The following is a 70911-nucleotide window of genomic DNA, read 5'->3' as shown; positions in this document are numbered from 1 at the left end:
AGACTGGGAGAACCAAATGTTATCATCAGGTTCATCTTTGATCATCATCAGGTGCAGCAACTCATGGCTTCCCTTTATTCAAGGCACATTCTGTCAGTGCAGCATGCACAGGTTTCTGAGTACACTCTTGGCTATGAAGAACACGTGTACTGTGTGGGAAATATTATTCACAGCATAGGAAAGTGTGCTCAAGGTTAGTAGAGCCTGTTGGTTTACCACAGCTCTTGGCCCCTCCAACAGAGAATGTTGTTTAAGTCTGAGTTCATACACAGCATCAGGCCATCAAGTGCTGGGTTGTTTCTCTGAAACCGAGTCAATGCTATAAATCAAACTGCAGGAGGACCATGATTTAATTCATTAACAGAAGATTAATTACAGCACTATTAAATATTTGATTAAATTAAAACTAAAGTATTTAAACATGGTTTTTCAAATAATGTTTCCTCATTAATTAGAGTGGCTAAGTGATCAAATTAAATAGAAGTGTGGGTTGCTGGTGAGAAATAAACTGACGTGCATTTCCCTTCCTGGGGTGCTCTCAACATTTTCCCACCACACTACCCAGTGGAGGTGAATAATCTTGGCTGGTTCCTTCTGCTGGCAGAGCTGTTGTTTTCCTGGAGCCACGTGCCCAGCCGGACTGAGAAGGTGTCAGCCCAAATATGCTGCAGGTCCATCTGCCCCCCCAGCCCCCACGGCTCCTTCCCGGGTCTGGTTGCTCATTAACCTCCTCCCGGAGCTCCAAGCCTGTGTTTGTCACTTGGGGATCCCAGTAACACACGGATGAGCGGAGCAGCCCGGGCAGTTGGTGCACGTTGCCATACCCAGAGGGTGAGGGAGCCCAGCTCGGGCCACACTCTCCTCTCCAGCAGCCCTGCAGCACCTCTGCTCTCAGGGGCTCTCCCCACACAGCTGTGCTGGGGGATTTCTGAGCCTGAAAAGGTGTGTGAGCAGGACCCACCTGTGACCTGGCCCCAAAGCCTTGCTGTTCCTCCTCTCGTGCACGCAGCTCCTCTGGGAGCCCTCCCCACACTGGACTCTTTGCCAATCCCAAAAGCATCTTGGGTGCTTTGCCTCCTGAAGGTGTTTAAAATCAAGTTCATCACTTTCCAGTTGTCTCCGTCTCACCAGATGGGCAGGTCTGTGTTTTCAGTGATGTAAAGACTTCACAACACTCTAAAGGAGCATAAAAACAGGATTAAATGCCACTTACATCCATTATTACTCACAGGATAAATGAGAGTTCTGTGCATAAGGTCAAGTGCTGGTAAAGTTATGCTAGTAGATGTTTTGCCCCATAATTTTTTTTAGGAAGGGAGATATCCATCTTTCTCCATAGATGTAGAACTTCCAGTCATCTGAAAAGCCCTGTGGCATAGACTGCTGGTAGTGACCATGGCTGGTAAACACTGCATGTGACACAAATAAATGTCAAGTCAAAAGCTTGAATTAAGACAGAAATTCTTCAACATTTTGCATGTATTGTTTTGTGAAACCAGTAGGATTATTTCAGAATGAGCACCAAGCTCTTAAAACATAATTTTCTATGTAAGAAGCTCAGTGTGAAAATCTTGGTGATGGATGCCTTCACAACAATCCAGATGAGCCATTTTGCCCTGCAGAAGCCAAATGCAGCAGGTGGAAAACATTTTTCCACTTTCATTGTGCCATTTATCATTATAAGAACATCCTGCTTCAAGAGTTAATTAAGACTTGTATCTGTGCTGTCTGAGCAGGTGATCAAGAGCCAGATGTGTGCTTGCACATTTTGGGCTGGAGCAGTTTTTGTTGTCTGTGGCACTCACAGGAAGGGTAAATCCTCTGAACAAATTCTGACCTCTTTTCAGTTTGTTGTGTCCTGTTGCCTCCATTTCTCCTGTAGTTTGCTGTCATTGCAGTAGCAGGGTTGCACAGGCACCCCTCTCTTAGGTCCCTGCATAGCCATGGCACGTCTTTCTGTGCCCCATTGTTCCCTCCTTGACAGCACAGAGTGGTAGCAGTGGCTTTATTGTGTGTCAGCAGGCATTTGATGTTAACAGAATGAATTATTACCACATCATTTGGACTTTTCTGCTCTACTAATTTTGCTGCATCTTCTATTTTGGTCATTTGTCCTACATTTTAAAAACCAAATTAGTGTCCCATATTTCATCTCCATTGGGTTGAAAGGGTTTGTGCTGCTGCTCTCTAGTGCTTCACTGCAAGCATTTTACCTTGCTCTGCTCTATTAAGCTGCTGGACTGTGGGTCAGACAATACCTACATGAGGCTGGAATTCAGTTCATGTTCGCTTATGTTTGTTAATTATTATTTACGTCTGGCAAATCTCCTGGTTAGTTCTGCCAGCACCCAAGGTACCTGGGGACTGCTATTGCAGAGGCAATTGTAACACTGGTCTTAACCCCATCAGAACCTGTTCAGTCACTGCTTTTCTTAAACACCCCTGGAAACAGCAGCTGGGGAAGTTTTTCTTGAAGAATGTGCCTGACAGTGACAGTAAAAGGTTTAAATATTTTGAGCTTTGTCTGTACTGGGAATTCCTGCACTGAAATAGTGTAGCAGGAAACTACAACAAGGACAACTGCTTCCACACTGTACATGCTCCCAAATTCAGCAGAAATCAAAAATATGCCAAAGAAATGTAGGCAGTAGAAGTTCATACAAGAAAGTGGTCAAACAGTATGAACTGCAATTCCCTTGACAGATAGTAACCCTGGGAGAAAAAGCCTTTATTTTAATTGTATACCCTAAATCCAGGATGTTTTGTGCACCACATTAACATCCTGAAGCCTAGACTCTCACTCAGTAATTCCTGTGTCTAGTGATAGTCTGTTTAACATGCATCTTTTCAAAAGAAATCTGATCTTTAGAGTCAAATGATGATGAATTCACCACATCCCCTGCTTGTCTCTTGCTATATTTAATTATTTCACTGCTTACAAGTGAGTGTATGTCTATCCTTTTATACATTAATGATGATGTTCTACGTAAATTCTCTGTGAAAAAAACAGGAGTATTACATATCTATTTGTTTCAATGATGCTTAATGAGGATCACATGATTGAGGGGTTATGAGTGTGAAAAGATGAGAGACTGCTGTGAGCAGCTGGATTGTGTCTGAGGAGGTTTTTGTCCATGTTCATCCATAAATGTCTGTCGCTGGCAGCATATTAAAATGGCATCTATTCTTAGCAGGCAAAGAAAGGTTCTGTGTAGCTCCTTCTGGTAACTATTAAAGACACCGAGTGTCGTATTTAATTTTTTATTTTCAGCTAAACAAAAAAGGAAGACTCTCTCTTTCCTGAAAAGGTCAGTTCCTCCTGTGTTGCTGAGCTGTCAGAGGATGTGCAGCATGAGGATGGCAAAGTTTTAGTTACGAGGTGTCTCAGATACTTTTTAGTTTGGCACTCAGTCACTTCATGGTCTAGAATATCCCTTGGGCCTGAGAGATCCCCTCGTGTTCCCTCCCCACTCCTTGTGCACCCCCAGCCTCCTCAGGGTGGGGTGAGGAGCAGAACAGCATCAGCAGTCTCAGCAATAACGAAAACAGCCCTGGGTTAGGAACCCTGTTTTCAGCACAAATCCAAAACAAAGCCCCATACCAGATCCTAGGAAGAAAATTAGCTCCATCCCAGCCCAAACCAGTGTAGTCAGTAAGCCAAAAAATTAATGCTTTGTACAGCTCCACTCTGTGAGAAATTCCAGTCTCACAGAAGTAATGGGATCAGTTAAAAACTCTGACTTTTTGTGGCATGCATCATCATTTTTTGCCGTCTTCACCCACCTGGATTTCTACTGATCCAATTTTGCCACCTCAGCTGAGCCTGAACTGGTGTCCTGGGGTGTGGTTGTGGGTGTCCTGGGGGTGAGTGTCCCAAGGGGTGCAGTACCCAGAACTTGGTGGTTCCCCAGTGTCTCCTGGTGCCTCTGTGGGAGTCCTGCTCCGTCTTAAATCGGGCACTTGCTTGTGTTCAGCAGTTTCCCATGCTCCTTATCTATCAGGGCTTTAAGAAGTGTTACATACTGGTTTAATGATATCTCTCTAAGAAATAATTACTTCACTGTGCCCATAATCCAGTTTGTAGTTGACATGTCACTTCTAATAACCTTCAGATTTTTTCTATTTCGTACAGGAGACCTTATTTGTCACAGTTCTAACAAAGAGCTCATCTCTTTTCATTAAAAACAGGTTTTTCAGCTCAGTAATTTAAAAATAGGAAGTGAGATAAGGAAAAGAACAAATAATCTGTGCTGATGGCTCTGTTCAGTATGGGTGAGTGGAGCACGGAGATGAGCAACAGTAGCACCCAGTTTCTGACAGCGTGCAGAACTTGGGCACAGAGGGCAGAACCTGGCCTTGATTGGTGTAAATGCAACATAATCACATCTAGTTTGACTTGATTCTGCACCCATGGGCACGAACCAGTCTTTGGTCTATGTTACTTCTGTGTTACTGGCTTATGCCAATGGCTTTCTCACAGAGAAGAGAACGTGGTGTAATCACCTCTCGTTGCATATATTCCTAGTGGAGTAGCTAATCCTTTGGTTTTGACATCATAATTAATGAGATAGAAATTATCATGTCCCCAAAGCAAAGGCAGTTTCAGAAGAGAGGAAAAAAAACCTGCACAAAAGCTCAGCTAGAACTGTTAAACTTTGGATGTAGAAATCCAGTTTTTATGCAAATGCCCTAATTAAAGAAAAAGCAACATACAGCATCTGCAGAGCATAAATAATGCCCAAGCAGGATGGTTTCAGATGGATCAGTGTTTTTCTGAGCTCTCCTGGTGGTACCAGCAAGTCTAGGAGCCCCTCAGGGTGCTCAGTGATGTATTTGTGGTGGTAGTGGAACCAGCAGCAGCACCACGGCAAGTTGGAAATGTGTCTGTCAGTGGCAGGGGCTTAAATGGGAATGATGAGAAATCTGTGTGTGGAAACTTGGACCAGCTGCTGCCTGTGTTGGGCCTGTCTCTGGTAAATATGCCACTCCTTAGCTTCCATCAGCATCAGCATGTACAAAGCACAAGTGCATGTACTGTGTCTAATTTCTATCAGTTATCTCGGTGATTTATCGTGCCCTTTCTGGAGCCCTGGTGACACTGATTGCTGTGACTGCTGTGACAGTGCCAGTGGAGTTTGGAGGGGTCAGTTGGGTGTTGGGGCCTCAGCAGACATACAAAAAAGGCAGAGCCTACTCAATAGTTGCAGACCAGACTCCTGCCATGCAGAGCCCCAGAGGCACCAGCTCCAGGCAGCAGGAGCGCCTGCAGCAGCACGGGCTGCACAGAGGGTGACTCGGCTCATTAAACCTCAGGGGTCTGAAGGTGAAGCCATTACTGTAATTGTTGAGGGTTTTCTCCATCATTAATAGGGAGAGATCCCATTTGGAAAGAGATGGATCTGTTTTGGGATGGGGTGAACATGCATTATGTTCGCAGGAGAGGTATCATGGGCTCCAAAATAAGACTGGGCAAGGTGGGTGCAAGACCCCAAAAGCTTTGAAGAATGTCATGCCTAAGATTTATTCTTGCACTTTTAAATCGCTATTCAATGCTCATCCTTTTCCTCTTCCATTTTCAATGATGCTAAAGGTCTGGTTTGAAGTGGAAAAGGAATTGCTTTAAAGCCTGCAATGTTGAAAAAGACCAAGGGTGCTGATACTCAATTTTTGTCATTCTGACACCTCAGCAGGTGTTGCAGTGCAGAGCAGCGAGGACCTGGTACCCTGGGGCTTGCTGGAGGCTGCCAGTGAGCAGTGGCACAGGAGACTGCAGGGGGAAACAGAGCTACAGCAACAAAAAATAAAAGCTCTGAACAGCCCTATTTATGGTCTTTCCCCCCACATTTAGTGAATAATCCCTTACTCTTCTCAGTTGCACATCTCATCTTCACAAACTCCAAGTATACCCAGAGAGGGGAGCTTATTTTGCTCCTCCTGGGGGCTGGCCATGCACCTGCCCTCCTCACCCCCCCCTTCCCTGCTGTGTCTGGGCTCTGGACACCTGCAGCATCCCTGACCTGCCCTGGTCCCGGCTCCATGGCTTCTCTGCTCTTCGCCCAAGTGGTTTCAGCCGAGGGGTAGCAAATCTGTGGGCTCAGGGTGGTCAGAGCAGGGGATGTAGCATCTTCTTTGCACCAAACCTACCTCATTGCTTCCTCTGCAGAGCCTGTAAGATCTCGGGGAGCCTGGGAGTGCTTTAGTTTTGTATCATGTGTTGGGATGAACTTTAAAGATCATGTAATCAGCTGCTGTCTGCATTTGATTTTTCCATCTTTAGTGTTTAGGGCCTGTTTCTCCCTATGCAAATCAGCTTGACATAAATTTCTCCCTTTGAAGTGACAGTAACTGGCAGCATTTCAGGATATGACCTGCATTTATAGAGCCTGCTGACCCTCTTCTGAGTGTGTGTATATTTATTTAAATTATTTGTCTGGTGATATATGGCAGCGTGGTGAAATGAGTTGTTGCCACATTAACCTTTCAAGCACTCAAGTCCAGTTTAAGTGATTATTAGACCAACTTTGACATAATATTATCACAGTTTATCTTACATCTACTGTAATACAGCATTTCAGGTTTTTCCTGGAGCACCATCAACACCCTGGCATTTCCATCAAATCCTCTGTCTTCTCACTCTGGTTTTGGAAATTTCAGTCTCAAAGCAGTGCTATTACCAGACAGCCACCTACACCTGAGTTTGGAGCTTCCCAGCTCTAGCAGAGCACAGGTGCTGCCTGGAAACACGTGACCCCAAGTCTGTGTTTCAGCTCCCAAACCCGCCCGCAGTGCCAGGGCCTGCTCCGGTGCCTGCTGCGTGTCCGTGCTGGTGTCTGCAGAGTCCTGGCATGCAGGCAGGGCCTGGCACAGTGGTGTGCAGGTCTGGGGCAGGATTTGTCACTGACAGTGGTGCCACTGTGCTGGGGGAGTCACCCCAGCAGCATCCTCTGCCCAGGCTGGCACATGCTGCTGAGCATGGTGGTTGTTTTCTCCCTTAGATTAAAAGCCATTTAGTCCCATGTACTTTTCTCCCTGTGAACATATTAATACCCTGTAATCAAGCCACCTTTAACCTTCTTTTTAATAAACTAAACAGACTGAGCTCTTTAATCACTCACTGCAGAGCATTTCTCACAGACCGTAATTTGTTCAGGTCCTTTCTGAGCACCCTGAGCCTTTAAAAGGCTGTAAGCCTCAGTCACGTTTCATGAACTGTGCCTGGTGTTTAAGGGATGAAAAAATAAGAGAGAAAAAGAAATTAAACTCCACACTTGTGCATGGATAACATTAGCTAAGACATCTGGATGAATATCATTGCTTCAAGCAATGTTCATACTATTGCCTCTGGTATCTGAGGAGCAAGTAACCTCTCATTTAATTTATACCGTAGTAAAATCTCATATTGATTTTAATAAAATTGAAGACAATAATTTTGAATGAAATCCCTAAGGCAGCTTCTTCATAAAGACTGACTCTTATTTTCTTTGCATGCGTATGTTGCTTTTCATGTCAGATAACAGTGAGCTGGACATTGTTTCTGAAGAACTGCAAATAGTTTTGAGTACTGAGTGTGAAGAAACCCTTCTTTAGAGAAGAGGTGTTTGGAGAGCTCAGTACAGAGCCCGGTCCTGCCACTGTGTAAGTGCTGTACAGCTGACAGCGATAAAGTGCTTTTCCTCCTGTCTCTGTCATCCTCTTCCTTGAGATGACAGCATGTGGGTGACAAAAGGTAATGAATGCTCAATTGAGATCAAGATGCTCTGGGGAGTTGGTAGTTGCTGTTAGTATTTACTAAACGGCTGTGGACTTTGCATTTTACAAATCTTTGGTGTTTGTTGCACACCCTGCACATATAAATCTCGTCGATGTTGTGTTTCTTTTCAGCCCTGGCGATAAGTTTAGTTGTGCATGAGAATTTGTAGAACTGCAAGGTAGAAATGAGATCTGCTGGGGAAAAAGCCAACTTCAATGTAGTGAATATTCACCTTGATGTTCAAGTCTCACTTTGAAATGTGCTGCTGCAGACGGAACTGCTAAGGAGAATTAGGATTTCATCGTTGAATGAATATTCAGTATGCTTTTAGTGCTGCTTCCTTCTACTCCCTGAAACCAAAGTCTCCAGTGAGACATATCTAAGCAGTTTTGTTTCTCAAGTGCTAAATAGCAAGGGAAAAATGCAGCACAACAAGAGGGAGATGCTGAAAAAGAAATGCAGCCCAGGGCTGCAGAATTTGTTTTTGTTGTTAGAGCCGGGGCTGGTAGAGATAGAAATCATGTTTCGGAAGGCAATGCTTCTCTCTGTCCAGGGGACCTGCCAGCTCTGGCCACCCACAGAGAGGAACCTCTGAAAGAATAAACCACAATAATCATTTTAATCACTGGTCCCATGCTGGAGCACTCCCTAACCCGACCCTTCATCAGGAAGCCTGCACAGTCCCTGGGGAGCCTTTTGTCTCTAAATAATGATGTGTAAGACACTGAGAATTAGCAAGATGCTTCATAGCCTGGGAAATGCCTGTGTGTGGGGCTGAAACTGGGAGGAGGGAAGAGCCAATGCCAGGCACGGTGCTGTGGCTGTGCTGGAAGCAGCTGGTGTGGTTGGAGACTGAGATGGGAACTGAGGGGACTAAAATCCCTGGGCCAGTTTAGTGGATTGTAGTGAGTGCTGCAGAGAATCCTCCACACCCCTCTCCATCTTCTGCCTTCACTGCTCTGCACCTCCACTCTTCCTCCGTGGCTTACTGTGCTTCTGAAACACGTTGGAGCTTGTAATAAGTACCAGTCAGAGTGTGCTGAAACTGGCTATTTTTCTCCCCTTTCCTTCTTCCTCCCTCACTTTCCTGGTACATCTGTGCTGGTCCCCTCAGCCCTGGCAGGGGCTGCTGTGCAGCGAGTCCTGCATCCCCTGGGCCTGCCAGAGCAGAGCCAAGGGCCGGGCAGTGCCTGTGCTCCAGGTGAGCTGGGAGTGCCTGCCTCAGCACACCCCAAAGCTGTCCCTTAAAACCTGCGTTAGGACTTGCTGTTGCACACAGGGTGCGCTATTTTCTCATTATATCGCTCTCTTAAGGGAAATAAGGAATTATTTTCACATTAGATCTCTACAGTCAATAAGTCGTGAGTTCAGTGGTGGTGGAGCAGCCTGGGGGAATTGCCTTGTCATGGCACACGAGGGGCTCTTGGAGCTCGGGTATCTCTGCTGGGCAATTGTGGTGCAGAATGAAAAGAGCCAGCTGGGTTCTGTCCTGCTTTCTCACTGGCTTTTTTTCTTTCCCAATTTGTTAATTTTGGAAAAATACACAATACAGTAACTGAGGGTCCTGTAGGGTATTTAAATACGTGCCTGACTTGGGGTGAGGAATTAGGTCAGTTGGCTTCCCTGGAGTTGTATTCACTGGAAACCATGTTTTTGCTGTGCAAGGTTTAATTGAAGAAAATTCTTTAAGTATTATTTGTGTATAGAGAAATGAAGAATATCAGAAGCTGAGGGAAGACTGATTGGAGTAAGTGCTCTGTGTGTGTGTTTGCTCTGACCAAAATAGAAACCCAGAATTGCACCTAAATGAAACTCATCTCTCTTGAGAAATGTTAGGATCAATTTATATCCCGTTCTCGTTTTGTAGGTTTTTGCTGGAGCTTTCTGCTGGCCTTTATGAAAGGAGGAGACTGACTCCTAAATAATATTTGAATTTTGGAGCAGGAGATCTAGGAACAATGTTAGTGGATCAAAACACGCAGGCTGAGTTCCAAATGTGCCATTCCCATTCCTGTCTACTATGGGGTTGGACAGACACATGGCCCTGGTGGAGGCACGATGACTTCTGGGAATGCAGGCTGTGCAGCACTGGGAGGCACAACCAGCTCCTCGCCTGGCAGAGAAGGTGCACAAGGAATGCCAGGCCATCAGGAAAGGTGCCAGGGCTCCTCATTGCAAAGAGCCCATTCTCTCTCCTGGGAGACACAAAGCTTTCCACACATGCAATCAAAGGAAAGTTGTTTTTTTCTGCCCATGAGCTTCACTCACAGCATGTTTTCCGAAGCAGGGCTTATTTTGGGTAGATGGAGAGTGGTTCTCTCTGCAGGTGACATGAAAACAAGTGCTCCTGGTGATTGGATTGCTCCTTTACAGCAAGTCCTGCGGGCAGAGCTGCTATCTCTGCATCACAATCTGAGCACATCAAGCACTCCAAGATTTATTTTCCAGTTTTGTGACTGGAATGGGTACAAATGGGTACAAATGCAGAACATTACATTTAACATTAGAAAAAAATTCTTTGCTGTGAGAGTGGTGAGATCCTTGGATGGGCTGTCCAGAGAGGCTGGGTGACTTCTGTCCTTGGAGGTATCCAAACCCAGCTGGTGGAGGTCCTGGGCAGCCTGCTCTGGGTGATGTCCTTGAGTGGGGGTGGAGACTTTTTTACTGGAAATCACATATGTGACAGTCCTCTTCTCCTTCCCACCTCCAAAACTGCCTCAATCACTTCTGAAAACAATATTTTGCATTGAAAGTTGCCTCAGTTGCAATGTATTCTTGGCTTTGGAAGATACAAATTCCCAAGCAAACAATGAGCTCAGCCATGCTGAGCCTGAGAGTGCTCAGATGCTCTTTAATTAGGCTGATCTGGCTTCATGCTTCCCAGCAGGGTGTTTCTGTAACAGTCGGGTACTGATGCAATCAGTCTAATGGTTCCTAAGGACTGGGACATCTCAGGGGAATGGGAGGTCTGCTGGGACTCCCAGGCTCAGCCCTGCTGGTGCTTTGTGTCTCTCTCACTCCTCTGTGCTGAGCTAGGTGGAGCTGCCCCTCACTGCAGAGTGAGTCCTGCTTGGAAGGAGGACACAGAAACCCTCAGGAAGAGATCAGTGCTGCTGGGGAACGCACCTCTGTGAGCAGCAGTACTGGGGAGAAGGATTTCCTCTGGCCCAAATAGCTGCTCAGCTCTGGGGGGAAGCTTGTCAGAACTTGGGCAGCTCAGAAGCCCTGGAGTTCTCACCAAATTGGAAAATGGGCAATAGGATAAAATGTATTAAAAGAAAAAATGTTTGTGATGGAGGATGAGGAGGAGAGGCTGTAAGGTGACCCACTGGCCAGCACGGTTAAAGGACAATCTCAGGAACTCAGGCCAAAATGTATGGTTGAGATATGTTGAATGTCCCTCTCACACCCACAGAATCAGCGAGGCTGCAGCACCCGGGTGTGAGTGCCCTCCCCAGCAAAGCCCACCATGGCTGGTGGGGCCCATGCTGAGCTGGGCAGCAAGTAAACAGCTTCTGCTAATGAAGTCTTGGCTTTCCAAGGCAGGTTTTAGTTCCTTGGCAATGTAGCATTGGGTGTTTGTCAGCGTGCTGAACACTGAACAGGCAAGATGATCACGCCCCTGTTCCCTGGCCTGCTGAGTAAATCAGGAGGTGCCACGTTCCCAATCTCTGGGGAGGTGCAGCAGGAACAGAAATGGGGATCTACAGCTTCAAACCCCATGCTCGTGGTTGCAGGGAGAAAGAGAATGTGAAATTCTGGACCAAAGACTGTTTAATTTTTTTAGCCTATTCCAGCAGCAGCTGCATCCATGGAAACTGCCTGAGTGAGATCTCGCTGTTTGTTTTTCACCAGGATTTCTGTGCATGGCCGAGTTGTCATCAGATGCTGTGTAACCAGTTAATATTCACTGCTCAGTTAAGTTCTCTGCCATGGGAGACCTCTGTGCTCTCTGCAGTGGGACGGCAGTGGCAGAGGATGGGCAGCCAAGCCCTGTGGGACCAGCCACGGGTGCAGACAGGCAGGGCAGGGACAGAGGATGCCCAGAGCAGTAGAGATGCCCCTGCTCACAGCAAGAGCCCTGCCACCCTCCTTTGGGGCTGTGGTGCAGAGGCTGGCAGGGAGGGCAGCATCTTTCAGTTGATTTTCCCTCTTGAATCAGTGAAGTTATGCCAGTCAAACCCCCAAATAATGCCTAAAACATGAGTTTCCATCTCATGGGAAAGGTAGTGGGAGGGTAAATAATGTGCATGGAGAGAGAGAGAGAGGTGTGACAGAGCAATGGACTGGAGGCACACACAGAGCAGATAATTAAAAAGAGACAATTCTGCTCCAGGAAAAAATAGTGTGATTGATAGCATGATGCCTTGGCCATGCCACTCAGAATCCAGGTTCCAGAGCTGTCTGGAAAGGAAGGAGGCTTGCAGGGAAACAGGACTGAACTTAACAGAACTGCTCGCAGAAGACACTGCAGAGCTGAGAGCAGACATTTTCCACCAGAGGAGGGGGCTCTGGGCAGCATTCACTGTGCTCCTCAGCCGGGTCCTGCTCTGGGCAGCAGTCACTGTGCTCCTCAGCCGGGTCCTGCTCTGGGAGCAGCAGTGGTGCTGCTGCAAGGGGCAGAAGTGGCACCGTAGCTCTGTGCTGCCAGTGGAGCAGGGGATGGGACAGTGCATCCCCCTGGGCTCTCTGTGGGTGCTTCCCAGCTATCACCCCATGAGGATGTGTGAAGATGGCATTCTCTAGTAATTTCCAGCACTGTGGCTTGTTCAATTTATTGATCAATTTATTTATTTATTGGAGAGACTTAATTTTTCAGAAGAGTAAGTGAGCTGTTTTGCACGTGCCTTTCTGGTGCGTGACCCTGATGGAAATTCAGGTGTCCTGTAAGAAAACCGGAGACACACAGACTCCTTTCCATTTGTCTTACTCACAAAAGCCAATTTCCTTCCCTCGCTTTATGTAATTGTCTCATCCTCAATCTAATATTCCAGGTTTATGAGGAACAACAAATCAATACCCTCTTTTTTGAAAACTGCCGATTAATTAATTGCTGGTGTCTGCCTGCATGCTGCAATTGTATTAGATGTCAGCAGTAATTAATTTTTAAAGGAAACTGTTCTTGCTGAATTTTGAACACCAGCTCACATCCTATCTTTCCTTCAAATTCATCTGAAGGGATGTCAGGCTGTTCTCACAGAGGCATGTTCCTGACTGGTGGAGTGAGGAGCAGGTGAGGAATGGGCCAGCTCATGGGGAGAGGGGGCAGTGACACACCTGCACTGCAGCTCCGGGGGCACTCTCACAGCATTTTTGCATTAAATATGTTACTTCAGCCTATGAGAAAGTGAAAATGCATGCAGAAAGCTGAGACAAAAATATATATGCCTTTTGGAAAAGAATAACTATCTTCACCAACGTAGAAAAAAAAATACCTGCAAGGTTGCCTTCTGCTGCTGAACAGACACGTTGGCTGTTGTATCATATAGACTTGGAAAGAAAATCAAACCTCAGTTATTCTCTTGGTATACAAATTCTCCTTGTTAAAAACCAAACTGTACCAAGCTCTCCTTGGAAGTTTTTAGAGAGACTAAAGGATAAACATGAAGGAAACAGCCTCTCCTCTGCTCCCTTTTTCTCACTGGTAAAGTTTTTCTAGATTGCTTCACTTCTCTCTCGTGATGGTCAAGTGAGGAAGCTCAGTGGCATCTCACTGCCTCCTCCCTGCCAGGCCAGCTCCTAAAACATGAGCCTGTTCATTTGACATCGACTGAACTCTGGGCTTCTCCCACTCCCCCTTATCATCATTGCTCGGAGCCTTCCCCTCCCTCTGGCTTATCGTGGATAAACGGTGCAGTTCTGCCATTTCTGTAAGCTCTTGTGGGAAAGCACACACCTTAACACAGTCTCTCTAGTGGGTACAGGAATGACATGTGGCCATCACTTTGCCCCCCACCAAAGCCCCCCCTGGACTGACTGGTACAACCACGGCACGGTTATGGAGGGGAGCAGAGGGAGGTCCTCCCATCTGCAGCTTGGGGCTGGAAAGTGCTGGGGTATAATTAAGGAAACTGGAATTGAGCCAGGACACCAGTGTTAACACGCAGTGTTAATTGTTCCGGGGAGTCCTAATTCACCTCAGTTCCACCACCCTCTCAGCTCAGTAACTGGCTCTGCCAGCCCGGGAGCGTTGCCACAGCTCCAGTGCCTGCTGGAGCCACGGAATGCTTGCAGGGTAGCCTCGTTAGGCACATCTGCTGAAGTTCCCTGGCTGTAAGCAATAGGGAAGAGATGAATACCTCTTTCAACTCACCAGGGTGCTTTAAAAATGGCTCTAAAAACTCTGGTGAAACTTCAGCTTTTAGTTTTTTCAGTGACTTCTTAATTTAAATAGTTTCTTAATCCAATGGCTTTTCACTCTCCCTTTACCTGTTGCCTCAGGGTTATTTCTGCAAAATCACTTGAATTTCTTGTACTATGTACAGATTCCAATGCCAGCAGCCTTGATTTGCTGTATTGTACTGAGAATTAAGACATCCTTTTCCAGTGCTGTTGCCTGTAGTTGGAATCCATTCCTATCCCATTCTAGTCCTCTGAGGGTTGAACTTTGATTTGCTACTCCGCAATAGTTGGGGGAAGGCAGGGGCAATGCTGGGGGTGAGGTGGGTTTAGTGCTGGCTTCCTGCTTATTTAGCTGTCCTTGCTTTTTGGCTGCTTTTCCCCACCTTGACCTCTTTGTGCTTTCAGCAGCATTTGCCACCCCCAGGAGGTGAGGAGGTGTCATCCAGCAGGTGTGTCACCTCAGGCTCTGGACACGGGTACTGCCAGGGCAGGCTCAGGAGCCTTGCCATCTGTCTTTCACCAAAGCCATTTTGGACAGAGAGGAGGATACAGCTATGAAAACTCTTCTGACCTCTTGTTTAAAAACATTTGCAACTGCAACATTCTCAAACAATCTGGCAGAATATTTTTCAATAAATCTTGAATGTGGCAGTTATATTTTCTGTACCATGCTGGAAAAAGGATTACAGTATTTACTGCAGAGACAGGAAGATTGATTCTCACTTGTAAAATCTGTCAGATTTCTTGATTTAGAGAGCTGATGATTGGTGGAGTGCTTAGGCTTGATTTATATCAAGTTTGCTTGCTTGCTTGCTTTCTCACTTTTTCCCCTTGCGTGTTGTTTTTATGTTGAGTTAGTCTTATTCTGAATGATTCTTTGTTTAACAAATATTGTTTTCTTGTATGTTTTTTATATTAGAGTCAAAACTCTCTTCTCTAATACCTGTTTGCTTGGAGTAGTGTGACTAAATTTCACTTGCAGGAGATCTAATAAAATCACTGTGCTTTATGGCAGTAACAGACATTGGAATCTGACCTTTTAATCTAAAGCATTGGCAGATGCTTTTTCCCCTTGGAAAAGTCTTCTTGACCCAGAGAGCTCTGCAACAGGTTGTCTAGACCTTTAAAAGTCAAGTTATTGTTTTCTTGGTCTAGCCATGGGAAGGAAGGTGGATCACATCCATGATTCCTCCAGGTCCTGGACTTGCTGAGCAAAGTCTGGCTCATCCCTAGCAGTGCCTGATAACCCTGATTGCAAATGAACACAGGCATGTAAAATGATTTAAGATGGTCCTCCACAAAATACCCATTAGAATTTAACATTTACACTGGTATTTTGAAGGGAAGTTCTTTGTTTTATATTCTCCTGATCAAACACCACGTGGCTGAGCAGTGGCAGTCAGTGAGTCATAGCTGAACATGCATAATCTTGGTCTGATTGCATTGGTATTGAATTGATTTGAAAAAAATCTCTTTGCAAGTATCTACTATTGATGAAAAGGTCATTATGCATTTGCAGTGAAGTTGTCTCTGTGCAGTGAGGTCAGCTCAGGGCCAGCTCAGTCCTTGTGCCACCAGGCATGGGTGGAAGCCAAATCCTGCCTTAGGCAAACACTGCCCAGCACAGGTGGGAATTTTACCCTTCTTACTTCATGCAGCTTTCAGCTAATTAGCAGACATCTGGATTTCTCTCTTATTAAATCTTTAGTGCTCTTTTAACAATAAATGGATATATAATTAACATAGGCATTCTCATTAAATCCATATTAAGGGTGCATGTTTGAGGCAATTGACACTTTCAATTGGAGGTGTTCTAAGTGCCTCTCCTACAACAGCAGTTGTGGTTCCTCCCTGACCGTGTCAGACCGGAGGCAGACACACCTGTCTGGAGGCCCTTGGCTGGTGTGTGAGCTCAGAAACTAACAAATAATTTGGGCCTAATCATCCCATTTTCAGCGGCCGTGTGTGGTGTGGCTGTTGGTGCTCTGAATGTTTGCAGCAGTTTCAGATTTGCACCCCAGTTTGCAGATGGTTCTGGGTGGGTGGGCTCTGCAGGGAGCATCACAGGCTCCTCCTGGCAGGTAGAACCCTATTGCAGTCCTTGTGGCCTCATCAGTCTTGTCTCTGCTGCTGATGGGGCCAGACTTGGTCCTCTCACCAGGTTTAATTACTCCTCTCTATAGTTTAGACGTTCAGCAGCATCCTGAGACCAGAAATCTTGCTGTCATATTTGCTCTGGGCAGTTTGCTTTTCCCTTCTCTCTTGTCTCTAAATCTGCCTCGCTCCATCTTCATTACATTGACAGGAACTCTGACTTGGTTGACCTTGTGATGCCTGAAATCCTCTTTTCTCTCTTTTTTTTTTCTTTACCAGACTTTTCTGTTTCTCATTAGGCTTTGGGGCAACTCCTGCTGCGAGCAGCCTGGCTGTAGGCAGCCCTGTTGGACGTCCTGCCCAGCACTGCCCTGGGCTGGGCACATGAACGCCGTGAAGGAGAGATGACAGCCCACGGTGTTGGGAGTGGCTGGGGCACAGATGACAGCAACAGCCAGTCCTGGGGTGGGGTTGCTCATGCAGATGGGTGTCCAGAAGTACTGAAATAGTGATGCTGGTAAATCCACATGAATTAATATTTTCAGACCCAAATCCCCAAATCTTTGTTCACGAAGCCTAGCCATGATGATGAATATTTTCAGAAGTGGCTTGTGGTTTGCAATATCCCATCTCTGCAGAAAGAAATGTGCCTGGGACAGAGACTGTATGGGGACAGTTCGAAAATGATAGGCACAAGTATTCCTCAGAAGCACTTTTGCTCCCTCTGAGGCCCAAAGTGTTCTGGGGAAGGGGCAGGTGATGTTCTTGTGCTCTGGTTCAGGTCAGTGCTGGCTCAGGAGGCAGGACAGTGTGGCAGCAGGGATGGGGCATCTGGGCTGGATTGGGGCTCCTCTGCCACTGGGTCTGTTGGGGCTCTCCAGTGATCTACTAATCTAGAAAATCATCCCACTTAACAGATCCAGGGTGGGATCAAGACCAAGTCCCAAGGTGGTGGCTCACATTCTGGGTCCCCAAGCTCTGCCTGCAGCTCAGAGCCTACGCCAGCCAGAGTAACCCCTGTGCTGCAGTTGTGGCAGCTGTGCTTAGTAGTGTCCTGGAATGCTCTGAACATGCAGGGGAAATGAGGAGTCAGGAGAAAAAAGGAAATACTGAAATAAAGCAGATAAATGTAAAGGCAGGTGGAAGGAGCTCAAGGTCTTTTTTTTATTTTCCTCTAAATTCATTACTCAGACAAACAAAAGGAAACTTTTTTGGGGGAATACAGCTGTTCATATTTCTGCTGTCCCTTTTTTCCATCATCTTCTAGATGAATACACTCAGATTATGTGCCAGAAATAAAAATCAGCCATCATGGTCCTGAAAGTAGAGGTCAAGATAACATCTGCCTTTCCTTACTCTGTTCTGCACTTACCAGTGTAATGATCCCACACATCTGCTTTGGAAATAACTTCAGCAACACAGAGCCCAGCTCTGTTGAGTCAGAGCCTCCTGCAGTAACTGGTCATTGAGCCCATTTGTTTTCCTTTCCTGCAAGAGCCACACCACCCTTTAAAATCCCCTGTTCAAACTGTTTGCTTTTCTGCAAGGCAATGAGGAGCTCTTGCTGCAGTCCAGCTGGTGGTTCCAAGGTGGGGAGTGGGTGGTTCCAAGGTGGGGAGTGGGTGACTGTGCTGAGAGCCCATGGCAGGAGAGGAGGGAATGACAGGAGCCCTCGTCCTCCGCTGGTGGTGGGAGCTCCCTGCAGCCCCTTCAGGCACTGCTGCAACGGTCTCAAGTCTCAGGTGAAGAGAAAACATGAGGCTGAGGACAGGAGTAAAGCAGGTGGGGGGTGGGATGGGAGCAGGGTGATGCCACACTGGGGGCCTGTGTCCTCCTGTGCCCTTGGGGCTGCACCACATCCCGTCTCCTGTGCACCCCTGTTTCCTTTGCTATGGGACCGTTCCTTGTTTCCATACTCAGGGCTGAGTGCACACACACACAGCTCACTGAAGAGCTGCCCCATGCTTGGCAGGAAGGGACTGCCAGAGGAAGGGTTCAGGGTTTGCTTGCCCAGACAGGCAGCTTTCAGCTACATTTTTCTGTTCCAATACTGTAGATCTTGCTGCATGATTATTGATTTGGTTTTTTTAAGCTACTAAACTGCTACATTTACTGACTCATTCAGTCTTTTATCATATCCAATAGCACCATGTACACTTTAGAAATAACATTGTTCCCATTCCTTCACAGCTTGTGAAAATCAGATTTATTTTTGTCACTGAAAATGTCAGAAGGATCCAGCCAAAACAAAGGTTTTTTCCTTATCCTATTTCAAGAGCAAGCATAGGCCATGGACTTTAAAAAGAGTTAAAATTATGCTTCTAAGCTCATCAGTGGAATGAAGCATCTCAATGACCATCCAGAGAGCCTGGTGGCTTCCTGGGATCCAGGCCTGCCTGGGACTTCAGGTGTTTATTCCAAAAGAAAGTTGCACATTGCTATTTTTTTTTCCTTTATGATAGCCATGATGGCAACATTTCACCACCTATGTTAAATATCAGAGTTATTTAGTAAACTTGTCTATAGAGATTTGTCCTGAATAACAGTTCTTTATTAGGGATAATCCTTAGCTACTCCCCTCAAACAACTTCTCAGTGGTGGAAATCTCTCACAGAGAAGCCAATTGTGAATATTAAAAGGGATTTGGAGGTGGAGGCAAAAATTATATTTTCAAATATTCCACTGAGTTGAAGATTTAACCTGGCAACATAACTGAATCCTTGCATGGGCTCCCAACCTCATTTTGGTTTGTATTAAAAGTCTCTTGGCTGTATTTTAATTGTGTACATAATATTATTAACATTTAGCAATTGCTTCTTTCACCTTTCACCTCAATCAACATTGCAAAACACAGCTTGAACTAACTGGAAAGTAATTTCCTGGCTTATATTCCTTCTCATTTCCTGAGAGGAGTTGTTACAACAGCTAGCAATGCACGGATCAAACAGCCCCCGTTCCACAGGTCTGTTCTTTCTCTAGGCTCCATGTCAGCTCCCATCCAAGTGAGAGTTATTTTATCCCTAATGAGTGGATGGATTCTGAATTTCCCAAGCTAAGCAGCTCTTCTCAGCAGCTCAAGCAGTATGTGCAATATTACTCCTAATTAAGCACGAGAGACAGACAGTCAATGCCAGGACAGTGACAGGGCACTGATCCAGCCTAGGAGAACTCCCTTTCCCTGTGTGTCCACACTGGGATTTGGCTGCTCTGCAGTGCTGGGCATCCTTAATAACTAAATAAATAATCCTGAGATTTGGATGGCCCTTACCTGTGCCTGTGCCCCCCAGCTCAGGAGCTGCTCATCTGTGAGTGCTGCATCTGCTGCCCCGTCCCTGCCGCCAGTGCCTCGTCCTTGTTGGGGAGCAGCCGACGCTCGAGTGAGCTCCTGTGAGCGTGGTGATGGTGCCACTGCTGAGGGACCCTCTCTCCTCATCTCACCAGGTTTGTGTCGTAGTGAAGGTTGTTGTCACTGTGAATCCCACGGGCAGATTTGTTCCACTGCAGAGGCAGGTGCAAAAGCAAATGGCCACAGGGTCTCCTTTGCTGATGTTTCTTCCTTGCAGCAGTTACATACAGCAAATTTGGTACTTAATACAGTAATTGTGTTGTCTGCTGGAATTCCCCACTTGCCATAGATTTAATTGCTTGGTTGGGAGCATGTTAATTGTTTATTGACTCTGTTCAGCTCCTGTGCTGGAGTTAGACAAACCTCCAGGCTGAGCTGTGCTGTGGGCTGGAGCCTCAGATGAGTTTGTGCTCTGTAGACTGAGAGAGTTGTCTCGTTGCTGCCCACTGCGGAGGTTCAGCCATGCTTGCCGTGGCCCTTGTCAGGTTCTCTAAGACTTTGCTTGGTGCACTGGCTGATGGTGTCACACCCACGGCACATATGGTCCCTGTGGTCTGCAGTCAGACAGACCTGTGTGTGAGGATTTTCCCTCCCTCTCTCCTGCACAGTGGGGGTTGACCAGTATTTGCCAGCATTTGGCAATGAGCACCACGGGATCATCTTGAATGCATTTTCTGGTATGAAAAGCATGTTTTCTTCTGTGTGCTGTGAATCAGGCTCTAATAGTTTCAGATTCAGTCAGAAGTGGAGAAGGAGGCCATTTGGAGAGGGGAAGCAGGTCTGTGTTTTTAATATCTTTATGCTAAATATACATAAAACCCTCTTTGCTATTCTAATTGAAGTGTACGCAGCATGATAACACGGAGCTGTGCCTGGCCATCTCCTGATCGTGCTGCTGCAGGGAAGCTTTAATTTAACCTTTTGCTATTATGAGTGTCACGTAAGGACTGTTTCTGCTGGAATCTGTAACAGTTTTCTATCACTAAATTTTCCTAACAAGCCTGTGCTCTCGTAAGAAGCTAAAAGCTTGGGTTCCCCCTGAGTTTTAGTGCATCACTGCCAGTCAGTAACCTGTCAGGTGCCACTGACGGTGCTCAGCTAAACCAGTCGATAGAGCCTGTGCTGGTATGTGACCAAGGGACGTAGAAAGATCTCTGAGCCCAGTTCTGTGCAAGGAAAGGGGAGATGGTGCTGCCTGAGGCTCTCGGGGCCAGGGCTGGGGTCCATAATGCTGCTCAGGGCAGCCCCTGCTGCCCAGCTCACCCCTGCAGGGGCCAGTAGCAGGAGACTCCCCCTTGTTTGGGTGCTCTGTGCTCACACCAGGGGTGCACAAGATGAGACCATCCAATTCAAAATACCTACTAGGCCCAGAGGAAATACTACCCAGAGAGATGAAATCAAATTAAATTTGAAATTCACCACTGTCAGAATAACTTAGAACTCACTCCAGGACATAATTTAATTGAGATAACTGTAACAGCGTAGACGGTTTTTCTCTTGGATAATACTCTTCTTTTGCAATTCCTTTCCTCCAGTCTTGTAGTGTTTTGCAAGTATGGGGAGATGCAGCAGAAGGGAGGAAAGCAAAGGGACAGCATGGATCAGCCCCTGCAGAGCTGGTGCTGGTCTTTGGCAGGCTGGACTACTTTGTGTGCAGGTCACTGGCTCTGCCCACTCCTGGGTCCAGGTGGTGCTCAGGGACAGCAGCTGGAGTTGTGGGTGCTGCCATGGGTGTCAGCTCACTCCAGGCAATGGATCCAGGGAGAATGGTGAGGAATGGCTTGTGATTGATGGAGATAAGCCCATCTTCTCTTCTCTCTGTTGCCCAAATCTGCCTGCAGCTGTGGGCCAGCTTTACTGACACGGTGACAGAGCTCAGGTGGGACTATGCTTATGTGCTGGCTGACCTGTGCAAGCTGCTACAATCCACTGGGAGAACAGGGACAGAGACAAAATCAGCACATGAAAAAGGACTGTCCGTGACTTTTCAGCTATTTTAAATCCTGGAAAGATGATAATTGGTGAAGACTTTTAAGCCCATGTTCACAGAAAATCCATGAAGGTCACATAAGACTTAGACCCAGGTCATGATGGTAACAGAGAGCAATGTCACAGTGCAAGTGACAGTAACTGGTTCTTTGCTTTGGCAGAAAACAGGAGACTGAAATTGCAGAGACAGGATTATGGTACAGTTGCAGTATCATGATCATTACTTATTCCTTTAGCATTCATTATTTTTAGATGAATCATAATGAACTCATCTTGCATTAATATAAATGTAAAATGCAAATCCATGCAAATTCCCCTGTAATTCAGCATCATTTAATGTACTGTTAAACTTCTTCATGAGCCTCCCCTGAACTGAGTGCTCTCTTCAAAAGAATCCAGCCATTCTTGAAGAATAAAGAAGCAATAATTTGGCTGTTGAGCACCCTATGGGACTAGCAGAAGGCAACAGTTAGTTGCCATGAGTGACTACTAGGAAGTGAAAATTTTAATTCAGAAATTAAAGCAGGGCACTTTGAGGACATGACACAATTCCAGCACCAATTAAAGGTCATTTGTTCTCTTTCACTGCTCAGTAACTGTGCCAGATCTGGGCTGGTTTAATTGAAGGTCCATTTACTGTTTCTTCTATTTTCTTGAGCTGTCGATGCAATTTTGAGATGCAGCTTCTTCAGGAGAAAGAGACAGAAACTCATTGGGCTCTCTTCCACTCTTGCAAACCTGCTTTCAGATGCCCTTCCCCTTCCTGGGCAGCTGGGATGTGATGATGCTCAGAGTGAAACAGATTCAGTGCTGCTTTTCTGCTGTTATTTCTGTTATTTTATCCAACTCTGCCTGGTTGTGACCTCAAGCAGTGGTCCCGGTTTAGCCAAAGTTCCCATGAAAGAAAAACCAACAAGCAGTGTCCTGTTCACAGGAATCCATAAAGTGCTGGCACCAAAACATGTGACTGAAGAGATTTTTTTCCCTTTTCATTCACAGATGTACATGGGATACTTTAGTGGAAGATGAATGTGTGGTTTCCACTGCTCAGTAAGGCCCAGCTGTTAAGAATGGCCTGAAATTGCCTAATTTAAATTCAAAGCAAAATGTGATGGTTTGGTCCTAATTGGAAGAACCTACTTTAAATTGTGGAAAGGCTTCTGAAATGGAAATTGCCTTTCCCACTCCTGAGGTAAAGGTGCACTGAGAACTGCTTGGCATTTCTCCATGATTTAAGATAACTTTCCTGCTTCTTTCACCTTTCAAAATCGCAGAGAAGCACCTGCCCGAGGGTTCACCAGAACCTGTCCTTCCCAGAGGAGCAGCCTGTTGGCAGGGGAGGGGGCCATGGTCAGAACCTGTTATTTGCTTGTAGTAATTCACAAGTCTGTAATAGAGCTGTAATTCATTATTTACTGTCCTTCCAATCCAAAGCAGTGCAGAACAAAAGAATAAATTATTTCCCTTCAGGAGGCAATGTCTTGGAAATCAAACCCCATGTCTTGGTTTAAAGACTGTGTTCAGGTGGGAACTCAAATGAAATGAACCCATTGCCCTTTTATAGAGACCAAAAATGCAAGGAGATTTAAGTGAAAAAGAATAACAATTTTAGTAAAAGAAAATAACAATAAATACAAAAATACAGGGGAAACGGTTTACCCACAAAAGAGGGATCCACCAACCATGTGACCTCCCCCCACCCCTGGGAACAAAAGGCAAACAAAGGTGGTGGAGAGTCTTCCCCCTGAAGCAATCCTCATGGCACTGGTCCTGCCTGTTGGGCAGCCTGCCTGACCTGCTGCCCTGGTGTGCCCTTCATCCTCCCTGCAGAGAGGCATTTACCACCAGTGCAGAGCGTGCCTCCCTGTGTCATTAATCATCCCTCCCTTAGGGAAGTGGGAGGCTATTTGGATGTGTTCTGAGCAGAGCCAAATTATAGTCAAAACATACTGTTCAAACCCTGCCTCTCACAAACCAGGCAGGATCCTCAGCTGCTGTAGGCACCCTTTTGATTATACATGTGGAAACAGATCCCCAGACTTCATCTGGTTTTCCTCACTTATGTCTAGAAACCTAGAATTACAATCAGCACTAAATTGTAGCTGGGATTGTATTAAACAATTGCTTAGATCCTTGGTGCCGCTTCTGAATTTTCATTTTCTACTTTCTTTCCTGAGGATGTGATATGTAGTGCTCAGATATATTCCTATAGCTGCAGGGTGAATATCACCTTCTCTAATACAATTTAAGGGGACTTTCTTTCTTTTCCTAGTCCTATGGAAATAGGAATTGGGCTGGATAAGATCACACATGACTGTTACCATAATTTTGCTCTGTGTCAGATATGATCTCATCAGAGCTTGACAGTCTCACTAATTTGATAAAAGGGCACAAACATTAGAGCTGAGATACGCACCCTTTAGCAATCCTTCAGTTTGTGGGAAAGGTCTCTGGAATGGAAATCATTGGGCATTATGCTGAGAAACGTTCCAATAACTTCTGTTCTGCAAAATTATGTGACTGTCAGAATTGAGGTCACTTCTACTCCTTCTCCTCACCCTGCTCCTTTGCAGCAGACTACAAATCTGAAACACTGCTTGTAAGGGAAAGATGAATGCCATTAGTATTCCAATGGATTTCCTTTTCCATATGACAAATGAAGGCTTCATTTAAAAAGTAATTTTACGTTAAGTTACCTACTTATGGTGGGTCCTGCACTCAGCTTGTATGAAGCAGATGTATAAATATTCTTTCTAAGCAAGGGCTAAATCTTGGTCCTGGCTCTGAGATGGTGCACAGGGAATAGGTCCATGTGACTGGATAAAATACCAACAGAGGAATTACTTCTCTGTTTTATTGGGTCCGTGGGGGTACCTAACTTATGACGACTTTGGGAACTGAGAGGTGGAGCATTACCAAGCAATCCCAGGTGCAATGTCTCCAGCTGGACACACAAAAGCCAAGGTATTTGAAATTGCACCTCATTTTTAGACAACATAGTCTGTAAAATAATTTATTCAGCAGCTTGAGCCTATTGGATAAATCCCTCTTTGGCTGTGGTAGTTGCTGGCAATGCTTAGAGCTCTACATCTCTGGCCTGTGCTTTGGTTCATATTGTTTGTTGCACAATGCAGTCCTCTCAGGCATCTCTCCCAGCTTCCCCTCTGACCAAAGGAGGTTTCAGTCTCTCCCTGAAGAGTTCCAACAGCACCCTGAGCTTCACTGGAAGCAACGCTGTGCCACGTGCGATGGGAGGTGTTTGCCCTCGAGCTCTGCAGAGTCCCACTCACTCCCCACTTGGGCCAGGCATGGTGGGCATGTCCCTCCTGGGCAATAAACCAGGATTTGCAGAAGGGCCTAAAGGACTTGTGATCCCAAATCCTATTGAGTTGTGTGTGGGATTCCCGGTGCTGATTTCCTGGGCTCCTGAGAGCCTCCGGTATTTGCTCCGTGGGGGGCAGGTACCCCATCATGGCTCTGGACCTTCTACCTCCCAGTGCTGTCCAAAAGGATGGGAAGGCTTTTTTGTTTCTTTCTCTCCTCAGGGAAATCAGCACTATAGAAAAGTTAATAGAGTTTATGGAAGTGGCTAAACATGATTGAAAGGGCACTTGTAAATGTGGGTAGAACTTGTCAGTGGCTCTTTAAAAGTGAGTAATACCATTTTAATTGTTATCCTTACTGTTATAGATCACAATAAGGTTATGTTGATGGAACCATCAAGCATAGTAAATGCTCTAAGTACAGTATGTTAGTACTAATTACAGTGTAATTTAACAACAGTATATATGGAGAGGGCAATTTTGCATGCCAATTCACTGTAGCAAATTTAATTGTATGGAAGAAGGGGAAGGCAAAATATTTTCAATAAAGAGTAAAATGATAGACACTGGGTGGCTTTTCCAGTCCTGGTGGTATTCCTGACTCCTTTTGGAAGGGTTGCTGCCACCTCACCTCCCTGAGCATCCGTCTGGTATGTGAACATTCACAGGGCAAGGGAGATTTTGGGCAGATTTTGGCAACAGCTCTGAGTCTCCTCAGCCAAAGCAGAAGTGTGTTATTCTTCACTAAGGCAGGTAAGCTGCAAGTGGAAGTGATGTGAAATGGTAATGGAGAACATGCACAGGAATGACACCTTTGGAGTGGAATGTTAAAATAGGCCCCTGGGTTGTTTCCTTTTTATCAGGCTGCAAGAACTCAGAAGCTGTTACTCACTGAAATAAATTATCTAATAGCATTGACCTTTTTTTCCCTTCCAATTATTGCAACTTACAGACCTGCAAAAGGACTGAATTTAAGAGGAGTTTCATTGTTTTGGGTAAAAAGCTTCTCTTGCTCTTTGCCTGGAAGTTGGTTTTTTTTTTAATTTATATTGCAGTTACCTTTGACTGTTCTGGACCCACAAAGGGATGTTTGAGAGTATTTCTTTCTTCAGAGTGGTTACAAATTCTTCTTCCTGAAGTCTGGGAGTTGTTTTGGCAGTTATTATACTGTTACTCCCAACAGAGTTAGAAGGCTGTGGATATTAATAGATCCTAGTTTTAACATGGGAGGCTTTTCCATGTGAAACTTCATTCTTGTATTTGCCAACCTTTTGACAAACCTGCTCCAATGTGAGGCTAACAATGTGGTGTCTGCTGATGGGAAAAGGCAGCTGAGAACTGTGACACTGCATTTCTCTTGCTAACCTGATTATCATGAAAAGCTCCTGAAATCTGTGCTACTTCAGTGCAGCACTTTCCCCTCTATTTGTCCTTTTGTATCCAAAACCAAATCACTTGATGAATCTCTTATCTGTATTACTGCACAAATAGCAATAAAAAAATATCATTGAGGCATCTCTTCAGACTTGCAGCTTGAACTTAGAAATAGCTTTTAATATTTCCTTGCATGGACTGTTTATCAGTTGTAATGGGTTTTTAAAATAACCTTTTTATTACCCTGGAAAGGCTGAAGGAGATGATCCTCAGAAGTTGATAAACCAAAAGAAATCTGTTTGAAGTCAGCAGGATGATGCTAAGTGTTACGAGGTGAAGCAATGGTTCTTGTCAGTCCTGGAAGGGCAGGATGACTGACTCCTGAGCCATGTAACTGCCTGGCAAAGCTCAGGTAAATTCTGTGGGGGTTCATCTCAGAGGATGAGCTGTGTCATTTGCTTCCCTGTAGGTGATGCTGTACCGTGGTCTGTGAGATTTACTCCCAGAGACAGGTTAATAAAAAAAAAATAATCTTTTTGGCCTGCAGAGACTTTTGATTAAGATCTAATGCTGTCTGTTCCTTCAGGGATCCCTGGAGTGTCACGGAGATGACAGCTTCCTTGCAGGGAAAGCAAAGTGCTGCCAAAGCAATGACACGTTACAGAGGATGGGATTCTCCTCCACTGCTCTGCTCTCTGGAGTCAAACACTGCCAAAGCACTTTGCTTCAGAGGCTGCTTCTCTCTGCCTGTGATCACTGGAGATTTGGCAGGAGTTTCTCCAAGGGGAGCTGCAGGCAGAGCTGCAGCAATCAGGTGAGGGTGGGTGCACCCACAGTGGCCCCGTGCCCCGGCCCTGCTTCGGGAGCAGCACTCAGAGCTCTGCTCTGTGCCAGACCAGAGGTGCTGGGCACTGGCATCCTTGGGGCAAGGCAGGGTAGCAGCCCCTCTCTGTTACCCCTCGTCATCTGTCCTGTGTGAGCCTGCTGTGAGTGCTCATCTGGTGAGAACCAGCTCCTGGGACACTGCTGGGAAGAGGGCAGAAATGGGCAACAAGGGAGCAGAGACGGGCCCCCAGCCCCAGGGGCTGTCTGGGGAGTATCCAGCATCCACTGAGTAGACAAGGATATTTGTAAAACCTGGTTTTGAGGTGAGAAGACTGCTCTTATTTCATTGACTGTGAAGTCAAGGGACTGGCTTTCTAAACCCTGGCAGTTTGACGAATCCCAGCTGTGCAGTGCCAGGCTGCCTGGCATTTTTCCTTTTTCCTGCTTTGCAGAATCCCAGCACCTCTGGTTGCTCCTGGTCTCATCCTGCAGCACCTTGCTGCTGCTAGATGGCTGGATGGGGGGTTGGAACAGTGACCCTGGTTATCCCAGCCTGTGTGGCATCCTTTATGAGTGTGACATCCTGAGGAAGGTTTTGTCCCTCTTGCCCATGGACTGGCAGGGTGAGACTCCAGCCCCGGTTCTGCAGTCTTTCAACTTCTGTATCAAACTGTTCCTTTGCAGAAGTTGCTCTCTCAGATTTCATTGTGGAAACAGCACTCAGATGTAAGATGAAAGCCAAGTAAGGATTGACAGATGCAGAATCAGGAGAAGAAAAAGCCTAAAGAAGCCGAAGGGGAGTGAACAATGGGTTTTTAAAGCCAAATTCAGAAGCAACCAAAGAGACCATTTTCAGTCCCAGAAAGGTCAGGCTGTGTTGTTGCTTCTTTGATGTTGCCTCTTAGTGGCTGTTAGGTTAGTTTAATTCCATTCCTATCTGGATACAGCTCTCAAGCTGAAGACTTTTTCCTCAGGATCATTCTTCAAATGTATTTCCAAATGCTCCATTTACCCTTTATTGGTCGATGGCTGCCCCCTTCCATGTACCTCAGTGAGTACAGCCCATAGGGCACTTTCGTGTTACCTTTGGACTAATGGAGTTATCCTTTTGTGAGCTTCCTGGCTTCTTCCCAAAGCCCATTTGCTGCCCACATGATGCTCAAAGAGCATGTGCCTGCCTCGTAGGGAATCCAGCCTGATCATCTCCTGTGTTTGGAGTCTTTCCATGGCTACAAAAGCTTGTTTTATTGATTTCTGGAGACATGCTCATGACTTTTAAAAACCATTTATGGCTTTTGTTAAAAGTTATTTAATTCAGGTGTTGACAGGATGACTTCTGGCAGCATTACCCCAAGTCTAAACGCTGTATAGAGAGGAAATGACAGGCACTTTAGGAATGAAAAGTCCCCTACAAAGGTTTATGTGGATGTGTAGCTCACACACTGTGAACAGTCCATGGGCTCCCGTGTTGATATTTAACATGAAAATGAAGGACATACAAATGTCCTGATTTTTATCATGAGAGAACCACTCCCCTCCCCTGCCAGCACTACTAGGTACAGCACATGCTGGTAGCCACATGTGGCAGCAGGTGACAGTAGTGACAACCCTTCCTGCAGCCAGTGCCTGCACAGATTTTGGTCCCAATTCTTACCAAAAGAAAATACCAGATTGTCCTAAAACTGAATACTGATGAAGAGAATACCATGCCAAAAAGTTCCCACTCCTGCTTTTATTCAGTCATCACAGGGGGTAGTATTTCCCTTTCTGTTCCCACCAGAATTAACAGACTCACTGTCTCTGGCACAGCAGCTGTTTTTCAGAGGGGAGAATGGACCAGTGGCCTCCTCAGCTGTGGCACATCCTTTTCTCCTAAACAAGGGGCTAATGATGTCCAGCTGCCGAGGGGCTGGCCCAGCCCAGCGAGGGGGAGTGTGGATGGGGTGGAAGGAGGTGGTGGTGGGACTCAGAGCCCCCAGCTTCTGTGCTCAAGCTCAGTGGGTTGTTTCACTGCTGCTGGTGGATTTTGCTGTGCTGTGGGAATGGTGCCATGGCAGCTGCTGGTTTCTGCCCTGCTGCTGATAGGGGCTCATGTTGGCCTTTTTGTGGCATCTTGGGGCTCTGCTTGTCTGGACTGAGACAGAACGTGAGTGCTTTGGTGAAGGAAACTCCTGATGAAGTTGGAAACACTGAGGAACTACAGGACTGCTGGCTCTTGGGGATTTGTCACTTGGCTCTGTAAGTAAAATGTTCTTGTTCCTTTGGTGCAGATTTGCTGGGGTAGCATAACAAAGCTTTCAGTGACTTTGTCAGCAAATGATTAGTGCTTAGAAATTCAGCTGTCTTGGGGAGACAGTTGTTACTGCATGTTCTGTGCCAGGGGGTTTCTTGGCTGCTGACTGTAGCCATGGGTTTGGTGGAACTCTGGTACTTGCTAACAGTTGATGAGCTTGATGTTGCTGGCTTTGGGGAAGCAGAGGGGTCCCTTGGAACTGCATCCCCAGGGACCCCTCCTGCACACCCTGTTCCTGGGAGCTGCTCTGGCATTACTGGCTCATCCTGACTTTGTGTAAGAGCACACACAGTGGCTCTGCTTCAACACCACAGGTGTGCTGCCATGGAAAACCCGTGCTTCCCATGAGTGTTTTGGTGTCAGTCCTGTTAATGGTGCTGTGCTGAAAGAACTTGAAATGTATTTGCTTGGTTAATACTGTATGTTCTCCTTTAAAATGTTGAACCAAACAAGAACAAGGCACCCTGCAGCTCAGGCATTATTTAAACCTGTTTGGAAACTTCATGCTACTATTTAAGTTGCTTCTCATTTTAATAGAAATATTTACTTCTGGAAGGGTAAAACATAGAGATGTTGCTTGCAAACGTTCATGTCATTGAGACAGCCATGGTGGGCGATGAATACCAACTTGCAGAAAAAATAAATATGTAGAAGCATTTCTCTAGAGGCTCATCAATGAGAAAATAGTGAGCTGAAATGTGTTGGAAAAATTAGCAAGAGACTGCATTAATTGAAATTCCGTTCTTTATGTATAGCAGTTCCTTATCCTTCTGGGATTCTTAACAGTAAAAAAGAGACAGAGTAACAGATTAAGCTAAATGTTGGCAACAACAGAGATAAATTGAGGGTTTAAAGCCTGCATTGAGACAAATGGCTACAAAAAAACTGTTTGCTCTTTTTTCTTGACTTCTTGTAAGACCAAATATCAGTTATACAACAGACCTACTGTTTGTTAACCTGGCAGTGGCAGAGAAAAAGTGGAATATAAGCTTAGTGGATCTGATGGTGTTAACATTTTCTTCCATGACTTGAAAGTGGGTACTGCCCCTCTGCCTGCTCCATCCAGCTCCTCCAACACTGGTAGCAGCTGCAGAGCTGTGATTTGGAGCAGGGCTCTCATGCTGCTGTGGGCTCCAGGTTTAACAGCTGGGTTGAAATCAGGAGAAAGGTTTTTGTCCGCTTTGGGTCAAAACCAATCCATTCTTAAGGTCTCTGTGGTGTGCTTGAAACAAGATATGTGTTTTATGTGTAACTCACATGGAATAAGCTACTTTGGCATCTTGTGGTATTGTTCTATTAATTACTGCTCCTTCTACCTTGTTTAATTCACAAGTCTGCAACCAGGCTTGGTAATATTAGGAAATTGTAAATCAGCACAAATAATACAGAAATTAAATTCTAAGAAAGCAGGAACGATTTGAATGTGGGCCCTGTCAGAAGCTGTAGCTGCTTCCTGAGCTTTCTGCATGTTGCTGACACATTGAAAGCTATTTATAGAGCATGTGTGTGCTATTGTTTCGTGTTCAAATCTGTGCAGTGACTGTGTTAGTGCCTGGAGGGCCCCGCTGTGGGCAGAAGGCTGTGCTGGGCTGGTGGGAATTCTGATGAAAGTGGACGCAGAGTCCAAATTATGTTGTAGTGGCAAAGGATGAGTTCTCCAGGGTTGGCACTGAAATGGTTCCTGGGTTTTTTTGTTTTTTCTTTTTTTTTTTTTAATCAGTAAGTTGGTTGAAAATGAATTGGAATAATCAAAAACTTATAACCCTGAGACCTCCGATTAAGTTGTAGCAGTGAATTCAGAAGTTTAAGTCAAAGGTGCAGTGGATTCAATAGCCACAAATGGAGGGTCACTGGTCTCCAGCTCCTGTTGGTGTTTCTGTGGTGGCAGGTTGGCATCAGGGCAGTTCTCAGTGGCTCAGGGTGTTTGTGGAGCGAGCTGTTGGTGACTCTCTCATTAAACATGTTACACCAGGGGTGGGCATTCCCACCTTCAGCAAGGTCCCAGCCTGCTTCAAACTGGGTACTGGGGAGGGGGAGGGAGCTGGGGGGAAAGCAGGGCCCTGGGTGCCAACCCTGCTTCCCAGCACACTTGATTCTTCAGGGCTGAATAATCCACTAAAGCACCACCTCGTAGAATCCAGGTTCAGATGGAGTGTTTTGAGAAAAGCTGGACCGAGTCACACCTGAGCACAGTGAAACACTGCCCAGGGGTTAACTAATCCCAGGAGTAACTGCTTAGAGCTGTGGGTGCACTGGGCCCTCTGTGCCAGCATCTAGAACTTGCCTATAGACTCATTTCAAATTAAACAATAAGCATGTGCATTTGTAAGTAAACAGTTGTTAAATTTGTTCAAATAATCAATTTGTTCCATCCCAAGGGTTCCCAATCAATATTGCATCCTAGCAGAGGAATAATGTAATAAGCCATTATTAGAATTATGTTGTGTTCGTTTGTTGATGCTCATAACTGACAGCAAATCTTTATTTTAATTAATTCTTAGATTAGTTAAATAAAAACCATTCTCATTTTTCATTCTGCTCTTTTCATGAAAGTTTTATTGTGCTCCTAGTACAGATAAAATTGGCAGAATTGATCAGAGGGGTATGTAACTTCTATTTCTCCACAATGGGGATGCAGGCCTGCTTTTATTTTTGGTAGTGAGTTACAACTAGCAATATCAGTTTTTGTAAAATGCTGTGGAAACAAGTTGTTTTAGAAATTCCCCTCTGCATGGTTCTGGTTAAAGGTATTTTACATATATGCTAATGCTTTAGCACTTTCCAACTCGGTTGTATTTACACTTAGCATATGTCTTGCAGTGAGGTGTATAAAATGAAGCATTTTGGTTTTTCTAACTTGAAAGAAGTGCGTTGCTCCCAGGTTTTGGGTGTCCTGTACAACAAGAGTCTTCCTCGTGCAGCTCTGGAGAATGACAGCGCGTGGTTCGCGTTTTCTTGTCTGATAATAATTCGCCATATATTTACAGCAATACTAAATCAAACATCATTAACAATCCTTGGCCAAATAATGCAGAAAGCATGTTGAAAATAATCTTGTTGTGCCTCGTTACATGGAGAATAGGTAGAGCTGGATTAAGCATTTTTAACAACTTTTATGTTTGCAAAAGCTCAGAACTTAACTTAATGCTGCTGTAGATGTGAGCAGAAGATTTTGTTTCCTGTCCCAGAAGAAAATTGGAGTTTCCATTTATTTACCCTTTTTACTCTCTCATATTGCTGCCACATAAAGAAGAGACAATACTTGGGTGCATGGACATAATTAGTCTGAGGAACAAAACAGGCCCCAGAAGGATGTTGCTTCACCTACAGTCACTCAAAAGCAACTAACCATGAGCTGAGCTTGTAAAGCTGAGATACTGTGAACTAAACTAAGTCTTTTTGAATGAATGCTGCTTTGGCAGTTGCAATTTTGTTTGTTTTTCCAAGGCTGTTTTCTCAATTTGGGACACTTTGAACATGGCTTTTTTCCATAAGCAGTTTTTGACAGCAGGAAGAGGATGCAGGATGCTCTTGTTGGCATCTAACATTTGATCCCTCACCACTCCCCCAGTGTGCCTGAGTGACCTGAATTGAGAATTGAAGAGTCCATGAGATTTTATTGATCCTTCTCAGCTATGTAATCAACTGGAGAAGTGCCTAGGTACTAGTTATGGGCATCCACACAAAATTGGAAGACAGGCTAAACAAAGCAATAGATAATAACCTGGAAGCCTGGGGGGAGTATCCTGTGCTATCAGAGAGCCAGGCTGGATAGCCTAACAGGATTTCTGTCCCTGGCAATTAGGATTAATCCTGTTTGCAGCCAGGAAGGAGTTGTCACAGAGGCAGAAGTTGTCTTTCTCCTTTCTGAGTGAACATTAGAAAAAATGAACTCTTGCTTAAAGCTCAGGCCTGCTTCATCCTTCAATAAGGAAATTTAATCATGACAGTGGTGGGTGCAATGATATCTTTGACATTGCCCAGAGAGCATGGAATTTGCATCTCTGGGTTATTCTGTGGTTCACAGCTGTGTTCAGGTCCTGCACAGGTTTAAATTAGCTCAGACACTGTGTACAGGTATGCTCCAGGTGCCTCCTGTTTATTGTCATAGTAATCAAATACACACCCATAATTTAGCTTCTAATTGTGACTAAATGGTCATTATTATTCCTTTAAACTGAAATAATACTACTGCTTGATCCCCTATGACTACTACCCTACCAGGAAATTCCTTGCAAATAGACATTTTGACAGACCATGTTCTTAGTCAATGGCAAACTGGCAGCTATGCTTCTATGCAAAATTAAAATGCTTAATTCTTCCCTCCTTTTTGGAAGACCTTATGCATGCTTCTAGTCTAGCAGTTTCCTGAGCAGTGTATAAATGTTCCATACTGATGAGAAAAGGACATGCTCGTTTTAGGTCACTTTTTTCCCCCATCTGCTGTTTAATATTAATGATGTAAGTTGCTGTCTCAAAATATTAAATAATTGTAACCTGTACATGAAAGGAGCTTTATTTTAACCTTTGAAAACTGTATTTATATGTTTTAGTACATATGAATAATGTATAAAGTTGAGTGCTAAGGTTATTTTCAAAGTCAGTCATTTCGGGATCAAGCTGTAGAAAACAATAAAAGAGAAGAGTGGTTTCTTTCGTCTTGCTCTCCCCCTTCCTTTAATTCTCCAGGATTCAGGCAATAGCACTGAAGTCAAATGCCATTAGGATTTCTCACTAACTTCAAAGCTTAATTTAGTCTCTACTGGAATGAAGAGAGGCATAAAACAGGCAGTGGAATCCATTTAAATGAGTGACTGTGAAAGAAAGTTTCTAGGAAAACAAATGTTCTGCACATTCTTTTAACAGAAATCCTCCACTGGAGTGTGGTGGCTCAAGTGCAGCCACCCCCTGTCCCCCAGGGTGGTGGGTGCTACCCCAGCTGTGCTCTCCCTGACGTGGGGTGGGGGTCCCACCCTGGGCACCCCCAGGCAGTGCAGAGGCTCCAGGGGACTCGAGGCAGGGACAGGCATCCTGGTCCCTGTGCAGAGGACACGGGACCAACTGCCCGTTCAGTCACACGTGCCTGTATTTGTGTGTGTTTGACAATTTTCCAGAACATCATTGTAATAGGGTAAGTCAGCATGGAAGATTTGGTTTATTTTCCAGCATATTTGATGCTTCATGAAGGATGCAGTTGTACTTTAGACTGCTCCTTTATAACCTCACTCGTCAAAGAAATGTTCTTGTCATTAGCAAGGTGTTGCCTTTAAATCACTTCCCTCTCTGTGTTTTTTATTCATTGTGACTTGAATTTTCTTCTGTGAAATGAGCTGTATAATTTTGCTAGGGCGGTACTAAGTGCTTTATTTCAGAAGCATTACAGGTTAATGCAGCTTCCAACATATCTTAAAAATCCAAAGGCTGTGGTAGTCTGTTCTGCCTCTGGGATAACTGCTCATAATCCAGTTGCTGTGTGTCTGCAGCAACTGCTCCAGAGATGCAGTTTGCTTCAGACCCACCCCACTGATGCTGAACCAGCCTGGAAAAGTCTCTCTACTATGGTTTGCATGAGGAAATTATTCTCCTCTTCAGTAATTGTGAGAGCTTGTGATTCCATTGCATCTCCTACTTGCAAACCTCAGCACTTTCCATTTGGCAGCCCTGGGAGGCAGCAGTGGCAATCCCAGATGAGCAGCTGGATGCTGTTCCCTGGACTGGGGCAGGACCTAAAGGAGCTCTAACCAAGGCTGTGGGGAGCCTTGAACTGGACAAAAATCCCTCTTGGTGTGTTCAGGGTGGGCAGGAGGCAAGTTGGTAACTGCAGACCACCCTCCCCTGGGCAGGGAGGGGACAAGCAAGCTCCAAAATCAGGGGAGAGACACAGCTCTGCAGTAAGAGGGAGAGGAGAGACCAGACTGATGATATCTCATTTCTTCAATTAGAGCTGATCTAATTTAAAAATCTTTGGGCCTATCACACGATCTTAACTGTTGCATAAGACATTTCTTTTAATAATGCACTTCAGTCATATCTCTCTTTATTTGAGGGATTGTTTGAGGCCAGTTCATGTGACTAGGGACAGCCCTTCTCTTTGCTGCTCTTGGAGGTATCTTGGTCAAAAACATGCAGCCATCAGCGATGACCATGCCCCACATGTAGAAATTATACACTTTCTGAAAAGTTTCCTGCATTTTCTTGGACATGCCTGGGAGTTGCTCTATTTGTAACAGAAACAGCATCATGGTGCCACCTGAGGAGCCTGAAACCAGACCCCAGTGTTTGGGGGGAAGGTGGAGTCTTGCAATGGGAAAAGCTCCTGACCTAGAAACCACTAACTGAACATAAATAGGTACTGTGAAGAACAAGAGCTAAGAAGAGATAGATGTTTGATGGTCTGAGGATGCAGAAGGCCAAAAAATGCAACATTGTGGTTCAAAGGGGAAGAGCTGATTTACAGTCCATTATAATTTGTACATCTGGAAATTTGTTACAGTAATTAAATGCTAATCTAAAAAGGAGATTCAAAGGGATAGCTTCCTTAAAGATTGCTCTCAACCACCAGGATCATAAGTAAATTGTAAGTAATGCAGTTGAAAAGTTGGATCTTTCTGACTGAGTAAATGTCATAACTGAAAAAAGCAGTAACTCAACTTTTTATATTTGAACATCTCATTATATTCCAGGCCATTGGAAGAGACATTAGGTTTCAGAGAGGTGACACATGAGGTCTGATGATGATAATCCATCCTTTAATTATTTAATGGAGGTTAATACTGCTGTGGTAGTGTAGTAGCTTGGTCTTAGAAGTGAGGAATGGGTTTTAAAAGAAATGAGTTTAATGGAAAATTAATAAAGCAGTGCAGAAAGACTGAATTGCTGGCAATGACGTTTATGCTTTTTTGGGCTTTAAAGGCTTTATTTTTCAGTTGGTTTCTGGGAAGCAAAACCATTTTCTCTCCTATTATATCCTCTCTTCCTAGTACGGTTTATCTGCTCTTTTTCTTTCTTGTTTTTTTGTTTCCCTCTACATAAGAGTGCAAGTGTACTTGAGGTGTGAGTAGATCTCTAATCGAGAGACCCACCCAGTCTCTCTCTGTAGAGAAGTTGTCTCTCACCTACATGTAAAAGTTTTCCAGGACCTTTGCTTTCCCAGGGCAGAGAGTTCCATCCTGCCAGGACTCAGTGTTGGCTGTGTGCTATTGCAGTGTCTGCAGCAAGCTCATGTGGCTGTGGTGATTCCTCGTGTGGCCTGGCTCATAGGGAATGACTCCACCTGCATTGTCATTGCCTGTCATCTTTGGGGATGCTTGTTTGAGCCACCTGGTTTTCAGTGCCAGAGCACCTAGGGCACATCATTTGTTGATGTGGTGGACTTTGTGCAGATGGCAGGGGAGAGGGTGTCTGCAAATGTAGGTCCTGGCAGTGGCTTTTCTGGAAGGAGAGAAATGCAAAACTTTAGCTACTTCTTTAAGAGAAAAGCCAGTTGAACTTGGTGGTGTGTCTAGAGTTTGGTTCTGAGGTCTTGAGTCAAGAGCAGGACAGTTGAGATCAAACAGGAGAGTGGTCAGAGAAACCTGAATCTGGGTGTGCAGCAGACAGAATGTAGCTGCAGTTCAGTGGAGAATCTGGATTACAGCTTGTTTATTGTGACTGTTGTTCACTTTAAAAATCTCAAGTGTTAAACTCTTCTTCAAACATAGCATCTCTGTTTTGTTCTGGTTGCCTGCTCATGACTCACGACTTCCTGAGGAAAACTGAAAGCTTGAGGGAATTGCATGCATACTTCTTCTGTTTCTAGTATGCTGCTATGGAATACAAAATCAGAAGGAAACTGTACATGGAGTGAACATCAACATGGCTTTCAGTGGCATGATAGCACTTTTTTTTTTTTCTTTAACTAAAACATGCTGGTTAATTAAAGCTCAGTGTGATAAGCATGGGAAAACCTGCCTTGCAGGGAAGCTGGGTAGAGGACCACAGAATATTTGCCCTTGCAAAATGAAGCTCAAGAGAGGATGTGATCAATGTCTGTGAGCACATCTCAAGGCAAAGAAGAAGGGCTACTTCGGCTAAAAGACAATGCTGGCCAAAAAAAGTGTGGTGAGAAGAACAGTGTGAGCTCTGACTGTTCAGGCTGTTAGTCTGGAGATGGTTCCTGAGCAGTAGAGAACATTCTGCAACCTTTTACCTAGGAGAGAAAGGGGTGAAAATACTACAGCTATTTTTAAGATAGAAGTCAGTTTATTTGTGTGGGTGACTTGCATGTGGTGGTGCAGGCAGTGGCAGGGATTGTGTGCCACGACCCAAGAAGTCCTTCACTATTCCTATGGTCATAAAGGAACCCTGGCAGAACATACACAAGCTGATGTGTTCATGTGTTCATATATCTGTTCATACAGATATATAATGTATATACATATTTTGTATAAAATGTATAAAAATTAAGAGGGAGTCCCTGTACCTAAGCTCTTAAGAAATGATTATCTACAACTTCTTTTTTCAAAAGAGCTCATTTTTGGCATCACTGAGCTAATGCATATTCATAATTTTTGCCAGTTCTAATTTTAGCCACCTACAGCCTTCATTACAGGACATGCACATAATTAAATTGCCTTCTTGAGAGTTCACAGCCTGTCATTGCTCACCATTTACAGGGTTTGAAATGATCAAAGTATTTTTTAAATGGTCCTGTAAAGCTATACCAGGCTGGAAAGGCAATGTAATAAAATGTCATTCTCATCATCCTAATGTTTTGTGGTGGGCCCAAATTCTGGTCTGTGGTCTCAGGCACGTAATTCAGTGAGGCCATGAGCAATTTCTTTCTGTGAAGTATTTGTGCACCTTCCATAGGCTGGGCTCAAACTCTGTAGGACGTGGCCCATGTCCGTCAACAGCACCTGCTGCCCAAATGAACCCTGGAAGCAATTTAATGCGTAATTTCAGAACGAATCAGCTCTTTACTAAGTCACAGTAGAGATGGTAATAGTCCTGTTTTGTAGCATCCTAATTTATCTACTTTATGGGGGTGTTTCTATACCTGGGTGTTTCTTTACTATCTGTGGTGTTTGTTACTGGCACATTATTATTGGATTTTGGTGGTATTTGGGGTTTTTTTTGGTGTCCATGTGTGTGAGCCATGCCCCTGTCTGGGGGCTGCATGGCACCCCAGGAAGGGCTGTGCTCTGTGCAGGCACGTCAGGGTCTTCCCATTGCCTTTGTCTGGGCTTACAGCACCCAAACTCAGTTGGTTTTTCTGAGCTGTGCCCCTTGCATAAATGAAAAGAATTTCGGTTTTCCTTGTGAACCAGTTCAGTCCACTGCAATCCCTCACCATTTCCCTTTGGCCCTCGGGGCCCTTACTGCTGGGGAGGCACTGGAGATTGGTGGTGGGGACATGCCAGCCCTGCAAAAAGCCCCATGCCAGCCAGGTGGCACAGAGATGAGCTGTGTGTGGAGCGTAAAGCAGGGAGAGACTCAGGCTGAAGTGTACTCTAGATCCTGGTTTGTTTGTTTTTTTAACACCAATGATACACAGGCAGAGGAAGTCCAACTTCCTTTATATAAACTTCTTGTTTTATTAAAACTAGTATTTTCACTCAAATTTTTAAGAAATCCTTTATTTCACATGAACAGAAGCATCTTGCAGCAGGGCAGCCCCTTTGGCTGCGATGTTTCACCATCTCCAAGCTGCCTGGTGGTCCAGGATCATGGGGCAACTGCCCTGGGAGAGCCCCCTGTGCCCCCACTCCCTCCCCACCACACACAGCCCCGGTGCAGGGTGGAAGGAGCCACAGGGAGCAGCAGGAGTTAGAAATCAAACCTTCATGGCTGCTCTGGGTGGCTCCAGAGGGCAGCTTTAAGTAGCTGTGGTTTTTCAGGTCAGACTGCCTTGGAGTTCCTCCAGGGATGAGGGGCAAGGTGGGGCCATCCCCTTTGCCCCCGCTCCCAGGGCGGCCCAGGCTCATGTCAGTACTGCTTGGCCATGGCCACTTCTAGAACCAAGAGCACCAGCTGTGGTGACATTTGGCCCCGGTGTCTCCCCAGATCCACTGTGACTCTCCAGGTGCAGAGATGGAGGTGCAGAAACCTGTGCCAAGGCCCTAGCACAGGTGGCATCTGTCCTCTGCCACCCTCTGGGGTCTCATCCATGCCCCTGGGGCCAGGTTTGGGGCTGATAACACCCAGGGATTCCCAACTGGCCATGCTGAATTTCTGTTCTGCTGTGCACCTCACCATGGGGGATGCTGTGGCCACCCCACCTCCCTGTGGAGTTCAGGTGGTCCTTAACTTCAGGCTGCTGTTCCTGCAGGGCAGTCTGGGGTTGGTGCAGAAGCACCTTTCTGCCCGGCATCCACGGCACCTCCGCGCCCCGGTGCAGCCCTGGCACTGCTGTGGCAGGTGACCTGACTAATGGGTTATACGAATAAGAAAGCAATTGATTTTCCTAAATGCTCGGATGAAAATTGCTGATCAGTGTTAAGACTCCTCGCTCTTCTCCCCCTTTAAGCACATCCATTTCCAACAGTTGCTGTGGAATCCCAAGCAGCCCCTGGCAGGTCTGTGGTGGCAGTAGGGCGAGCAGACAGGTACCACAGGGGTGGGGATGTTTTGCTGGGATGCTCTGAGCTGCCTGGGCAGGGAGGGGCACACACAGGTAGACTAACAGCTTTTTTGCATTGGTTTATAACCCAATTTCTATCCTTCATTGCTTCCCTTCTGGAGCACTTAGTGTCCTGAAGAACCTCCCAAGAGTGGAGAGAATTTGCAGTTCTCAGCAGCCTCCACAAGTATCTTTGCTGTAACTGCTAGAGAGTACTGGGGTTTTTTCATTGTTTTTGTTTTGTTTGTGGTTTTTTGGGTTTTTTTTAAGAAAAAAATACTTTATTTTTAACCACAGCAGTGTGATACCAGGCTATCATCTTGGCACGTACTCCCTGGGCAGCCCTGTGAAGTTTCTTCCCCTCAGGGCTTCATCCACCGTCAGGATGTATCTGTTGATAAGATCTTTCATTTCCTGGGTGAATGGCTCAAAATCCTTTTGCTTAGCACCTGACCGCTTGAAATTCCCATCCCTGTTGTTCTCCACACAGAGCAGCCGGTCCTCTGTCACTGTCACGTTCAGGAACTCCACCATCTCCCTGAGCTTGGGGATGAGGCTCTGCTTTAGGTCTTCGTAGTGGACAATGAGCAGGCGCTTCCCGTACTTCAGCCAGTCCAGGACGTGGGAGGCCCACCAGGAAGCATAGCTGTTCACGAAATCTGGCCACTCTGGATGACCAGAAAACCAGGAAAATGAGACACTGTTAGCCATGCTGCGATTCAGCAATTTTCCTTTGCCTTGGGCATTAATGATACCTTGATCTCTATTTGCTGTTTGTGCTAATTTAATTTCTGAAGGTCAAGATAGCCCTGCTGAAAGCTTTTGGGCTGGACAAAGAGCATTGTGGCTGAAATTTGCAGTATGGTAAAGCCATTCCCTCCAGACTTTTTTCTGAGGACTATTTTGTGTGGGTTTTGATGAATAGGTCTTGGGTGGTGACCGATGAAAGGTGACATGTGGACTTGGGGAAGAAATGTGGTGTGACACAGGACAGTTCCCACCCCCTGCCCTGTGCCAAGCCACAGCTGTAATGCCTAAAATATGCACAAGGAGAAATGGAAGCCAAATGTCTTTTCTGCTGCAGAGTCTGAGTGCAGCAGCATATCCAGTGGGAAAATTGCAGTCACCAGCCAACTTGCCAGTCAAACACATGAAGTGTGGCGGGCAGGTTCTGAAGTCTTTTCATGTGTTCAGGGGACACTGAATCTCAAGTCTCCTTATTGCTATTATTGTTATTTATCTGCAGTGCTGTAGCACCTGTACAGTGCTGTAAAATTTCCTTCAGGAAAAGTCATGCTCCATTGGATCCTCCAAATCTTAAATTAGATTTTTCATGGTTATTACATGCTGCAGGGGCAAATTTTCTTCACCTCACATAGCCTGGCAAATGGGCTGTGCACAGGAGTGTTGTACCTGGATATGTCTTCTCAGCCCAACAGTGCAATGGCAGTGGTGTTCCTGTGTGCCTGTGGCCATGGTGTTAGTGCTGTGCTCCCCTCCTCCCCATGGTGGTGTGTGTACAACAACTGCTCCCACAGGGCAGGTCTAAGTGCTTTTGGGGCTGATCTCGGGTGTGGTGGGACGTGGGTCCCACTGAATTGGTTTGCAGGGCTCACTCAGGTCCCTGTGTGTCCCCCCTTCCCAGCACGCTGAGGAGGTGGGTTTCAAACCAGCCCATGTGGGCGTGGTGCTTACCTTTGCTCTTCCAGTTGCGGTCGGTGGCATAGCCCAGGTGCCCGGCGTATTTTCTGTTGAACTCTGCCATCAGTGATTTGTAGGGGTTCCTTATCAACAGGATCGCCGAGTCGAACATTTCAATCTCTGTCTTGCCACTTTCGTGTGTTTTCACACAGATGGTCCTTCTGCTTCTCCAGTGGTCTTTTTCTCCTTTAAAACCTGTTTTACAAGACGGGATTGTTGGCTTTTTCACTTGATTGTATGTCTGTGCCTTTTTGCACTAAATCATTCCCTACAGTGGTGTGAAGCTGGTGTGACAGTACCGGTCAGTTAACCCACTGGCAGCCAGGCTCTCCCTCCCTGGGCAAGGCACCCTTGGCCCCACGCTGCCACAAGGCAGCTTTTCCCAGGGCCGGTGCTTGGTGCTTGCTAAATGTCTCCCCCCTCGGGATATGGCCCTCCCAGAATAATTAATAACATTTGAAAATTTTAACCTTCATGTTTCCTGTGCTCATGAAGGGTCTTACCCACAGGGTTTAGGCAACAGCCTGTCAGATGGGAACTGCACATGTGTGTGTGCACAGGGCACCAATGTGGGCAATATGCACATTTGCAAATGCAGAGCCTGGCTGTTCTCTCTGAGAGCAGCTGCTGCCATCTGCACCGTGGGAGGCTGCTTGGTCCAGGCATGTGTTTAAGTTTCACCAAATGTGCTGACAGTGACAGCCGTTGCTGGCTCAGGCAGAAGAATGCAATGAGTAAAGCCCTGTGCCTTGGAAGGGCTGCGTGTGTGCCATCCCTTGGGACATGGTACCTTTGTTGTAGAGGGCTCCATCGAAGTAATAACTTCCCGTGTAGTATCCCGTGGCATGCTCGATCAGGTGGCGAGCCCACGTGTTCCCAGCCCCAGGAAAGCTCGACAAAGCAACAAACACTTTGGATTTGGTGGTTAAGAATTTCCTGTCTGTGCAGCGAGTGTCTGTGAGTAAAGAAGATATTTCATTGTTAGCATTGTGGCTTTTTAATAATTCCACTGACAGCTCTTGATTACAGGGTTTATTGCTTCCTCCTCTCTCTTATGAATATAGGATATCAATTTGAGTCCGGTTGTGAGTCAGCTACTTCCCAAAATTAATTCAGCCATATGAGGCCAAAGAGATTATCCTCAGAGAGGTTTCTGCTGGTTTTGTGTTAGGCAGTGTTTTTTTGATAAAGCTGCAGCAAGCCATTGTACTTGCCAGTAAGTTGTGCTAAAAGCCCCTAGGTGATGCCTGTTTGTTACCAGCTATTTGCCTGTCAGATTGGCTCTGCAATGGAACTTGAAATGTGCCACTACACCTGGAAACTGGGAGTTTTATAACACAGGAGAAAACCATCCTACTGAAAGGAGCTGCCTTTAGTTAAATCTCTGCATTGCCATTCCTCTCTGAAGGGCCCAGGCACTGGCGAGCCCTGCAGCCATGGAGTCAGACACCTGGTTTCATATGTGCTTCTGTAAATCCTCACCTTGCTTCTTAACATGCCAATGAAACCAAGGATAGGATGAGAACCAATCTTGACCCTGTGTCATCATCTTGTGATGATTCATCAAGAAGCCAGCTCTCTTCACTCTTCAGAGCAAGCTCTAGATGAAGGCATGGCTAGAAAGTGCCTGCACAGCCCAGAGAAGGCAGTCTCCCACTACTACTGATCTCTACAGACCTGGGAAGTACCAGCACTTTCATGGAAACAAGCATTCTTCTTGCATGGTCTTTCCACATGCCGGTGTCTGCAGGCTACCTCTGAACTGGGAGATGGGGATTAAAAAAAAAAGGGTGTTAGGGTAAAAAAAGCCCAGCACCAATCCAGAAAAGCACTTAATTTGTTTATTTTAAGCTTAATAAGTTTATTTAAACTTCAGTGAGAAGTTTCACTGAACTCAATGTAAATCACTGCATGGATAAAGTTGCCAGAACCACCTAAATGGTTTTCTGGATTGGAAGCTTACTCTCTACCTTGTTTTCCAGCCTTAAACATGTATGCAGATGAATATTTTAGAGGAAGATGAGTAGTGCAGAATTAGAGTCTGCAGAGTTGCCTTGGTGGCTGCCTGTCTGGGAGCTGCGTGGTGGGGCAATACCTTCCCAGGCTCTGCCTCATTCTCTCCATCTGCAGAATATAGTTGTTGTTCTGTGTTGAGGGGAGGCTGTGCTGTGCAGTGAGAGAATGGAAAGATGCATCTTCATGAGCATGATTGCAAAGGGGGAATTTAGATAAAGTCCGTTTCCTGAATTCCTGCCTGTGTCACGATCCCCACTACTGTGGCTCAGACTGCTGTAAAGGAGCTCACTTTCACCCGCTGCAGAAGGGGCACAGGGGCTGTTTCCAGCAGTGGTGGCCCTGGCACAGTGAGGCTGGAGCTTGTACCTTGCACGGGTGTCTGATAGACCAGGCAGTACTTTCCCTGGGCAGCGCTGCTGGTGTTGCGTGTCCCGCGGCAGCGCAGCCCGTCCGCGCCCTCGCGCAGGGAGAACCGACCCGTGGGGTATCCACAGTAACACTCCTGCCCTTGGATCACTGCCAAGGGAAACTCCTACAGAGGAGAGAAAATGGATCAGTGCAGAAATGCCAGGGCATCAGCAGTCTGTGGGGAATGCTGCTGCCATGCAAAGAAAATAAATCTTCACAAGGCCACTATCAAGATCAAAGCAGTGTTTGATATGTCATTCTAAAGCTAGTGCTCTTTTACTACTACTGTTTTCATACTGTAATTACCTAAAAAGTGGGTTTCAGACAAAAACCTCAAAAACTTTTAAAATTGACAATATTCTTTTTCATAATTCATAAAAAAAAGTTATAACACTCCTGCAGCACCTAGTATGTAATTGCACCTGCAAAATATCAGTGTAGGAAAAGTTGGAACTTGCCTCCAAAAATGAGCATTTTGAATTGAAAGAACTTTAAAGTTCCATTTACATTCCCTCAAACCAAGTCAGCTGCCACAAGTTTGCCTTATTCAGTTGATTTTACCAAAGTTTGTGTAGAGGAAACTTGCTCTTAAAAGAATTAAAGGGACTGTGATGGCAGCAGGGGGGACCTGTGGTGCCTGCACGTGGCTCTGCCCCGGGTGCCATGAGGTGAGCTCAGCTGGTGCCTGGACTCTGCCCTCAGGCACAGACATGTCCAGCTCAGCAGATTCTGTGATTCTGTGTTTTGTGCTACCTTGCTTCTAGATAGGAAACCTCCTAAGGTGTGCAACCATGAGGAAGTTACAGTCAGTGTTCCTTGCAAGGAATGAATTTCCAAGGAAAATTTTTGTCCACAAGAAATGTTTTCTTTAATGTATTTGATGCAGAATAATTCAGGTTTTGTTGTACTATTCTTATCCAGGATGGCAACAGGCTGCAAAGCTGCATTTGGGCTAATGGTGATAAGAATTAAAGCAAGTTTGAGGGAAACATATGTTAATTATTTGCTGAAGAAATTAGCAGTTGCTTATTTACCCTAAAATTCAGGTCTTCTCCTGTTTTTGTAAGGAGTGGGCTTGACCCAGAGTCCCCTGTGAGCTCATGCGGGGCTGTGTGAGTGGGCAGAAGTAAGTTCAGGGACTATTTGAGTGCAGAATGTTCAAGTCCCCCTCTTCCATGTCAACAGTTTTTGTCTTATAAAAGTCTTTTTGAGTCTGGGAAAGCATGACAGGACTGCTGAGCAGCTTATCTCTTGCTCTTGCCCATGCGTTCCTCCTCCGATAAGGAGGCAAATGCAACACGTGTGCTGTGTGTGCCCCAACAGCCAACATTTGCTTAGTGAATGAGATCTGACATTGTCAAAAACTACTCACAGATTTGATCCAAGGGCAAAACAGTTCTGGCTTTGCCTGCAAACAGAAATCTTTCCTTTACAATGAAGCAGTGTTTCTCAGTTTGAGAAATTAATGTGTCCCTGCCCTCAAACACAGCCCAGAACAAAAATGTTCCTTGTATCTCACACCAAGTGGCCCCTGCAAGTGAAGGACTGTTCTGGGAGGCCCAGGCTTTTGTGAGGAGACATAAGCAACCACTTCTCCCTACCTCCTGTGTCTGCAGAAGCTGGTGGGTGCTCTGCAGCCCTTCAGCACACAGGGCTGACCCTCAGCTGTGCAGCCTTCCTCGCATGGGTGAGGAAGAGGAGAAACTGGGAGTGGGCTTTGCAAGGGAAATCTCCACATTTTCGTAATATCCAGTATAAATCTCCCCCAGTGCAACTTGAGGGCTTTTCCTCATGCCCTGTGACTTGTTCCCTGGGAGAAGAGACTGACCAGGACCACGGCCTTGGTGCAAAGTGCTGTGATCAGCTGGCTGATTAATCCAGCTGTGTGCCCGCTGCCCTGCCTGCCCGCTGCCCTGCCTGCCCGCTGCTCTGCCTGCCCTCTGCTCTGCCTGCCCTCTGCTCTGCCTGCCCGCTGCCCTGCCTGCCCTCTGCCCTGCCTGCCCGCTGCCCTGCCTGCCCTCTGCTCTGCCTGCCCGCTGCCCTGCCTGCCCTCTGCTCTGCCTGCCCGCTGCCCTGCCTGCCCTCTGCCCTGCCTGCCCTCTGCTCTGCCTGCCCGCTGCCCTGCCTGCCCGCTGCCCTGCCTGCCCTCTGCTCTGCCTGCCCGCTGCCCTCCCTGCCCTCTGCCCTGCCTGCCCTCTGCCCTGCCTGCCCTCTGCCCTGCCTGCCCGCTGCCCTGCCTGCCCTCTGCCCTGCCTGCCCTCTGCCCTGCCTGCCCTCTGCCCTGCCTGCCCTCTGCTCTGCCTGCCCTCTGCCCTGCCTGCCCTCTGCCCTGCCTGCCCTCTGCCCTCCCTGCCCTCTGCCCTGCCTGCCCTCTGCTCTGCCTGCCCGATGCAGTGCAGAGTGACTGCAAAGTGACCTGTTCAGTCTTGACTTCCCATCAGTGTTTAAGCAAAACTCTGAGCCATCCCCTTTGCTCACCTGTGTATTTAGGTGTGCCCCAAGCTGGGGTCATGGCTTGAAGTAACCATCTAACTTTGAAGTGAGGGACTAGTCCTGGAGCTCAGCACACACAGATCTGTGATGCTGTGCTTTGGTGAGACACCAGCACACAGCCAGAGAACTCTGCAGGGCTGTGGATAAGCATTTTCCTGGACTGAGCTGTAAAGCAGGCACTGACAGGCTCAGGTGTGCATCCTGTGAGTTGTAACTCAGGGAGAGGTGATTTCAATGGGACTATTTACACAAGAATTTGTGAGATGAAGCCTCAACAGGTAGCTTGAGTGGTGTAAGGAAAGCAAACATTCTCCAGTAGCAACACAGTTGATATGATTCAATCACTGATTGTTTTGTAGTAGGTTGTATCCAAATTAAGAATTATGAATAGATTAAAAATACATTTATCTGTTTTGCTCTGATTACTCTGCTAAATTAGTTCCTTTTCCAACTTCCTATGCTAACTCTCCTATCTGATGCAGTTAAATTCTTTCAATCTATCAGAAAGAATAAGAGATGGGGTCTAATTGCAGAAGGAAATTCCTCTCCCAAGTAAAACTGATGGGTTTGGTTAATTTAAAAATTGGCATGTTCATTTTGCAGCAAATCTAGAAGTCATTCTTCAGGTTGTCATTGCACTGGATATGCTAAAAGCAAAGTATAAATACCATGAAGTCAATCCTGTCCTTGCATAAAAATTACAGCTTGTTTTTCTCTGTGATCTGTTGAGCCAGGGGACATTTCTGCAGGGCAATGTTAGACCCAGTGTGACCCTATTCGGAATGTTCCCCTCTCACTGCTGCAGTAAAGTCAGCAAGGCTGTGATTATCTGTGTCAGTCAAGGTTCTGGCCTACTTATCTTTGTTTTATTGTGTTTAAAAAAATATCTAAATCAAGCTATGGAATCACTCTGTATGAATTCTACAATGGGATTTGAATCCAAATCCCAGGAGTCATTTGTTTATGGGTAGATAAGTGCATGTAGCTACATCTGGAATCCAAAATAGCAGGTCTGGTTTTGAATTGAGAAGATCACTGTGTTCTGTGTATTGCTCCATAAAAAAAAGAAAAGCACCTTAGAGGTGGAAATGTTCAAGTGTGCAGACTTGTTGCCATGGCTCGGATGCCATGAGGTACTGCAGCTCTCAAGAGAGAGAGAGTGTTCTTCCAGGTTTTATTCATGTCATCACACGTGTTTGGGGTGTCATAACAGGTCTTGTTTAAGTATCTGGAGTTAAACCACAGATTGGTGTGTGACAATTGGACTTGTGGATATGCAATTCTGCTTCTGAAGCAGAGGGAGAAATTGCCAGTCTTTTGTAGGGAAACAGTCTCTCTGCAGAGGGTCTCACGGTGCCCAGCAGAGCTAACAGCGAGTTGTTACCTGCACCATTTCAAGGAAGGAATAAATGAGAGAGGTACCAAACCTGTTCTTCACCTTCCTTCAGTAGCTTTTCCTCTTCATGCTATCGTTTTTGCAGCCCTCTCTGTGCCTTCTGTGCGGAAAGAGTCTGTTTAGATAATCTTTTATAATATCTGGGTTGCTGATGACTTTCTCACTCAAGCTACATCAAGCAAATATGCATTAGCTCTAACTCCATCTCTGTTGCTATTCCACAGAGATGGACAGTGTCCTCCATCCTAAACCTGTTTGGATGTCATGTTCATGTGGTACATTTTGGCTGTTATCTTTTCCTTGTCCTTCTCAGTCACCAGTAATTTCAGATGTCTGGAAAAACTTGAAGAAACTATGCTTCTGAAAACCTGTCTTTTCAGAAAAATCATCTCCCAAAAACAGAATGGCAGGACTGTGCTTAAAAACACTGACCTCATGAGCCCATCTGAAAACAGCTTCTCCACATTTCATATCATTCTTCCAGACAGAGAAGCAATAATTAATTGCATTTCATCAGTAAATATTAATAGAATTATGTTACATGGGGTAAACTGACACAGATCAAGATTTTCTTCTCACCATTAAACAATAGACTGATAGCAGAGCTTGGAAATAATTGCTCACTAATTCCTGAACATTTCTATGCCCAGAGGATATGAGTGTGTTGGGGGGTGTGTTTGTGAGGTGCTGTACACAGGGTATGTGGGCAATTCACTGCACAGAGTTAATTCCACAGTGCATTCTTAAAACTGGTTTAGAGGATATGTTGACTGGGAAAAGCTTCCCCACTCTACCTAGTAATTAAGATTTGTTTTTCATGCCTTCATAGTTTTAATCGATTTTGTGATGCTGCAAAAAGCAATTGAATGTTGAGCTTAGTGCATGAGGCCGAATGTGGCTGCAGGCAAAATCTGACCACACAGTGAACCCTCTGTACAAAAAATCGGCCCCATCGGAGTGGGGAGGGAGGGAAGAGGACCAACAGCCACTAAAACAGAAGGTGCCCTGCCCACAGCTCCCTGAGAGCTGAGCAGGGCTGGCTCCCCGCAGGGCACTAGAGTTCTGGTTCAGATGCTGCCAGCCCACATCCACCCTCTGGCAGCGAGCCTCCCCGTGAGCTGCAGCCACTGAGACCTCCCCCGGGGTCAGATCTGGCTCAGGGCTTGGCTGGAATGTGACATGGAGACAATATTGATTTCCTCACGGTCGATACTCATCACTTAGAGCAGCTTTTCTGTGTATCATGTGGCACCGCTCTCATGGCTTTCCCTCCTGCCATCCCCACTCGAGTGGCTGGACCAGATGCATCACTGGGTATTTACTCTGATGAGTTTTGTCCTTTAGAAACTCATTTACAAATTCAAAGCTCTAAGGCACTAATCTCTGCCCTTCCCTTAGTAGATTAGACTTTAAAATAACAAAAAAGAAGAAAGGATGTGAAATGAGAACTGTTCTTACTTTCTTGGAGCAAAATTCAGAGCACATCTCCACCGTCAAATTGGGCTGTATCAAAGAGGCTGGAAAGGTGTCTGTTAAATTTTCTGGAGCTCTAAAACATCCTCGATAGATAACATTCCTCCCTGCGGGGATATGAAATAGGTTTCTCTTAAGAATACGGCGTCCGTAGTATCCTGCCTCTTTCACAAAGAACAATACTAGGTTCAGAAGCCAAAAATAATAAAATAAATTTTATATTACAAAGGCTGCAGAAGTAAGAGCAACCCTGATATATGCTAGAAAAACGTGTTGCAAATCCTGTGGTATTGCAAGGAACACACACCTCCAGCTTTGTACAGACCATGGAAAGCAGGGCTGCAGCACAGGGTCTGGGTTAAATTCCACCAGTGGACAGCATTGCTATTGCTTGCAGGTCCCAGTTTCCTCTGAAGACTTGCTTTCCCCTCAAAGCCCTGATAAAAATCTACAAAGCTTCCCAAGATCTGCACCAGGAAAGGAAAGGAATGTAAATGAATCCTGAAAAAACCTTCCCTGGACCCATTTTCCTGCTCAGCTGCCTCTCTCCTCCCTCTCCTGCTTTTCAGGCCAAGGGAATTTGCTGCAGCCTTCAGGCCCTAAACTGGGTTTTTGTCAACTGGTCTGGGAGAACAGCTTCCACCACATCTTTAGCACCAGCCTCTGATCTCACCTGCTTCTGTAGAAACACCACAAATCTTGGCAGAATTACAGGGTCTCCCTTGAACAGTATCACCAGAACTGACGTGGGAAGTGAGTTGGATGACAGGAGAGATGTGGTGCAGTTATGAAGAAAAAAACTGGTTCTGCATGAATTTCCTGGCAGAAAAGCCCAGATTTTCCAGGACGAGTCAAGAGTAATCTAAGGAGAAGCTGCTTAAATATTGTTCTAATAACTGTTCAAACCAGTTACTAGAAGCAGTGCTGGATCTCTGGGATCACTCAGGTGATGTGAAAATAAAATAACTTGACCCAAGCTGAGGGGAACAGGAGTCTCCCTGGGACCAGGTCACTGCAAGCACGGCACCAAAGAATGAAGGACCTGGGCATGTTTGGGCTTCTCAGGATGTTCTTGAAAGGTCTCCTAAACTTCACACTAATATTTAATTCCTGAAACAAAATGATTATGAACATGTTTAGAGTTGTCTCAGTGGTCAGGAAGAAAGCTTGAGCAGCCCACACCAGCATTAGAGGGAGCAGGTTCACAGGGAACCCACAGATCCCACTGGAAACAGCTGGGTTTGTGTGGTCTGCCTGCCTTTTGGGGAGTCCTGCCCCAAGGCAAGCTGCACTCTGCCACAGCCACCCCTGCTGCCATGTGGGCTTTGAGCTTCCTTGACATGATGTAGGGGTACCTGCAGCACAGGAGCTGCACAGCTCGGGGTGTCCAGGGGACTGCAGGGGGAAGGAGGAGGTGAGGGACGGGCAGGGGAGACAGCAAGCCCCATCTCTCAGAAGATTTAAATGGAGATGCCACTGAACCTGCTCCGTGTAAGTCTTACACAAGGTCTGTGCTCTACATTACACAGCGTAAATCACACGGGCTGTTACAGTCTCAGAGTTACTTTCCAACATACTTGTTCATTGTGATTAATACTTCTGTTGGCCCCTCAGCTGGCTTGCATCAGGGGGATTCTTCAGACAACTATCAGGTGTTACTAAGGGCAAAAAAAATACATATCTAGCTCTAGGCTAGACTAATTTGATGACTAATTCATTAATACTTTAAAAAAAATTAAATGCTGCCTTTTCCTGCCAAGTATGTATATATATTTTATGCTTGAGGTTTAAACAGTGATGCATGTCCTGGGAAACCTGCCAACGTGCCCATCAGCCTGACAGTGGCAGTTTAAGTCTATGTACCTTTGATATATAATTTATATGTAGCTGGGTGGATTATTATACAAACCTTGACTTGTCTTTAAGAAGAAATGAAGTACCATCAATACTGGCACAACCTAAGGCCTTGATGCTTCTTCTCGGCAAATAACATCCTTAAGGTCTTGTGAACTTGCCAATTGAAAAGACTGATCAGCTGTTTAGGTCTTTTATGTGCTTTGTGTTGGCCTAAAGGTTTATCCATTGTGTCCCCCATGGCAGCTAATTGAATGATGAGTAGAGTGTGTTGCCATCTAAAGATGAAACAAAAATCCCAACTGCCGCTGGAACAGAAGTCCTTGGAAAAGCAAAACTCTGTGGTCTCTTTTCTCTCAATTAGGAAAGGGGTTGTTGTGGCTCTCTCTCTGGCCTCTATTTGCTCCCTGCTGCAGTCACAGAGCACTCTGTTTGGGATCATCTGAGCTTAGGGTGGCCTTGATCTGAGTGCTCTTCTGCCCTCCTGTTATAGGGCACCCACTTCCAAGGCTGTTTCTTAAACACGTGGGTTTGTCCGCCTGCAGTGGGTGCCAAAGGGAGTGGGTTTTCAGCTGAAATTCTGTTGCAGTTGCTCTGCACTGCATTGTGTTTCATCCCTGGTGACACCAACCTCCTCCATGGCAGTCCCGAGGCAGCTGTGCCAGGCAGTCTCCCTGCTCTGGGGCAGAGAGCAGCGCTGCTATTTTGGGGAGGGAGCCAGGGACCAGACCAGCAGCAAATGGATGCTGTGCCCTGCGGGTACCTTTGTCCTTTGCCATTTCAAACTCTAGTGACAAGCGGAGTAGGACAATCAGTGGGGACAACCCACGTGCTCAGCCCGGCCCTGACATCTCTCCCATGGGGTGAGTGGCCTCCCCTCTTCGGTCCCACACCCACTTACGTCTCCTGGCTCCTGCCCGCAGCTCCTCCACCCTGTAGACCGAGAGCCGGTTCACCCCTCCGCACACCGAGCCCTTCTCCCCCTTGCACTCGCTGTTGCACTCCTCGGGCCTGGAGGCGGTGGCCGGGAGGGTGTTCCCGCAGTAACACTCTGCTCCGTACACCAGCCCCGCGTAGGTGTAAGCCCTGCAAGGAGCAAAACCAGCCGTTGTCACAGAGGCACCCGTCTGCTCCCCACTTTGTACCTAAGGGAGGCAGGAGCATGTCCCTGTGTATGGTGTGAGCTTCTGCTGCCCCACTCCAGAGCTGGGTCTGCCCCAGGGACAGCATGGCCTCCTTGACAGAGGCAGCCAGCTTGACATTTGGGCTAGAGACCAGTATCTATCAAAAGACAGGTATCTAACAAAGACTATTTAACCAAACAGTAATTTTTGTCAAGGACAACAGAAAATATATTGTAGGTAGCTATGCTGCCATAGAGAATAGGCAGCAGTGCAATGGTCTGCTTCAAGCAGGGTAGCAGAGCTCCGCCATGCCTGAAGGTATGAGATAATTACCGTTTTTACAGATGCTGTATGTCTAATGTAGAAATGCTTTTCCCATTTCAAATTCAGTTCCACTTATTATCAGAAGAGAGAAAACTTGAAGTGAAAAAGTACCACTCACCTCTCAGCACAAGCTTCCTGACAGTGAGCTACTGTCATTTTTCTTAAGTCATAAAAGACAGCTCCCTTCAGGGTCCTCTCCCTCGAATCGTCGGTGAAGCATCCTATGTAGGTGCCTGTGTGCATGCAAGACCAGGGTTAGGCAACGCATATGGGATGGAGAAGGGGGGAAGGGAAGAACCCATACGGGGCCGATCCAGCACCATACGCTGCAAGCAGGGCTGTGTTCAGTCAAGTCCCAACCTGCCCGGGGCCCCACCTGCTCTGCAGAGCTCTCCCTTGGTGCTGAATCTTGGCAGGTGTATTGAAGGGGTCAGTGTGACTGTCCCATGGAAACGAGACTTTCACCAGATTCCTTTCAGCAGACCTGCCTTTGCACACCTGGAGTCCACGATCCCCCGGAACTGCGGCTCCTGCAGGCAGATGCTGCCTGCTTGACTCCCTCCCTTGGGGGATAAAACATGGCACTTCTCTAAAGTAAAGGAGAATGTAGTCTTCAAAATGGTAAAAACTTCCAGAAATCTTGTTGGATTTCTCCCAAGTGCTCTTTAAATCTCTAGTTGGTAATGATATAGGGCAAGAAAAATATTAAGAAAATCAGTTTTCTTTGGGTATAGAGAGTAATATTAAAGCTGTAATGGAAAGAAAACTTCAGTCTTAACTAGGCAGTGCCATGCATTGAGCTGTCTCCTTCTCTCTGGTGCAAAGGAATCTCTTCGTCTTGCTTTACTTAGCATATGAAAGATGAATGTTTCTCTTAGACTGCATCCAATTCAGCCTATTTTTTGTTGTCATGAACAAAATACTATAAAAATCCAGCCTATTTTTGAATATACGATTGGAAGGATGATGTGGCATCCCACTATTACACAGCAATTGTGTGTCTGTAAGTACATTTTATCATTAGAATATGAAAGAAAAAAGGAAATTTGATTTTAAGAGTAGCAACACTGAGATGATAGCACAGGGAAATTAACTAATCTAAGCTGTGGACAAGAAAAGAATATACAATGAAAAATGAAACTAAAAAGCATAATATTAGCAATAAAATAATTCACAAGGAAAAGGAAGTTTCAGCCACTCTAACATGGATTTTGGAGCCAGGAATAATAAATCAAACATTTAAATATTACAAACGCAACAGTAGCTTCAAAGACCTACACTCAGTAATTTGCCAACATGCAATTAGAAAATTCACAAGCTGTGAACACACACTCCAGCACGCTGTTAATGAGGTGGGAGTCATGCACTTCCAGCGAGGGCGCTCCACATTTCACTGTTGGCTTTTGATTTGGGTATTTCCATTCAAAGCAGTAGCAGCAGAAAACTGAGGCTGTGGGGCCAAAGAGCCCGAGTGGGGGTCCCGGGCAGGGCAGCCACTGTCCACCCTCCTCCTGTGTCCCTCCCATGCCACTGCCAGCCCAGCAGTGGTTTCTCACTCACATCCTCCTATGAATGAGTCGTGGTCTTAGTGACATGTCATGTCAGGGATCCAGTCCCTGTCACCTCTGCATCCTGTGCAATGGCAGAACCAGGCCAGGAGAAACTGTAAAACTCCATCTGCTGTAAGCACTTGGAACAGAAAACTCTCATTTGTTGTACTGACAGTGTTTGCCAGTGTCCCTGGCAGGAAAAGATGAGGTCCCTACCCTAAGCTACTTGCAGTGTCAGCAGGTGGGAGTCTGACTTGGAGAAAAAAAAGGACTTGGATTTTCTCACCCAAGGCTGTGTGCTCCTGGGTGGAGTCAGAGCAAGGCAAAGTGAGCTGGGAGGTTCCCAATATGCTGGGTCAGATGCCATTGTTTTTGTCTTGGGTTAAGGGTCTGCCTGAGGAGGCACACGGAGGGCTGGCTGGCAGCCCCTGGGCAAGCAGGGGCAGAGCAGCTGTGCTGCATCAGAGCCAGGGCGTTTTTGGAATGGCACTACTGAGGAGTGCACAAGCCCAGCCTCCAACAGTCAGGCAATGCTGCTTCACTGAGCAGGAACTACAGGGCATCACTGAAACTTTAATAAGCATTATAACCACGGAGGAGTTCATTAGATCTTGAAAGAGATAACAAAATAACAAGCATCTAAGTTTACTAGAAGTGAGTTGGGGAAGGTAACATGCTCTACGTAGGTAGTTAAATTTTAATCGATAATCTTCAAAGGCTGATCCAGCTTCTTAACAATAGTGTTATTAATAATGTCACTTCATGTTCAGTCAGATATTCAAATGATGCATATTTGAATCTACACTTCAATATGGTGGGTGGCCCCTCTCATCAGCAGTTAGAACCTGAGCAAGGCCCTGGCTGAGTGGCTCTAACTCTCTCCTCTGCCACCAAAACCTGCTACCAACAGGGTGTTCTAAAGTGTCCGTGGAGCAGCTCCACCTTGATTCTTCAGGTAGCTCCAGTGGTTCAGTCTGCATGACTCACACTGTGTGACTCATCTCCCATACAACCACCACTATTGCCTTCTCCCTCCCGTTTCTGACAATTCCCTTGGTAGGTATCACAATGTGGCACCCATTTTGTGGGATTTTTGGATTAGGTGCTCTTTTGTTTGAGTAAATTTATTCAACAAACTAAAAAGCAGTTTAGTAATGTGGTGTCTAGTCATCCAGATCCCATTCCTGCTTTATTATCAGTGAAACATCTCCAAGAACAACTAGTTCTTCTAAAAGGCAACATGTCAAAGACTGCAAACTCACACTGATGCTGCAGCGAGGGCATGGCAGTCACCCAGGGCAGATCCTGGTGCTTCCTGTGGTGGGCTCCTCAGGGGGCTTGTCTGCTCCCTGGGAACGCTCAGCCATGGGGTGTGATGGCAGGTTTAGGGCTCCAGCTCAGCTGTGTGACAGCCCAACACCACGTCTGGGGTCGAGCTGTGCCGGCCCAAACGTGCCTGGATGATGCAACTCTCAGCGGGGTCATGAGGGTGTAAAGCCATTCAGGAAATGTGAACAACTACAGTCCTGTTTTGCTTCTTTGCTTGCTCTGGATAATAGTTTCTTAAAATTCTTCCTGCTGACCCAACCCAAGGGGTATTTACCAGCAGTGCTTAGGGCAGCAGAGTCGGACTCACGGTGAACTCATGTTTCTGTCAAACTGGAATGCCTTTCCATTTGAATTGGAAATGGTACAGGTTTGTACCATGTTTTCTGGGCACTGCTGTGCTGTGCCCATGCAGCAGTGTGAATTCTCCTTGCGGTCCTATTGCCCTGTTGGACATTCTCAGCAAACTTGCCAAACCCCAGGAGTCTGTCTCCAGTTTGGGGGGGTTGATGACTCACCTCATGTCCCCCAGAGGACAGAGTGTTTGCAGAGATGCTCACAGAAGGCAGCTCAGGAACAGTGAATGCATTTGCAATAGTAGAATTTAGTTTTAGCTTTAGCAGCAAGGAGGCACTTCTAGACTTATGGTACTGTGTGGTCTTGGATAGTTAATTTGATAAAATCCACTTTTAAAGTGTTCCCTCTTCTGAGAAAGAAAATCAATTAAAATGGTCATCTCTGCCTGCTTGAAGAGAAAATAATTTAAATTAGGGAAGCACATTGCACTGTCTGGGCTTCCATTCAATCAATAAAATTACTTTTTTGGAGGAAGTTACAGCTCAGCATGACCAGGGAGGTTAGGTTTGTACTTTGGCATGTGCACGTGCCTAAGAACTGTTTTGAAAGTAGTGATGAGCGAGGAGGAAGGCAGGGACACATTGTGGTGCTCACCTGTGTCTGCCTGGGACGTGCAAGTTTATGTACGTGCCAGAAAATGTGCAAGGTACGTCCCTTACCTTTGTGTTCAGCAGTGTGTTTGATCACTTTAAATCCTGCTGTCTCCACGGGCTCCTGGTTGCTGATGAACCTGTGAAACCACCTTCTTCTCAGCTGCCTGAGCTCGGAATTGCGGGACACGAGCCAGCGTGGGCTGTGCCGCTGGTCCAGGGCCGGCTCCTGCAGCCCATCCATGCCCACCAGCAGCCTGGCAGCAGGGCGGGGGTTCTGCAGAGCCCTGGGCTCTGCCATCCCAACCCCGGGGGTCTCATCTGGCACTGTCAGGGCCTGGTTAGCAGAGGTCCCGTGTGAACCTTGCTGGATAACCAGGCGGGTCCGCTGCAGCAGCAGGAGGCTGCCAGCCATCAGGTAAGCTGCTGTGAGGAAGAGGAGCAGAAACTGGGTCCGACGGAGAAACTTCTGTAGCCTGAAGAAAGCTTTGGCCATGCCCTTACTGAAACTGGGCCCTTCACGCCTCCCGACGGGTCCCTGAATCTCCACCTGACCAGATGCTCATTCCTCCCATAAGTTCAGCCCATCACTTTGGTGCCTTCCTCCGATGAAAAGCTTCTTCCCAGCCGGCTGCAGCAGAGACCAGCTTGGTGCAGCACTGCCACCAGCCTCAGGCACCAGGCTGGCCCAGGGTCTCTGCACGTTCCCAGGGTGATGCCTTCATTATGTCCTGCCCAACAGCCGATGCTGAAACCTGAATTACCAAGGGGAGGAAGGTTGGTTCACATCCAAATTGAAAATATGCACCATCAGGGTCACTTTCCCCCATCCACCCACCCCTTTTGACTTTAGATGAGCATTTCTCCATCTGTTGTTTATAATTATGCACATTAAGAACTATAATCCAGTGAGAACAATTGATTGAGTACAAGTGAGTTTCAGATCTTCAGACTTTTTTTCTTTCCTTTCTCTTTCCTTGGAATGCACAAAAAATACCTTTATGGTGAGGTTATTTATCTCGGGACGATTGGAAAGGAAGTTATTTTCTTTTGTCAGTAGCCAGCATCTCCATCCTTTGTCACTGGCTGAACAGGCAGCCACAGTACAGGCATCTTTTTTCAGAGGTATTACCAGATTCCTTCCTTTCAGCTAAACAGTAGCTGAGCTACAAATGCAGATCAGGAGGAAACTGAAATGTGGGTGTGTGGGAGGAAAAAAGAAATTGCATTAACTCACAATAGATAAGATAATAATTATTAATCTCTGTGCAGCACAATGAAGTTGGGCTTTATGCTGGAAGGATACTTGGGGGTTCTGTATTTACAGAGCTGGGGGAGTTGTTGTGCATGTTGCTTTATCCAAAACCAGAGATCCTGCTTTTTTTTTTTTTTTTAGTAGATTCATATTGCCAACTATTGATGTGCGGATGCGTGTGGATAAAAAGTAGTGAATGTTTGAAAAAATTTCATCTCAAGTTCAGCAGATCTCTCTTGACTGCTGCTGAGCTTTGCAGCTTTAGTTGTGCTGATGTGTATCACAATGAGATTGTCTGGGCAAGAAAAGCTCCTTTGTGCTCTAGGGAACCTTTAACCTCCCATGGCAAATAAAAGCTGGCATCTCCCCATAAGTTCCTGTTTTCCCAGTGCATCCCTTCTCTGTGGAGCCAGGCAAGTGTTGAGAAAATATGCAGTGTTTTTCAGAAAAGAAAATATTACGGCTTTTGTTTAGCTTGCAATTGGGGCACACTCCTGAAATCCACAGTCCTCTCAATGAACATCTGCTTACTGGTATTTCTTGTTACAGTATCTGACTGAAAGTTTTGTGGATATTCACTTATGCCTCTTTATTAAATAAATGTTGCCAATTAAGTCTCCACCCATTCCCTTTTTCATTTGGTTGGGCAAATTCTTTCTGTGTTAAACAACAACCAAAACCAAAGGTTCAAAACTTCTAGGACAAAAACAAATTAAGGCTCAGCTGAGTCTTTTGTCAGTTGAGCCTGAATTCCTTTTGTGTGACCTTTCAGCCTTGATTCTTAAACATAGCTGTCACAAGGCAGGAGTCCCTGTCTCTAATCTTAAAATTTAGGTGGCCTTGAAGACCTGATTTAGGTATTTTTTTAAGTTGTTGTTGTTGTTCATGTATGCTGATTTTAGTTGTATGGGACTGAGTAAAAATATTCTATGTCCTTATTTCTCTAAGGGCTCGGGAGCATGAGCAGGTGAGAAGCACTGCCAGGCTGTACATCTGCAGTGAATTCTGACTGCTCTCACTACAGAAGTTGCACACCTCCCTTCAAAGCCAAAGAAAATGCATTGATTTACACCAGCTGAAGAGCTGACCCTCAAACTTAAATTATTGAAAATCTCTGATCAATGTTGTGAGTGCTCAAGCATTGCAGTAAAAGGGTCAGAAGTACCAAGACAGATGAATGGAAAATTAGCCCTAATTAGATCCTGCAAGTTGTTACTGCGCTAATTCATCTGAAGAAATACTGTCTCTGAGCACAGGTGGGATTCGATTCACTAGGTATTCCTGCCATGGGGCTGCTGGAAACTTGAGCTGTTCCCAATGGAGGCTGTCTGATCTGAAAGCAAGCTATGTGCAGATATTAGCTTGGAATTTGGGCTGGGAATGACCGTGCTCCGTGCAGCCAGCACGGAGGGAAGGCTGGGTCAGTGGGCAGGTGGCTGTTTGCCTCAGCAGCCGAGGGCTGGGCACACCATGCTCTTGGAGGTGTCATCTGCACTATAAAGTGGTGGTAAAACACTGCTGCAAAGCCTCATCGGGGAGATGGCAATGGCTGCAGTCACACAGGACTTCAAAAGGTTTAAGATTCCCCCCCCCAGCAGCAAGATGAGGCCAGATAAACTGATCAGATTTGCAGTAATTCAGGGTTTCACAGCTCTTTTGGTTTATTCACAAAGTGAGAGATGCTTCAAGCCCAGGTTCTCAGATGCACTGTTGTGGCACTGGAGAGGCTGTGCTGCAGCAGCCACAGCCTTTGGGCTCATGGAGCCGTGCCCAGAGTGGCAGCTCTGGAGAAGGGCCATTGAGGCCGTGTGGCAGAGGTTGGGCATGTTAGGCTTCACTGGCCCAGTTCAGTCTCTTTTAACACCACTGTGTGCTTGGTCAGTGGATTTGGGTAGTTTGTCCATGTTTGCAGTGGTGTAGAGTGGAGCAGCTGGAGGCTGCACCATCCCCAGGATGAGAGGATCTGCCACTTGCCCAGGCAGCATGTGGCAATGTTTCCTGGAGCCAGGGGAGGCCAGTCTGGCCACCACCTGCCCAAAGAGCGCTGTGGTAGGGTGTGATGTTCCACCTCTACATGAGCAGGATGGAAAACTTGCTGTGCATCAGCAGAACTGGAGAAAACACCCAAGGTATCAGACCTAATTTAACTGTGCAGCAGGCTCTGTGCCCAAAACAAAGAAATGTTTGGCATTGCTCCTGTTGCTCCGCCAAGTTTGTTTATTTATTTATTTGCTAAGGAAAAGCTGCTTCTATGTCTCAAAAGGGTAACTTTGCCCTTGCCCAGTGGCTGAAAAAGTTTAAATGGTATAAGGCAATTTTGCTGCATTCAACATGATGTGTATGAATTACCTCCAGATGCACTTGCCCTTAGAGCAGTTGCCATGACAGTGCATTGTAGTAAAATCCAACCGAATAAATAAGGAGACTCTCTGCCCACAGACTGCTACGAATGTGCAACTCAAAAATTAAATGTTGCTTTTTAGTGGGGAAATAGCAGAGGGTGCTACTGACATAAAAACTGTCATTTGATTTTTCCATAAACTGCATATTGCAATATCATCAAAGTATGCCTAGAAGAATTCAAGTGCATCACTTTTGATGATGATATTAAACAGGAAAGAGTAAGAAGGAAAGAACTAGTATCTGGTAATAGAAAATGCATCATTTATCTTTTTCATGCATGTTTCACTTAAAATGAATGAAGTGAAACAGAAGAAAAGCAGTCCTCTGTTCATCAGTTCTCACGCCAAAGGTGTTTAGGACCATATTAATTAGGAATTGTTTGTAAAATCATAAAATTGTAATTGAAAGGAGTTTGAGATGAGCAATGAGAACTGTGAAATGGCAGAGGAGATCTCTAGGTGAAGAAGGTGATGAAAGGGTTAATGCTGCACAGGCTGCAGGGTGGGGGGCCAGGGAGAAGGGCAGTAATTAGCACTGGCAAGTATCAGCTTGGGGGATGGTGAGTGGAAGCATGGGAGATCCACTGGGTCCTGGGCCTTCAGCAGGGGAAGAATCCCTTGCCACCAGAAAGTTGCTATAAGGAAAAGCAGGTCAGTACCTTGCTTCCAAAATGATCTTGCAAAGTGTAACAGAGGATATCACACTAGGCAGCTGTGTTAATGCGTTCGTAAAGAGAAACAAAAGAAACATGGTAAAGCTCTTGGCAATTCTGCTCTCCTAGCTCAAGGAGCAGTTACAGAATTCTTAAGGGAAGGCTGAATACTTTCCGTGATGCCAACAAAGGCTGAAGACACTGAAAAACTGCCCCAGACTTGAAGGTGAAGAGCTGCTTATGTGAGGGCTTTCCCTTGATATATGTGCTCAATGCAGAAGCTCAGGTCAGTGCTGCATTGATGGCTGCAGCTCATCAAGAGTTGGTCTTGTCTAAAGAGCAGCAGGATTTTGCAAATTCAGAGTTCTTGGCATGGAAACAAGATGTTTTCTATTGTAAACTGAAGGGAATTGGACTCACGTACACTATTTTTAGAAAAATCCATCCCTCTTCCACATTTCTTCTTTCTTTTGTCAGCTTTCTTTGAGGACAAGTGCAGTCAGTTAGGCCCCAGCTGAAGGATTCTGGCTCACAGCCTTTTCTTTGGATACACACTGCCTTTTTCTCAAGGCAGTTTGGAAAGCCAAGGGAAACATCATACTGTGTGAATGCACATAGGAAGTAAAACTCTTAAGAAGCCACAAATTCGATGCTGGGACCCTGTCAAGTATTTGCAGTTCCCTTTATTCCGATACCTGAAATCATCCTGAGAAGCTGAGACAGCTGACAGTGAGTGTTCCTTGTAGCCATGCTTTCATATGTGCCCAGAGCATCTCTCCAGGTTTGAGAAAGGGGTTAGAAAAGACAACAAAGTTGAGTGGAGCTCTTCCCTCATACCTTGAGTGGAATCGAGAAATTCTTTATTATTCCAGTTTCCAAATATTGGGAAAAGAGAGAAAAATGAAACTGTGGATCATTTTTGTGTGGAAAGTGGCAGATGCTGAAAGTGAAGCTTAGAAGAAACATCCTCGTGCTCTACTGTCTTCAGCCAAAATCCACCCAAATCAGGATCCAGGTTGACGCTGATCGATTTTGGTTCAGGTCCACTGTTACTTTTTCTAGCTCCTTAAGAAAGTGTCATGTGGAATTGTCTCAGTGACAACATAATTGAGGAATTCAGGCAAAGGAAAGAAAGGTGATTTTGTAATTCCATCACCTTTCCTTGGATATTCTTTCACCAAAAAGAGGGGACATTTTTGATGAAGAGTTACTATAACATTCATGTCCTTCATGTCGCTGTGGACGACAACCCAGTCACTGACCTTTCTGGCAGTTATGGTGCAGTGCTCGAATGAGACCCATCCAGAATTCACAGTCTGGCCTTTCAAGAGCATTTGGCTTCAGCTGGAGGCAGAAGCACCCTCCAGCTCTGGCCCTGGGCAGGCATCTCTTCCGACAGCCCTACGTGTGTGGGTTCTGTCGCAGGGCACGAGCTGTGCTGTGCAGGCAGGGCCAGGGCACAGCCCTGCTGTGCCCCACGTCCCGCTCCTGCTGTGCCCCACGTCCCACTCGCTCCTGCTCTGCCCCATGTCCTGCTCCTGCTGTGCCCCATGTCCCGCTCCTGCTCTGCCCCATGTCCTGCTCCTGCTGTGCCCCATGTCCCGCTCCTGCTGTGCCCCACGTCCCACTCGCTCCTGCTCTGCCCTGTGTCCTGCTCCTGCTCTGCCCCATGTCCTGCTCCTGCTCTGCCCTGTGTCCTGCTCCTGCTCTGCCCCATGTCCTGCTCCTGCTCTGCCCTGTGTCCTGCTCCTGCTCTGCCCCATGTCCTGCTCCTGCTCTGCCCCATGTCCTGCTCCTGCTCTGCCCCATGTCCTGCTCCTGCTGTGCCCACAGCTCCTGCTGCCACTGTGCCCACTCTGCTGCTCTCTGTTCTTCTCATCCCTGCCCTTTCTGCAAGGTAAGGGGAAAACTCAGATTGCTTTTGTTCTTGGCTCCAAGGCAGGAACATCCAGCTTGGGCCCACAAGGCTGAGGATGAGTTAGTGCCCCTGCTTTGCTCAGGCACAGCCTGTGTCACCCTCCACGTGGAACACACATCAGTCAGTTCTGCTGCTGCAGAACCTGCTGAGGGTTTGCATCTAAACACGAGAAAAGGTTTTTTCCTCGTTTCCTTTCAAGTCACCTCCAACACTGTCATTTAGAAAATAATTTGGCTTTTAAATATTTCTAGAAACTAACTCTTTCACCCTTTTTCCATCAAAATGAAGCTTATGGTCTAGGGATTTTCAGTAAAGCAATGGAGTGACCGATGAGACAGAAGGGAAGGGACCTTCAGGCAGCCCTGATGTGCCATGCCAGCTGCCTTCCCAAAGGATCTGGCCTCATCCTCAGGGCTGCTGGAAGCAGTAGGCACTTCTTCAAGTACTTCTTCCAACTTAGAAAGTTCTTCTTGCTAGAGGATGGGTTCGTACTGACCCGATGCACATATCTCCCTGTAAGGTCTGTCAACAAGCTCGAAATGAGGTAAAAGCACCCCTTCCTCCACATGCCGTGGTGGCAAGTGTTGCAGCTTGAGAGGCTTTCCAGCAAGTTTACCATTGCTTGCTACAAGTGTGTTTGCTACAATATGTAATCAAATTGCAAAGTTATCTTTGATGCTGAGATTGTGTTAAAACTTTTAAATAATACTGAATGGTGATAAATAAGGCAGAAAAAAAATCTTTATGCTGAGTTAGCAGGAAGACAGAGAAAAAACTCTGTAGTCCATAAACTAGTCAAATCAAGTTGAAAATAACACAAAACATACATTATACTCCCTGTATTCAATATGGGAGGTGTTTTACAGTGACAGATAATTCAGCTTTGGAAGGGAAAGGTAATGTCACAGAGCAGAGCTGCAGCCTGAGGCTGGAGAGTCAGCACTAACTTGTGCAAATTCAGCCCCAGCAGCTCTTTCACGAGATAGTCCACTTTTTGAGACCAATTTTTTATCATAAATGGGTGTAAATCTGGACAATAATGTTGTTGGTGAGCGCAGAGCCTGAGGTGAGGGATGCAGAGGAGTCTGTGGGAGGCAGCTGGTCCAGCAAGGCTTGTTGTGGAACAGAGTGACTTGGAAAGTGCTCAGAGACAGCTTGAGTAGAGAGCACACTGTGGTGACATGGTATTTCTGCACTAATCCCATACGTTTTACTTAGCTCAGTGATAATGCAGGAACCAGGAGAACTGATTCCACACCAGTATGGAAAAGATGTGGGCACATGCAAACCCCTATTTCAGAGGTAGACGTGCACACACATACGTGTGTGTGCATTCTCTACACAGAGGGATGTGTGCTCCAGAGGTGATATACAGGCTGATAAACCAAGAGCTTTCAGCAAACTGTTCCTGAGCCTTGAAAGTATTTTGTCAATAGTAAAGCATTCATGCATGATGTATATCCTTTGATATTAAAAGTTCAAGTACCCAGCAAATGATGATCTGCAGTTTCCAAAAGCCCCTATATGGTCTGTGGCTGAAGTTTTGCATGAGAATGTTATAACAAATCTACCATATATTGATGTCTGCTTTAGCCCACAGGAGCTAGAGATGAGATCTTTCCTGTGTGCAAGGAAATCTACTTGAATTAAAATAACATACGGCTTTGTAACTAAATCATAGGTGTTTAAAAAGTATCTTCCATAAACCCTTCAATATATGAATTCCTGCAACATTCACGTTGTTAAGAGTGTATTTGTTCAGCACAGTGATGTTCCAGAAACTGTTTGGAGAAGCTGAGCATTCCAGCCTGCCTGATCAGGCTGACAGAAACATACTCGCAGTATCCATGCTGACTTTTCAAGCATAATGTTCCATGGATGCTTGGGGAAAGGGCATCTCGAGACCAAACTGAAGTCTTTATAAATAATGCCACTAAGCCCCGTCTACTTAGGTGCTGTGGATAAATTTAATAAATCAAACAGCCGTTGAGACTGCAATGAAGGCTGATACCTCAGCCTCTGCAAAAAGTTGTCCGGTTTTTGCTCGTGCCTAGGCCAGCTGGCACACGGCTCGAAGAGGCAGGTACTGCAACCGTGAGAAAAAGAACAAAAACCTCACCTTTCTTTTATGGCCGAGGAACCCCTGTTGTAGCCAGGCAAAGTCCTGGACAATCCAGTGAAATATTATAAAAAGCCGTAATGCATGTCTGAAAAGCTGGTAAATCCCGCTCCCTCTGCCCTTCCCCACTAATCCTTCTCCCGCCTCCCGGTTCCAGCGCGCAGACCGTAATCCCGCGCACCGCTCCGTGCGGGCTCTGCGGCTCTCGGTCCCCCCGTCCGCCCCCCCGGCCCCGCTCACCGCTGCCGTCCCCGCGGTCCCTGCGGCTCGCCGGGGTCCCCGTGGCTCACCGGGCCGGGGCTCCGGGGTCCTGCGCCCTGCGGGGGCCGGCGGGAGGGATCCGCTCCATGGCCTCCTGCGCCAACAGGCTGGATGGAAGCAGCCTCCGCGCCGCGCTGCCAAAATCCTCAGGCACAGCCGGTGCACTCGTGTTTCATAACGCTCCCCTGCTCGGGCAAACAGCCTCTCTACGGCTGCTCCACGGCAGAGCTCTGCAGCCTTCTGCAGCTGCAGACGTTTCCAGACCTAGCCATTCCCTCTGCCTGGATGTTTGTCCAAGCGCACGGATGGCTGCATCGGCAGAGGGCTGAGTGGCGGCAGCAGCGTGAAGCCCTAATGCGATCAGCTGAACGGATGCTCAGTGTTTGTTTCTCGGTGCCTCTTCCCACTAGGGGCAGATCCTTCTGAAGCCGCTCCTCTGGAGACCCGGACCCCTTCCCAACAGGTCGAGAGGGTCCCGGGAAAGCGAGTCCCTGACAGCCTCCCGGCACCAGCTTGGAGATTTCAGGCAGAAAATTGTTATTCTGGGCACAGTTGGCTGGAAGTAAAATATTTATAAATGTGAGAGCTGAAAGGCAGTTGCTGGTGTCCTCAGGACTGCCTGTGCTGCCGCCTTCCCTGCACGTTTCAGCTCTGTTCTGCTGCTGCTTCACATGGAGATTGAGCAATTTATAATTATTCTTAAAGCATCTGCATTTAAGTGGGGGCAGGCTGCACCCTTGTAACTGCACGGGGTTTTAAAGCACCCCACAGTCTAAGCATATTTAATGAAACCTGTGAAGATTTGTCTCTTGGAGGCAAAGTCTAATGCAGTAGTGGGACCCTTGGTTCCTCCCCATGCCAGGGAGTGTGAGTCAGATACATCAGACCCAACACCTGCCTGGCTGTGAGAAAGCAGCACTCAGGGGCTTTTTTTGGATCTAAGAGGAAAGAGGGAATTGGGATGCCACGTGGGGCTGATCCTGTTTCCTCTCTGTATGCTTCACAGTGCTTCAGACTCTGAAGCCCATGGGCTTTGGTGATCAGGTGTGTGGATCTCTCCATGCAGTGCACCCTGTGAGTGGGGGCTGAACCCCACACTGCGATGCTGACACTTGAATCACACTTGGTTTTCCCATCTCCGCATGATTTAGAAGAGGGATCTGGTTGTTCAGCTCAATGTGAACAACTGTTCAACGTGCTTTTGCTCCTAACAAATGTACTCTCTGACCTGTACTGATAGGGCTGCAATCCTACAGTGATTTGGTGAATTTTGATTAATTGAGAATTCTGAGACTTAGCAGTGTAACATTCAAATTTAAAAATACTGATAGGTGGAGGCGTATTGTTGCCCCAAGAAGTTGTGCATCTGTTAGATTGCAACCTTTATGTGTGTGTACACCTTTAAGGCTGTAATGGTGTGAAGTTAATTTAGTTTTACTGAAATTAAATTAATCAACTGTTAAGTGTAACAAAATTTTTAAATGTTGCGCTGGGTTGGGGCTTAAATCAATAAGAATTGCAGGACTATGCCCAGGTGGAGCAGTGGCAGGAAATGCCTGTTCAGCATTCTCAGCAAGAAAAACTCTGCTGAAAATGTACCAAACTCTGGCTGTGCCCCACAGTGTGTGTGGGGATGAAGTGTGTGCGGGCAGGTGCAGCCTCTTGGGACCTTCGCTGCAGGAGCAGCACGGGCTGGGGCTGCAGCCCCTGGCACCAGCCAGACCTGCTGGGTGTGGGGAGTGTCCCAGGGACACGCTGTCACTTTGACATATGAGCTGTTTGCACAGTTTTGACATGAAAACAACCACTATCGTTTGGGGGTCTCGCAGCTGCTCTGCCTTGATATCTGAATATAGATGAAGCCCAGACAAACTGCCAGGGTTGGTAAAACAACACCCTGTTGCACTGAGCCCTCTTTAATGCCAGCTTGTTTCCAGGACTTTGTGTACAAAATGCCACATGGGGAGTTACCAGACCCAGTTCATCCCTGGGCACGAGCCCTGCTGCCACAAGGTGACTGGGCTGAGGGGTTACAGTCTGCAAACAGCAGTGCCAGGCCACTGCTTGAGACTCAAACCAGACCCATTCTGGGGAGATCAGCAAGGTAAATGAAGGAAGAGTAATGTTGTATCCAAGGAAGATGGCAACAGTCCCTCTCCTGAAATTATTGCCGTGGAGTATTTTGGGGTGGGGGTAGGAGATGCTCTGTGTCCCCTGCTGATGCTGCTCACATGGCAGGTCACCACTGAGGCAGCACCACTGGGGGCACAGCCAGCCTGGCTCCTCGGAGTGAGCACTGGCAGCTCCGTGTCCTGGCCACAATATCTCCACTCCCTAATTTCCTGTCTGGTTAGTAATACTGGTTTTCTCCCACTCCCTGGGGAATTTTTCTGTCCCTCACGAGGAGCAGAGGAACTCTTGGGAACACCCACTGTTGGGATGGAGAAGCTGGAAATGTGATGCACTGTATGGGAAAAGGCATGAGTGGTGTTGATGATGAAGAGGGACGTGTGAGACTGTTTCAGATGTTTTCAGGCTCAGACCGACAGGAAATTATTCTTGTGATTTAGTGGCACTGTTTTCTCACCTGTGTTACCCCATTGTCTACAGAAAAGTTGTACCTTGACAGGACCTGTCTGTGTCCACTGCAGCTCCTACTAAATTAAGAGGGAAATGGATCAGACTGTAAATTCAAAGGATGATCTGTGCAGGATGCAGACATTAAAAAATGATATCTAATAACACTAAGAGAAAGGGGGCAAAACTTTGAAAATGAAGCCTCCGTGTGTTATGGTCGTGTTGTGAAATCAGTCACTGATGGGAGGAGTGGCAGCTGGAGGCAGTCTGCGACTCAGGAAAATCCTGGGCACTTTCTTTCTCTGCTTGATGGTTCTGCATGGTTGTTGAACAAAGTACAGCACAGAAATTGTGGAATGAGTGGCATTACTTTTAGAATCCTGTTGTGGGAGCATTTTTGTGCTAAATGACTCAAACTTTCAGTCACTGCAGAAAATAGGCTCAATTGTAACGGTGAGGATGAGTTCAGAAAAGTGACAGGTTTTGCCAGTGTAGTTTCAAGACGAAATCTCTTAAAGACTGTGAAGTTTCATAAAGGAATGTAATGTAGCAAATAGTTTTCCTGTCCTTTTCATATAATAATCCTAAATATTCGGGGGTTAGGCATTCCATGTAATGCCTACCTACAATTTTCAGTTATTTCATGAAACAACTGAGCAAAACAGCTGTTTAGAGCAGGGGTTGACAACGTCACTCTCTTTTTGCAATGACTGTGTTCATAACATAAATGCCGTATCAGGTGCAACACAGACAAAATGGTTGGGTCTAATACGATTATTGTCAAAACTCCCCATGATCTCAGAGCACCCAATAAATATGTCAAGTGCCATGCACAGAGCATTTGTTGAAAATTGTGCAGATCAGTGAAGGCTCTTACATTCCTAAGATATGTCTCAGTTTGCTTTAGCTGTGGGAATACAGGCAGATGCCACAGGGGTGGTGCTCTGCCTGCAGGACTGTGTGCTCAGCACAGGGGCTGACGCTGCTCCGTCTGCTTCAGGGGATGGTTGAGGGTCGTTCAAAGTGGTGGGAAGAGGTGCTGGAAGGTGCAGCCCAAATCAACCCATCTGAGTCTGGAGCCTCCAGCTTCAGTTTCCTCTTTCTTACTGTCATTGCTGCTAAGGGAGGGCAGAGCTTTGGAAGCAGCTGATTGCACTTTGCACTTTTGGGGTCTGAAAGGACAGAAGCGGCTCCCAGTAATGAGGGCTTGAAGAAACAACCCCTTAAAAGATAAATGAACAAACAGATCACATAGATGAGGGTGTTGAACACAGTCCTGGTGAAGGTGAGATAACATTTGAAAACGTAAGAGATGTAATACGGAAAAGCCAAATTAATTTCCAAATTCAGAAGGGATTTGAAAGGTAAAGGTAAACTTTAAGCATAAGTAATCAAGGATTGCTGTAACTAGAGCTGTTTCTGCTGTTCAGTGTCCAGTTTATTAAAGAGAAGTGAAAAAGGAACAGGTAAATAGGATAAATTTTGGTCAGGATGTTACTGCTGGTTCCTTGTGCTGGGTGTATTTAAGCTGTGCAGCTCCTTACTGTTTCCATGATCATTCCCTGGCACCAGCACAGAAATGGTTTAATCCAGCTGAAAATGGAAAAGGTTTGTGGAAAGCAGCTCCTATGTGCACATTTTGGGAACAGGCGTGCTCTGACACAAGTGGGTGCAGAGGGAGTTCTGGCAAACTGGTGGGAGATGGGACTGTGAGCACTTGGACAGAGATTTTTCCCATTTCAAACATCATGAATTTACTCCAGGGGGACATTATGTTGTGTTACAGTTTTTGTCATGTTTCATTTGCACTATTGTAGGTTCCACTGATATTTAAATATTTTTTGAAGAAGTGCCAGCAAAACAGATGGCAGTTGCACATCCTGCTGCACGGGAAGGTGGTGGTGCTGGGGTTAACATCCCTGGGAAAAGGAATGCAATGGGTAGGACAAAACTCAGATGTCAACATGGCTTTTCTGTCCTGTTGGCAAGGACCAAAGCAGCTGGGTGTTGTCCTTAGGCAGGATGGGATTTGAGGGAGTCAGCTGCAGGCACCAAGCAGAGTCAATAGGGACGTGGGCGTGAGTTTTGGGGTAGAATGAATGGTTAGTTTTGTAGTAAAAATCAGCATTTTGCTGATGTCTGCTGGTCTCTGTGCTTACAACTTCATGCAAAAGCAGTTAAATTGAGGGTGTCATTTGACCTGACCGTGAAGAGGTGATGGTGATGTGAAAGAATAGTTTCTAAGTGGCTGCTAAAGGTAAGTTTGCTAAAAATACCACTCAAAGATTGGGACTTGCAGAACACAGTAGTAGTTCTGGTTGGGAATGCATTGATCATATTGCAGTATGTGTGCAGAAATGGTTTTATGTCCTGTAATCCTCGAGGTGATTTGATCATGATCTGGGGACTAACATTCCAAGTCCTAGGGGCAGTCTGAGATACAGGAAGGCCATTTGCAGTCGTGCTGTGGGAGCGGCTGCGCTTCCTGCGATTCAGCTGCTTCAGATGTTACCTGAACGTGTGTTCCTTCCTGGAGTTGTGTGCAACTGTGGGATCCCTTTGTGCTGAGCTCGGGGGAGATGGACAGCCCTTGGCCAAGTCAGCTTTGTCCTTCCTATTTGAGTGTTTTTCAGCCTCAGAAAACACATTTAGCCTAAAGTCCTGGTGTTTTTCCGAGTATGGCCTTTTGATGTTTGTGACTGGTATTATCTTCTAAACGCAGCTGTTTGTTTGGAAAGAAGAAAGGCCAATATACTGGCAGTTTGACCAGCACCTTGGGTCACTGCTTAGTCAGGTCTCTAGAGGGTCCTGCACCACACCAGGCTCTGGAGGTACTGCCCCCCCCCATTCTGATCCAGAGCTGGATTTCAAGAGGGACTTTACTGTCACTTCTCAGCCAGACTGTGTGAAGGCACAGTGTGAATGATAACACCTTACCCTGCAGTAATCATAAAGCAACACCAGCTAACATCTCCAGTCAAATAAGTCTGGGGTTTTTTCTGCTTGAAGGTTTTGTCTTTTGACAAGTGGCAGTAATGTCTTGTTCTTTATTTTTAGTGGATCACAGTAAACCGTAATGGAGTCACCTGAGCCATAAGTATTTGAATGCCCCAGGCAGCTCAGGGCATTTGGGGATGGAGGCTGCCAGAAGACTTTTGGGGGAGTGTGAGGCTGTGAG

The 70911-nt window shown here is 46.2% G+C and overlaps 1 protein-coding gene across 2 annotated transcripts; it reads right to left on the bottom strand.

The window, feature by feature from the left end:
* Nucleotides 1-38887: 38887 nt before the first annotated feature.
* WSCD1 (WSC domain containing 1) lies at nt 38888-65876 on the bottom strand. Of its 2 annotated transcripts, none has more exons than XM_064678207.1 (9): nt 65136-65876; nt 56618-57303; nt 52844-52958; nt 52179-52363; nt 49409-49530; nt 44020-44185; nt 42428-42592; nt 41632-41832; nt 38888-40604 (listed from the first exon to the last, which is right to left on the bottom strand). In XM_064678207.1, the coding sequence occupies exons 2-9, from the start codon at nt 57042-57044 to the stop codon at nt 40252-40254; spliced, it is 1734 nt and encodes a 577-aa protein (XP_064534277.1). In that variant the 5' UTR covers nt 57045-57303; nt 65136-65876; the 3' UTR covers nt 38888-40251. The 2 variants fall into 2 exon arrangements, with proteins under 2 accessions (XP_064534277.1, XP_064534278.1); XM_064678208.1 differs by having other exon boundaries at nt 65186-65876.
* Nucleotides 65877-70911: the final 5035 nt, after the last annotated feature.

Source organism: Pseudopipra pipra, chromosome 21, assembly GCF_036250125.1.
Source record: "Pseudopipra pipra isolate bDixPip1 chromosome 21, bDixPip1.hap1, whole genome shotgun sequence".
Classification (NCBI taxonomy): domain Eukaryota; kingdom Metazoa; phylum Chordata; class Aves; order Passeriformes; family Pipridae; genus Pseudopipra; species Pseudopipra pipra.
This window is presented reverse-complemented; position numbering and strand designations above follow the sequence as displayed.

Excerpts from the sequence above, each read along its gene's own strand:
- WSCD1 (XM_064678207.1), bottom strand. The coding sequence starts at position 57,044 with ATGGCCAAAGCTTTCTTCAGGCTACAGAAGTTTCTCCGTCGGACCCAG. Across the intron at positions 52,959-56,617 it reads ACACACTGCTGAACACAAAG|GCACCTACATAGGATGCTTC; the intron begins GTAAGGGACGTA and ends GCATGCACACAG. Across the intron at positions 41,833-42,427 it reads TGGAGCCCTCTACAACAAAG|GTTTTAAAGGAGAAAAAGAC; the intron begins GTACCATGTCCC and ends CTTGTAAAACAG.